This window comes from Hydra vulgaris, chromosome 08 (assembly GCF_038396675.1).
Source record: "Hydra vulgaris chromosome 08, alternate assembly HydraT2T_AEP".
Taxonomy (NCBI): domain Eukaryota; kingdom Metazoa; phylum Cnidaria; class Hydrozoa; order Anthoathecata; family Hydridae; genus Hydra; species Hydra vulgaris.
The window spans coordinates 15,749,716-15,821,804 of NC_088927.1; the positions used below are offsets into that span (position 1 = coordinate 15,749,716).

The 72,089-nt window shown below is 28.4% G+C and overlaps 2 protein-coding genes across 2 annotated transcripts; one reads left to right on the forward strand and one right to left on the reverse strand.

Annotated features, from left to right (window-relative positions):
- The first annotated feature begins 40,487 nt into the window (after positions 1-40,487).
- Positions 40,488-43,472, forward strand: LOC136083057 (uncharacterized). The gene is made up of 4 exons (XM_065802464.1): positions 40,488-41,342; positions 41,445-41,686; positions 41,834-42,038; positions 43,389-43,472. Exons 1-4 carry the CDS (start codon positions 40,488-40,490, stop codon positions 43,470-43,472), a joined length of 1,386 nt encoding a protein of 461 aa, XP_065658536.1.
- Positions 43,473-51,792: 8,320 nt separating this feature from the next.
- LOC136083651 (uncharacterized) lies at positions 51,793-55,448 on the reverse strand. The gene is made up of 3 exons (XM_065803168.1): positions 52,445-55,448; positions 52,307-52,375; positions 51,793-51,980 (listed from the first exon to the last, which is right to left on the reverse strand). Exon 1 carries the CDS (start codon positions 54,796-54,798, stop codon positions 53,773-53,775), a length of 1,026 nt encoding a protein of 341 aa, XP_065659240.1. The 5' UTR covers positions 54,799-55,448; the 3' UTR covers positions 51,793-51,980; positions 52,307-52,375; positions 52,445-53,772.
- Between the last annotated feature and the right edge of the window lie 16,641 nt (positions 55,449-72,089).

The following is a 72,089-nucleotide window of genomic DNA, read 5'->3' on the forward strand; positions in this document are numbered from 1 at the left end:
AGCGATGCAAAATATACTCCATCTATATTTAAATACAAAAAAAAAAATAAAAGTTTCAAGTTCACTCCTAACATTTTAAGTACATTTAGTGCCCCAAGTATTGAGGGCATGTTCTACGCGTCTTTAAATAGGTCAGACGTGCATAATCAGACAGGACCTTGAGATAAAGGGTCATGAAAATTGTTTATTTCTGCAGAATCAGACAAGTCTCTTCCTCGATTCTATTTTTAGACATGCAAAACCAGACAGATTGCGAACGAGTATTGAACGAGTATTGAACAATCACAGCACATTATTATTACGTCAGTTTGCTAAATATAGCAACACAGTCAACCATTACAACTTTTAAAATGGCGGCGCATATTGCAAATGCTGATATTAATATTGTTGATTGCAAATCTAACCTAAATAATTTACATTACTATAAACTTTACAGCATAAACGCGCAGAGTGCAAGCCTTTGCAGATTTTAGAGCCGAGAAATGCAATGTAGCATAGAGCTATGACTAAATTGTTGGAAAAGTTCTTCCCTCCCCACCTCCTTGGTTCCCTCTATAATAATTGGATCTGGGACTTCACAATAAACTGCTCAGGGATAACATTACTGTAACATAACCTTAATGAAACCCTAACATGACAAGAAAATCCTGATGTAACCCTGACCAAACCTTAACCTAACCCTATTCAAACAGTAGTAACTTACTCTAATCAAACCATCACCACTCTTTAGCCTCACCATAACCCTAACCTGATTATAAAAATAATTTTGTTAAATTTTATTTTATAGAACTTTATTATTATACTTTTATGTAGGCACCAAGTGAATGTGAATGAGAATTTGATTGATGTAACACCGACGTGCAAACATAAACATGAAGTCAAAAAGCGACCAAAGACAAAATATACTCTCGAGGGTCAGAATGCCAAGAAATGCTCTGCTTTATTATGTTCACTTGTTTGCAATAATAATGTTTTGTCATTCCGTCGTGAGCTTTTCACAACAAATAATAAGGTGCAGCAGGACAACCACATTCTACTAAATATCAAAGTGACCTCTGCCAAAAGAATGCGGACGAGATTTTACCAAAGGGTATTTTTACAAGACTTACTCGACTAACTATTTCATTAAAACAAATCGTGTTTGTCAAAACGCCTTTCTAAAAATCATTTATCCAATCGGTAGAAATCGCATTAATGGTGTAATAAACGTCATGTTGAAAATCGGCGATGTGCCACTGAAGGCCGTGGTGGGGATCGCATAGGTGAAAAGAAAGAATCTCGAAAAATGAGTGTTATTCAATTTATCAAAAAACTTTGAGCAACAGAAAGCCACTATCAGAAAAAGAAAAGTGTAAGATTATATTTGCCAATTAAATTGAAAAATATAACCAATTTATGGAAAATCTACAATTCAACCATTTGAGCTACAGACCTAAACGTTGGTTATAGTTTTTTCAGAAGAATTTTCAGACAAGAGTTCAAAATAGGATTTTCCTCGCCTGCATGTGATACCTGTACAACTTGTGGCAGCCTTAGAAATTAGCTACGAGAAATTTAAACAAATTCAATCCTTACCACGCTTGACGTATCAGGAACCATTTTATTCTTGTCAGTTGTCATTATACAACTTTGGGTTACATGATCAGGTATCTCTGAAGAATTATTCATATACGTGGATGGAAAATGAAGCATCTCATGGTTCAAACGAAATTTCTAGCGCTGTTTTCCATTTTTTGAAAAAAATTGTTCAAGAAAGTGAATTATTTGAAAGTACGATTAAGACTGTTAGCTTGGTGAGTGATGGCTGTGGAGGTCAGACAAAGACAACATTGTGGTTGGTATGGCTGTATCATGGCTTGCAGAAGCACCAACAAAGATTGGTTCCATTAAACTTCTCTTTCCAGTACGTGGGCACTCATTCGTTTTTTGAGATCGCTTATTTGGAAGAATCGAAAAGGAGTTGAAAACCAACAACACAATATTGGAACCTAAAGGATTTCATGAAATATTTAGCCACCATTGTGACAAGGTTTCCACATTGGAACCGACTGGTTTTGTGATGACTGGAAGACAGCAACAAGTGCTATCTACAAACCGGTGAAAAATATTCATGAAGGAAAAAGAATTATTGCAACAAGAACATACAGTGGAAATAAAATGCCTTTGATTAATGCTCGATATGAGTCCAGCTACAAATGTGACGTGGACACTCCATTCAATCTCTTAGAGAAACGGTAAAAAAACATTCAAACATCGTGTTAACCGCTTGCCATCATCCAGGCCAATCAACCCTAAGAAGTTGAAGGATATTCATTAACTTCTTCATGTAGCTTTCGGTGCAAAATGAAAAGATCTTCCAGGTGTCGAAGTATACCAAATTTAGAAACATCTACCAATGCAGTCGATGATACAAGGTCAGGAAAAGAGTGCGACTGTGCGGATATTGACATTGCATTTCGGATATAAACAGTAATAGGTTATGTTAAAATGGCCAGCTTGGTGATGGATCTGTGTAAATAATAATAGACATTTTCAACTTTGATTTTTCATAGTTACATTATTTTCTAGAATTATAAAACAAATTATTTTATTTTCACAAATTTCTGTTGTTATTGATGGACAATATTCCAGACATGGATGTTTTAAAAACTGATTTTTTGGAAAAAGTTACTCTAAAGTTACTATTTTTATCATAACTTTCCTTTTTGGAAATAAAAGAAATGACACAATATGAAAAGATTACTTTAAGTATTGATTTGGCTTTCATTTTGATTGAAAGATAAAAATGAATGTTAATTTTGGACAAAAGTAAATTTACGAAATTACCGATAAGCATGCAAAAGCAGATAAGTCCCAAAATATAAAGTATAGGGACAGGAAACAAGTCTACTAATATGTGTAAACTTTCTACTGTGTAGTGTGGTCTAATATTACATAAGAATAATGCGATCAATCATCATTCAGATCTTCGTTGAAATCATGTTTTTTATTTTTCTCATTTTACCATAATTTTTTCATTTGTAAAAATTTTTTCATGAGTGGACTTGTCTGATTTTGCAGGTTCACTCTTCAAATACACGTTTAGATATTACGCTCAATACCAATGTAAGTTGTTTTAAAGACATTTTACGTTACACGTATACAATAAGCGTTATATACATATTTGTACCAACAATGTAAACTCTGTCCTTCAATTATTTTTTTTATAACATTTTCGCTTCCAACAAGGCTGTAAGCAAGCACTAATTAGAGTTGGAAGTTACTGGAAGAGAAAAGGTAAAGATTGTAGAGCAAAATAAAGATTGACAGACTTAAAAGATTGCAAATTATATGAATCAGGAAAGCAAGATAAAAGAAGCGAATTCCAAAGAACTGATGTTCGAGGAAAAAAACTAGAAGAATAATAGTTTTTGGAGCATTTAGAAACAGTCATAGAAAAAGGATGAGACTTAGTTGAATAACGAGTAACAAGAGAATGAGTTTTAGTAGGTGGCACAAGAGACTCTTTAGAGCAGTACTCATTATAGTATTTGGTGAGAAGAGAAAGAGAAGCGATATTACAACGATGTGATAATGGTTTTGAAAGTCGGCGGCAAGAGCAGGTCCAACTATGTTTACAATGCGTTATTGCACCTTGTCTAAAAGAGAAAGGGCATCATTAGAAGATCCGCCCCAGATATGGCAACAGTATTCCATACAAGGATGGATTTGAGATTTATTGGGATAGAGAATAGAACCCGGAGGAAGAAAGCGTCGAGCTCAATATAGAGATGCAACCTTAGCGGATGCTAATTTTGAAACGGATTTGATACACGGTTTCCAAGAAAGATCGGAAGTAAAAGTTAATCCTAGAAGATGAAGGGTAGATGACTCATCAAATACATCACCATTCATAAATATAGGAAGATCTAGATTATTGCGATAATGATTGGCTAAAAAAATTGAGTTTTATCTGAACTAAAGTTTACCAGCCACTGTGAGCCCCATGCTGTAGCAGAGGTGAGATCCTTTTCAAGCTCAAATGCCCCCTCCATGCAATCAGAGAATGTTGGCTATTGATGGTTACAAAAATATATTGTAATTCTCCTAAGGGTTTGTCCTTAAAGTACATACGCTTTTATTTTGACCCATCCCCCTTACCCTTACCCTCCCCCCTCCTTTTGCTGTACGCTTTTTTGAGTACCCCCACTCCCACTTCCCTAAAAATGCCTAACTTTTTAAACTACATACCTAACATTTAATAATACTTTTTTTTTAAGTTAGTGTCACCCTACTTTTATAATTGATTGCTGCCCCCCCCCCTAATCTCATCTGCATCATTTGCAGGCACCTCTCTCCCACCCGAGCGTACGTACTTTATCGACTTTTCTTTGTGCGTTTTGTTATTGACGAAATCTAGGTGTTACATAACATCTCAAAAGGTAGCTTTTCATGAATAGCGTACAGAATATATTTTGGAATACACAACGGTGACCAAGAGAAACTATTCACCCCTCATGTGAAATGTTGAACGTGTCGCAGGATGTTTTGATGAATGAATGATCTTTCGCCGTTCAACGAGTATAGACAGAAGCGAAGAACCATTACGATCACTGTTACTTATTTATAACTGATATTAAAATATATAGAAAAGCTTAAAAGAGACAAGCTCTTCAATATCAAGACATACCATCATCTAGAGCACCTGTCCCGCATAATTATAATCTACCAGTACCACAATTACAACAAAATGTAATTATTTTTATTTTTAACTTTATTTTTTTTAAAAAACTGTATTACTTGACTTTTATTACACAGGCAAAAGATTTAAAGTAATTTTAAGCCATTATTGATCAAAAATTGATTACATTTAAATATTGGTGGGTAAGGTAAAAAAAAAAATAATTTTTTAAATTCCAGCTAATTTCAAAGAGCTTGCACAAACGGAAAATATAAACCAGTTTTGTAATTATATACAAGTTTTTTTTTACTTATTTTTTTCTTTCAAATTATTACTTCTTATAAACATGACAAAATGTTATTGCTATTATCTCTCCCTACACTAACCAACGCGCTGGAAATGTTTTGTATTGAAAATTTATTGCACCATGCTTGAAATGTTTCGTATTGAAAATTTATTGCACCATGCTTGAAATGTTTCGTATTGAAAATTTATTGCACCATGCTTGAAATGTTTCGTATTGAAAATTTATTTCACCATGATGAAACTATATAGTATTTTTTAAACTAATGCTTGTCACAATACCATTTAAACATTATGTTCTGAATGCGAAACCTTTAGTACCTGCTTAGTAGTTCAGAAAGTTTATGAACTGTAAAAGTTGACTGTTATAGTTTGAATACAGGTAACATTGATCATTGTATATACTTTATATTAGTTTATTGAATAATAAATTGATATAAAGTATATACAATGGTCTACAAAATAAAAAACCACCATTAAATTACTCTACAATAAAGATAAAATGGCCATATGTATATATAAATATACATATGGCCATTATATCTTTATATATATATATATACATATATATATATATATACATGTATATATATATATATATATATATATATATATATATATATATATATATATATATATATATATATATATATATATATATATATATACATATAAAACGATAAAAGGTATACGCCAATTCATAGAGTTTATTTAAGTCGAATAAATTTGTGAAATTCTAATCGAGTTTATGATTGATATGATGATCTGTTTCAGCACACTTGCGGAATACATGATGCAGTTCGCATAATTATGCCACTAAATGTGGTAAAATATTTGATTTGTAAAAAAACTAGTTCTGACTAGTTTTTTTACAGATCAAAATATTTTAAAGTTGAAATTTTTTACGAATCAAAATCGTTTTTAAAGTCTTTCACGGGGAGAAATTTTTTTGTTCCATATATTTTATGGTTTGGTAAAACCAGGTCAATAAAAATATTTTTATTGATAAATCAATACTTCTTTCTTAGCAAAATAAATTTTTTTCTCTTTCAATTCAAACAACTTTCATATTAAATTTTTTTTTTTAACACATAGCTTATGTTCTCAGCGTTTGACTTCTAGTAATGGGATTTGAAAATTTTTAATCGCAATGTTTAACCGTAATTTCAAGATACATATTTTATTTCCCTTTTTATCCTTTTCAAATGTAAATGGTGCATTTTCTACCATTAAGTCATGACCAAATATTTTTTAGCACTACTCTTTGTAAAAAATGTGATGCTGTATTTATATTAAAGCTCTTCAGCCACCTTTAACAAATAAAAAGTATGCACAGATCTGCTTTCATTATCACCTTGTTGGCTGTACTAATTGCTACTGTTTCAGTATTAAGATTATTCAATTTTAGCTCCTTTGTCTTTGCTTGAAATCAATATCACAGCCTTGATGAGTAACATTGCAGTGAAAATAAAACTGGTTAAAAAAAAGATTTATGAAAATTAACATCTATCTAATTTATAGTTATTATAAATTGGGTTAAAATTAAAAAAGATATAAAATATGATGATGGAGCCAATTTAGAAGAAAATGAAGATGTTGCTGGAGAAAAATGTTTTTTGTGATATTGACTTATTAATGCAAATGTTCATATTTTTAATATATAAAGCATAATCTTTCATTGCATTGAACTTTTTTTTACATTTACATTCAACATTTGACATATTTAAAAGAGAGTTTTTTTTGACACCAATAAGGTCAGCAAATTTTTATGTAATATAAGCTCTATACATTTTGGACATAATGATTCATTGAGTTCGTTTACTTTTATATTTACTACTAAGCTTTGTTTGTATTTTTTTAAATTTACTGGTTGTTTTGGAATTTTACCCCATTAATTGCACTGATAATTATTTACACATAAATTACACTGACAGAGTTGTAAATGAGGAATAAGATCATATTTTAATACATTAACAATCATTGAAAATTACCAGACTTCATCATCAATACCAGAGTGATCAATAAGTTTTTTATTTTGTAATTTAGCAATATTTAGACCTTTACTGAGTTATTTTACCTCATGACAACAACAGGATTCATCACAATGAGGCTTTTAGTTTATACTTTAATAAAGTGTTGTTGATGCCATTCTTTTAATAAAATTTTTCATGGTTTTATAACATTTATTGCACGTTTCATTCAAAAAACATTTTATCATCTTATCTGACAGCATGGCATGCTGTCATGCTGTCAGCAACATCTTTTCAATTTAATTTTTTTGATTTTTATTCTAGAATATACTTTCCGGGGGTAAAGTTTCTCCGAGTACATACTTTCCGAAGGTACATAAATGTGGTAGGGACATTTGTCACGCCACTTCGGCGTCGAACTTTGAACCTCTTGGTTTTGATCCAGAACTCTAACAACTGCGTCACGGCTACGATGAAAAAGAATAAATTGATTCATTAATATGGATTCATAAATTGATTCGTTAAATTTACATAACTATTAGTTAACTATTTTAAAAATTGATTTAACATCAATTTTTAAAATAGTTAACTATTAGTTATGTAAATTTAACGAATATGAGAAGGTATAACAATTTTACGTAATAATTTATTTTTTTAGTTATAATTTATTTATTTTTAGAAGCACACGGTGGTAAATTTACCTTAAAAATCTCCCACTCCATTTTATTCCAAAATAGCATGTCTTCCGCAAATTTTTCCCCGTTTTTTTTGAAACTTAGTAAAAATATTAAAAAACAAGATTACTTTAAATATATTAATTAGGCAGATACAAAGCGAAATTTGATGGAGTTTTTCAAAAAAAGTTTTCAGAAAAGAGAACACACGACTTTCATCGTGTGTTCTCTTTTCTGAAAACATTGTTTTTATCGTACTGTATCAATTTTAGAATCAAGAGTGGTATTCGTAGCTTAAATTCCTTCAACAAAAAAGTCTAAAAACAAACTTTTATTTTAATAACTTTAAAAGTGCGTGTTTTGAGTTTATAACTTGTATTTTTAAGTATTATAACAAGCTAAGATTCTCAAAAATGTAGCAAAAAACAATTACTTTTTAATGTTTTTATTACAAAATATGTTATTTAGTTTTGAGTATATACTAGTCATTCGCCAAGTTCTTTAGAAAATGGCTGAGAGCCTATATACTGCAAATATAGGACGACTAAATAAGCGCGAGTTTCATATGTGCGAACTGGCATAAGTGCAAATGACAGTTCGCACTTATGCCAATGCTTGCAAATTTGTTTGGTACACTTATGTCAAAATATGTACAAATATGAGTTTTGATTCTCATACTGACTTTATATTTTATATTCTCATATATGCCAGAGCAAACATTTTTTTATCTCTAAATTTGCATAAATTTTGAGTCAGCCGCTTTTCACTCATACCTACTCCTAAAAAACGGTTTCTTACTTTCCAATCTGTGCTGCTGAGTCTAAAATATTTAATGCGCAACAAGTTCCATCTCAACGTGCAAAATAAAAACTTTTTACGTACATTGTTAATTAGTTACTTTTCAAATCTGACATCTCAAAACAGTCAGCACTTTCTTTAAAGAACTTTCAACCAGTACAAAAATTTTGCTTTGAGACAAAAATTGATGGAATATACCGCTAAAATAGACAGCCAGATAAAAAATAGACAGCCAGAAAAAAAAAGGAAAATTTTAACACATATTTGGTTGTAACCAACAAGTGAAATATAGAAATCTTTTTCTTTGCGCTTTCTAGATATCGGATTAATTAATTAATTCTACCCGTAGCTTACATCTACCCCTATGTTGAAAAATGTTCTTAAAAAAAACTTTATAACATTTTTTTTTTTTTTTATAGCATTGAAAAAAAGGTTTAAGCATTACTTTAAAAATAAAAATTATTTTCAAACAATCTTTTTTAAGCATTTTATTTAGTATTTATATAGAATTTACTTTTGAATGAATTTTATGATTTTAAGACAATGTTTTTATAATGAGTTCAAAAAATATATTACATAATATTGAAAATAAAATACGTTTTCATTTTTTTTTTAATTATAAAAATATCATGATTTTAATTAAATTAGATCTTCGCTGTTTAATATAAATAATAGCTTTTTAATTTGATGGTAATATATTTGCCTGATACTAATTTACGTAATGAAAGTAGAGAATATACACATTATCAATATTAAACTAAACGTTTTCTTTCCATTTATATTAACATTTACAATAGCTTACCAGTGGTATTCTTTGCCGCCTCTAACAATTACGTTATGAACGCCTTCGCATAGTAACAAGATTAAACAAATAAATAAAAACCATAAATTTGAATTCTTTTCCTGTTTTGAAATTATCCAAATGCATATAAATCCGTGACCAAAAAATATTAATCTTGGAACAAAAGCTTTTAAAAAAGTAGATATTTTTAACTTTTTTTTTTCCATGTGCATATCTTCGATTCGAAAAATAAAGACTGTTCAGTTTTGTTAAAATTTTTGTTAAAATTGTTCAAATCTTTATTTAATTCGTTTCCAGCTCATTAAAAATTTTATTTATTTGAGTTTCAATGACATTACTTGAAAACTATTCAATTTAACTGCTTAAAAGTAATCAGTTAAAAAGTTATTTTTACATGAATAAATAATAAACGTCATGAAAATTCACTAAACAAATCTAATTAAGTAATAATATAGACTAATGACAAATGCTAAACTTCAAATATATTTTATATATCTATATTTAAAAAACAATTTGCTCCGTAAAGTTGAGTACTCTATTCAAGTCGACATCACGATGGGAAAAATAAATATGAACTATTTAAGAAAAAAAAACACAAAAGTAAAAAACGGACAAAAAACTCAAATTAGAAAATGAATATTTAAAAATTAAAAACCATGCTAAAGTATTCAAAGTAAAGCCGTGCATATAATTTTAAAGTATTAACATTCTAAAGTATTTGCATGCCGATAATTTATTACAAATTAGATAAAACTGAATCAGTTTTCTTGCTTAACGAACTCCCAAGCAAACATGTCTTTTTCGGACCACCGTTTGAAATGCCGCTACTGGCATTTTGATAGTGGTCTATAGTTTGGTTTTCCAACAAAATGCCGGCAGAGGCTTGTGAATGTTGGACCGATAATATTTTAATACAGAATGCCGACGTTGCCAACGCAGCAAGCTACGGACCACAATCAAAATGCCAGCATTTCAGCTGGCATTTCAGAAGGCGGTCGGATAAAGGCATGTTTGCTAGGCATTGAATAATTAGGCAACACTAACATTGGACCGCCATGCTAGCATGGTGATCCAACGTTTGTGTGGCCTAAAGTGAAAAATGTATATTTGCGGTAGTGACAAATTTAAACCGGCTCATTAAAAACAAAATTATTATCTAAATAAAAGTCATATATTAGATAAAACGCTTTTCTAGTGCGAGTTTTTACCTTATTTTTAATATAATATAATCCAATATTTATTTTTGTCTGCGCAATAATATTACGTACATAATTATAGTTTATTTTTTGTCAGTCGATTATTTAAATGAAAGTATATTGTTATTTTAATAATAATATTAAAAACTTACCGTTTCAATTAGTTGATTAAACGTTTAATTTAAAAAAAATTTTGTCCCACGTTTTTCGTAGTCTCCTAAAAGTTAGCGTACTTAAGGAGGGCTTTGTAGAATAACTTTTTAGTATTCGTTATCAACATAAATTATTTTTAGAAAGAAGAATAGTTGAATAATTAGTTTGATTTGGTTTTAACTATACTCACTTGATTTATTAACGAGTTGTCAGAGTTGTGGTCGTACTTGTGTGGTGAAGTCCAGGGTATAGTCTTTTTTATTTCTATCCAATTTTTTTGTTTAAGTTTTTCATTTATCTGTGCACCTGCTAAACCTTTTTTGAAAAATATTTTGTAACAGTTACCCTATTTCTTGCAACACGTTTGTTACCTAATTTACATTTTCCCTAATGTTAGCGCGGGAGACATAGGGGTCTATTGATTAATTTTATATGTTTTTTCTATATATATATATCATTCATAATAACAATATTTTACTTATGCCATAAGTTGGTATTATAAACCTTGGTATTTTATAATAAATAAAGTTAAAAATTTTTAAAATAAAGTTAAAAATTTGTAAACTCAAAAAAAATTGTTTTCTTAATACGACTTTTAGTAAATAATAAAATAACACTATTTTATATTTCATTTAGAAATAAAATGGAGATAGAAAATAAAGGTTTCACATAGTATTTCATATCATACTCATAATATGAATTTTAAATGAATAAACTAGCTATGAATCATATCTAATTTGAAGATTGTCTTTATTTGATAAGAAATGTCTTTATGAGGAAGTTATTTCAATATAAATTTGTTAAACTGTTTTTAAATTATTATTTGGCCATTGTCAACACTTTTATGCATAACTTTAATATTTTTTTTGCTGTTTTAGAAGCTAAAAATTACAGTGAAATGGCGTCAGCCTACAACATCAGTTAGTTACTTTCTCAATTCAATAGTTTTGTAGTTATTATGTAGATACTATTATAATCTATGTTCAATGCATATATCTATATGTATATATATATATATATATATATATATATATATATATATATATATATATATATATATATATATATATATATATATATATATATATATATATAAATATATATATATATATATATATATATATATATATATATATATATATATATATATAAACATATATATATATATATATATATATATATATATATATATATATATATATATATATATATATATATATATATATATATATATATACATATATATATATATATATATATATATATATATATATATATATTTATATATATATATATATATATTATATATATATATATATATATATATATATATATATATATATATATATATATATATATATATATATATATATATATATATATGTATATATATATACACTTTCAACGAGATTAACGCACACTTGCGTTAATCTATATATGTATATATATATATATATATATATATATATATATATATATATATATATACTAGCTGGAGTTACCCGGCGTTGCCCGCGCCAATATTTAAACTGGCTTACCTGATATCTGTACACAAGAGTGGGCCCAAAAATGGGCCCAAAAAATGGTCCCCACTGACCCCGGGGGTCGGGGTACGGGGTCAAAACCCAACTAAGAGCCTTCTCCCCCTCGAGGACTACCCTCATGCCAAATTTCATTGAGATCGGTCCGGCGGTTTGGATTTCTATAGAGAACAAACAAACAAACAAACACACACACAAACATACATTGCCCTTTATATATATAGCTGGAGTTACCCGGCGTTGCCCGGGCCAATATTTAAACTGGCTTATCTGTATCTGTACACATAAATCTCTGGCTGACCTGATATCTGTACACATAAATCGGCCCAAAAATGGGCCCAAAAAATGGTCCCCCTGACCCCGGGGTCAGGGGAGCCCATTTTTAGGCCCCCTTGACCCCGGGGGTCGGGGTACGGGGTCAAAACCCAGCTAAGAACCTTCTCCCCCTCGAGGACTACCCCCATGCCAAATTTCATCGAGATCGGTCCCGCGGTTTGGATTTCTATAGAGAACAAACAAACAAACACACACACAAACACACATTGCCCTTTATATATATAGCTGGAGTTACCCGGCGTTGCCCGGGCCAATATTTAAACTGGCTTACCTGATGTCTGTACACAAAAATGGGCCCAAAAAATGGTCCCCTTGACCCCGGGGTCAGGGGGCCTATTTTTAGGCCCCCCTGACCCCGGAGGTCGGGGTACGGGGTCAAAACCCAGCTAAGAACCATCTCCCCCTCGAGGACTACCCCCATGCCAAATTTCATCGAGATCGGTCCGGCGGTTTGGATTTCTATAGAGAACAAACAAACACACACACACACACACACATTGCCCTTTATATATATAGAAGATTAAGAAGAAGAAGATAAGATAGCTGGAGTTACCCGGCGTTGCCCGGGCCAATATTTCAACTGGCTTACCTGATATCTGTACACAAAAATGGGCCCAAAAATGGGCCCAAAAAATGGTCATCCCTGACTTTGGGGTCAGGGGGGCTTATTTTTGGGCCCCCTTGACCCCGGGGATCGGGGTACGGGGTCAAAACCCTGCTAAGAAACTTCTCCCCCTCGAGGACTACCCCTATGCCAAATTTCATTGAGATCGGTCCGGCGGTTTGGACTTCTATAGAGAACAAACAAACAAACACACACACACACATTGCCCTTTATATATATATAGTAGATATATATATATATATATGTATATATATGTAGATACTATTATAATATATGTTCAATGCATATATCTATATGTAAATATATACATATATACACATATATATAAATAAATATATATATATATATATATATATATATATATATATATATATATATATATATATATATATATATATATATATATATATATATATATATATGTATATATATATATATATATATACACTTTCAACGAGATTAACGCACACTTTCAACGACATAAGACGTTTTTAATGCTGCTAAAATAAGTTTTTATATTTTGAAATAGTTCGAAAATGGAAAATCTTTAACAATTGTACAAGAATTTTTGGAATATTAAGAAACCACTCTACTAAAAACTTTTGGAAATAGATTTGATAAATTAGAAGAAAAATTCTACAACGAAATTGAAAAATTAAAAAACGAAAACGCTTTACTGAAGAGAGAAATCGCTGAAGTTACTAAAGCAATAAATTTTCGGAATGAATATTATGAACAAGTCGTTTAGGAATAGGGATTGCAATCCCCGGATCCCGTATCCCGGGATCCCGGGATCCCTGACGTTTTTGAGTCCCGAAAATCCCGGGATTCTAAACACAAAATCCCGGGATTTTCGGGATTATTGCAGGATTGAACTAATTAAATTATTTTGTAAAACAAAATGTTCAAAGTTGGTAACTATACTGAATTATAACGAGTTATATAATGCTGCTTTGCAGGTTTATCCTGTTTATGCTTTATCCTTTCGATAAATGGAACAAATTTTTTAATAGACCATGGAGTTCGGGAGTTTATCATTGAAAAAAGTTTCACAAACACAAATTAAGGCAGGTTTGTTTGACTATTGTATAAAAAACAATCGTTAAGTTTGTTGGCAAGACTTCTATTCCACCGATGATCGAACCTGAGGGGGCATTTTCTGCAGCTGGGTATTTGGGAAGTAAAATAAGGAGTAGGCTAAATGACCAAACCTTAAATGTTCTACTATTCCTCCGGGCATATTTTCAGACAAAAAAAGAAAGTTTGTAAATAAAATATGCATTTAATATGAATTGTTTTTTTGTTTTACATTTATTATTTAGCTACCATTTATTTATAAATATAAAATAAAGATTTTCTTTAATTTTTGTCTCTCGATATTAACAAACAACTTATTATGTTATTTTCTACAAAGTAGCTTGTTGCTACAGCAGCTACATCGGTAGCCAAATTTAAGAAAATTTATGTATACAAATTTTTTTTGAAATTTTGATTGTTAAGTTACTTTAGTCAAATACACTTTAAATGTTCAAATGTTATTTACATATCCAATTATTTGATGAAGGTTATTCTGTATAGTCTGTAATCTTAAAACATAATATGGAAGGTACCATATTTATATTACTGCACTATTTTAAGATCTTTATATACACCTGCTACCTGTTACACAATTAAAACAATTTAAGGCGCCATAGAAAATTAATTTAAGTCATTAAGGCATAATGAAATGAAATAAAAAATTGATAAAATCAAAAAGTATATTCATATATGCAGTATTAAGTTCTGTTTTTTAGCAAATATCTCACATTATATAAAATCCCGGGATCCCGGAATCCCGGGATTTTATTCACTTCAATCCCGAAATCCCGGGATCGTAATTCATGCCCGGGATTGCAATCTCTATTTAGGAATCAAATTAATAAAAAGTAAAACTCAATAATTATAACAAAGACAACGTGAATCTAAAATGCACCAAAATTATTCAAGAAAAAATGGCAGAATTAGAAGATAGGAGTAGGCGGAACAATCTTCGTTTTGATGGCTTTAATGATTGAGAAGAAGAAACTTGGAATCATCTTTGAAAAGACATACAACTACCCAATTTCAAATAATGTACTATATAAAAATCAATTCGTCTTTGAAAAAAATACTTCAACTGAATAAGCCATTATTCAGTTTACACGTGAAATCTCAAATTCTTCTGCTAAATCACAATATACAATTGGTATTTTCGTCGATTTATCAAGTCAATCATGATATCTTACTTAAAAAACTTGAGTTCTACGGAATAACTGGTAAATTGACAAACTTTTTTTAAATGTGAATAAAGAACTTATAAAAGTTTCTACGTGGTTTAAATGCAACAAACTAACCTTAAATACTGACAAAACAAAGTGGATCCTTTTCCATTCCTCAACAAAAAAATATTTTTTGCCTAATGATTTACCTAAACTTTATATTGATGAAGTAGAAATAAAAAAAGATTCCGTTTTAAAATTCCTAGGTATTTATCTTGACGAAAATATGACATGGGAAACTCATATTGATTATATATTAACAAATGTTGCAAAAAGTATTGGAATCCTCTCAAAGGCCAAAAGTTATTTAAATAAAAATAATTTAAAACAATTATACTACTCATTTATTCATAGCTATATAAACTGTGCAAATATTGTCTGGGAAAGTACAGGTAAAAGTAAACTGCAATGTCTTTACCGCCATCAGAAACATGCAATGCGAATAATATATTTTTTAAATCGTTTTTCAAATACAAAACCTTTATTCAAAGATATGAATGTATTAAACGTTTTCGAACTTAACTTCTATAATATTTCATGTTTTACGTTTTGTTCTATGAACAACCCTTTATTATATGTTTTTAAAGATCTATTTACCTTGAAAGTAAAGAATAAATATAGTTTGCGATGATTTAGATGATTTAATTTTGTAGTATTTAGTCATTTACTATTAGTTTCACTTACTATGATGGAGACATTTAAAGAGGAAAGAGCGAGTGCAAGGCTTCACAATATAGATAGTGAAGAATTAATGAGTATGTTTAGTGATGAAAAAGTATGGGCTCCTTATGCAACAATTTGCTATATCTCTTCCAAACTAAGATTTAAAAAAATAGGACAGTCAACTATTTAGACACTCTAAATCTAAGCTTAAGAGAAAAGATTGTTAAATGGTCAATTAATGAGGCACGTAAAAACAGATTTTCAAATCGACTGCATTGATCTAATGTAAGAGATGAGATTTGTTAAAGACAAAAAGTCAAGCGCCAAAAAATGGATGAAAAAAAAAAAAAATGAAAGTTAGAGCGCGAGCTATCCAAACTAAATTTTGACGAAATTATAAATACATATCAGCACTTGTCCAATGACTAACTATTTGATTTAGAAGATGTCATGTCAGATAGAATAGTTGGGAAGAAATTAGAACATGAATAATCCAAAAAAAAGCAAAACTGTTTTATAAAGCGGCAGAGTAGAAAAAGTTAGTAAAAGAAAAAATAACTTCTTACAGGAAAGATGATGAAACTGATATTGAAGCTGTTGACTATTGCATGAAAAAGATCCAGCTTGCTGCGGATGTTGTTTCCGGTGAGTTAAAATGTTATTAATTTAATAACACTGCAAGTGTGACTTCCCAAAAATGTATTGCAAGTGTTTTGACTTGCCTAAATAATAGAGCAAGTGTTGTGTCTTGTTAAATTTTTTGATAGGCGGCTCTGGCTTACCTTCACGTGGTGTATATCGTTAAAAATGATTATCGTATATAATCGTTTTTAACGGTACTATAATGATTTTAGTATAATGAATATATTAAAAATATAGTTTCATTCCTGCAAATAATCATTTTAATCAGTCACTAAAAGCCAAGACCAAACTATATTTAAAAATAATAATTTATAATTATCTTTAAAATAGTTATAATTTTTTTTTTTTTTACATTAACATTTTATTTATTCTTTATTTTGAAACAAGAAATTTTGTTTGTAAACCAAACAAAATGGCTCGCTCTTTAACCATACTGTATGGTCCTTACTTCTGTCAATGTATTAATCACATGTTATACTTGGTTATAAGGATGACATGTTTTTTACAGTCAATTGGCTCATAATTATTGCCCCACTATAGTAGTTGTAGAGTTTTTTTAGTAATATATATCCAATTAAATAATAATTTTTGGTTAGAGGGAGGAGGAGGCATTTGAATGCCCCTTCCCTTATGACCAAGTATACAACACCACTAAATCATATAATCAAGTAAAATATCTTTTTATACTTTTTTGTTGTTATACTTTTCATTCTTTTCACAATGAACGAAATACCTAAATGATTAAAACGGTTTTTTTTAGGGTGTGTTAAAACATCAATGTCACATATATCACAAATCTAACATTCATCTCTTTTATTGGTCTGGTATAAATTTATAGCAATTTTTTTGAAGGAGAAATTAATATTTTCATAAACAAAAACTTTGTAATTAAAAAAGATAGGCTTTTTTGGATAGTATAGGTAGAGTAGCATGTCTCCCTCTGGTCCCCTGGTTGTGTCATGTGTTATTCCCCTGTTACACCCCAGAGTTGCCAGGGGCAGCATGTTAAATTAAAATTTTGTTTTTATTAATTAATATACAATACTTACAACTTTGTCATATTTTATTTTCATGTCTTTTTTTTTTAAAGTAGGCGTGAGGGTGTGTGGTGGCGGAATACGCCCTCCCATAAATCGATAAAATATCTGTTAAAACTTGTATAAAAAAATTGTTTCATTCAAACAAAAATGTTTCTTTCAAATAAAAATTTGTTTCACTTATTCAGGATAGTCGGGAGGGAGGGTTTGGACAAACGCCCCCTCGATTATGACTATGGATGCACCACTAATGTATCTTTTAAATTAGTAAAATATGTTATTTACTTCTTTGTTGTTGTACTTTAAATATTCAATCGGATATTTCAAGAATTGAAACATTTATTGATATTGTAATACTAAATCAATATCAACATATCTACAATGAGTTTTACGTTTATCTCCCATATTTGGTGGTTGCCTGGTATAAATTTATTTTTTAATTTATTTCCAATTTTATCATTTTTTTTTTAATTTACTATTCAATTTTTGAAAGCAGTAATTGCTATTATATCATCTTTTTTTTTTAGGTTGGGCGGGGGCATACGCTTCTTCCGAATTAGAAACACCACTTGTATATGTAAAATCTTATATAACAAAGTTTTAAATTGTATACTAGTTATACTCATTTTAGTAAAGATAAAAATATTTATAAATGAAGTCATTTTTGATACTAGGGTGTATCAAACCATCACCACTAACCCACCTCTATTGCTAACATACACCTCTCATATAGTTTGGTGGTTTAGTATAAATTTAAAACAACTAATTTGTATATTTATATTGTCTTAAAAAAGACTTCTTTTCTGAAAAAAGTGTTCAGTTTCATACGGGCAAGGTTGTTAGACAACAAACAGCAAACAGTAACCAGATATTTATTTTCCTTTTTTAAATCAGACAATAATATTATAATGATAATAAATATAATAATAATAATAATAAAAAATTTCATAACTTGATTGTAGTAAGTAAAAATAATTGCAAATAAGATAAATTGTATATAAAATAATATACTGTATATATAATAAAATAAATTAAAATAAATTTAAAAAATGTATAATAATTGTATATATAATAAAATAAATTGTAAATAGAAGTAAAAATAAAAAAAATAAAAAAATATATACACAATGTATATATATATATAAATAATAATAATATAATAATGAGTAAATTAATTATAAGTATTTAATAATAATAACTGAATGATTGATAAGGACGGTGTAACTCAAACAGAATTCTGATCAAAGGAGTGACGTCAGTTTTTAAATATAATATGATTAATAATAAGCACACACACGCAGAAAATACATAAACAAAGTAAACATACAAAAACCATACTTTGATGATAATATTAAAAAATAAACAAACAAAAAGTTAATGATAATAGTTGTAGTAATCATAATTAAAAAAAATAAGAGTATATTTTAAATATTTAGTGAAAATCATGTCAATAAGTTAGAATAAAATTGTTCTCAGAATTTTTCTAATTGATTTTATTTTAAATTAAGAAAAGTTGATAAAGGTGGTTGGAGTTGGAGTTTTTTGAACTCATTCACTATGCATACAAGACTTGTTCCATTCACAAATGCACTGATAGACAACATAATATTTACCATACTTCTGAGTTTTATATGATGGTACACTAAGTTTTCCGTTATATATGTTTCTATTAGAGTATGTATCTATTATTCTACTTTCTGTAAAAAAGTCTGTTATAGAAGAAGGTAAATTTTTATTAAGAGAGTCAAAATCAAAAAGAAGATTAGCAAGTTTTACAAACGCTGGAAAGAATTTTTAGTTTTTTGAAAGGTTCTGATGTTTCTGACTTGAAAGGTTGGAAGTTTATAATTTTTATAGATTGACGTTGAGAGGACATCAATTTTTTTATGTGATAATTACCATTTTGACCCCAAATTTGACAACAGTAACTAAGATCTGATAAAAATAATGCACAGTAATATTCGTTAGTGTGAATTTATCGACATAATGACGAATTATTGAAAGTGCGCCGTTAGCTCGAGTTAGTTTCTTGCCTAGCTCATCAATATGAATATTCCAAAAGAGATTGCAGTCAATCAAAACACCGAGATATTTAATAACTTTTGTAAGATATAACCGTTTATAATTAATTTGAATTTGAATTTTAGAATTGTTGTTTTGATTGTGTTTTTTTCTAGAAGATGAAAAAAAGATTAGTTCAATTTTTTTTGTGTTTAAACATATCAGGTTAGCATTTAACCAGTGAACAACACCTTTTAGATCCGAGTTTATGTTTTTACATAGAGAACTATACGATTTGTTAATATGCAATAGGTTTGTGTCATCAGCAAAAAGATGAATTTACGAGAAGCGAATAGAATTGTTTATGTCAATTAACATAAATTAAGAACAAAAGAGGACCAAGAACAGAAACTTAAGGAACACCGCTCTCAACAGATTTATTAGTAGAATTATAACCATTAATACTTACAAATTATTTCCGATCTGTAAGATAAGAGCGAAACCAGTCACTTACAACACCACGAATACTATCGTGTTCTAATTTAGAAATCAAAATGTATCAACGGTATCAAAAGGTTTTTGTAAATCTTTAAAAATACCACAAACAAAATGACCAGTGTCAAGAGCTTTCCTGATTTTTCAGTTATACTTATCAATGCATGGTAGGTAGAATGTTTTGAACGAAAACCAAATTGAAATTCATTTAAACAGTTAAAAGAGTTAAGAAAAGAGTGCACTCTAGAATACATAAGTTTTTTAAGAAGTTTACTAATGTCAGATGAAAAAGAAAATTTCTGTAGTGAGTACATAAAAGTTTAGAGCCGTTTTTAAATATTGGAACAACCCAAGATAATTTTAGAACATTCAGTAAATTTCCATTTACAAATGATATTTTAAATAGTTTAAAAAGACTGTTTGAAAATTCATAGTTAAAATCAATAAGAATGTTTTGGGAATGTTATTTAGGCCTATTGATTTTCTCGGCTTCAAATTATATATAAGAGATGAAACTTCAGGAATATTTGTTGGAGACTATGTAAATTTGGATGTTTAAGATATTTTATATAGTTTATGTAAGACTAATGAATATTGGATTTATGTTTTTGTGCGACATTTGTAAAAAAAGTGTTAAACTTTTCAGAGATAAGATTTTGTTCAGTTATATATGTTTCATTATTTTGTAAACAGTTGGGAGATGAGTGATTAGAGTTTTTGACATTTATTTAATTATTAATTCCTTTCCAAATTTGCAAAGATTTTTTACATTTTCTGTACTTTTTAAATACTTTTTTAAAGTACATTTTAAAATGCATTTTTTTACTGAGCTTAATTAAGGTAATTATCATGTATTTATATTGTTTAAAAGCAGTTTTAATTTGTTTATGTTCCTAATATCTTTTGATCTTAACTTTCTAAAAAAAAAAAGATTGCGTATTTGAATCAATTTTAAGATTCCCTTTGTAATCCAAGGGAACTTTTTTAAGTAGGGTGTATTGGAATTCATTATCTGTTGGCATATACTGAGTTTGTAATTTAATAGAAATTACAAGTTATAGCTCTATTCGTAACATTGATAAGAAGTATGTACTTTTGCCTCACAAACTACATATGCTGCACTTCTACATTTGCATTTTTTAAAGTTTTTTTGTTTATGTAATAAAATTAATTGTGAATTTAATATATTTTCAAATTATTTCTATAATAAATTTTTATTTTAGTTCAAATTATTATTTTTTTCTTAAAGTTTTAAAATACTTAGCTTTTCAGAAAGTTGTAGTTTAAGGTAAATTATTACAAGAAATAAATAAGCAATACATACCCCAGAAACCATTATTTCACGGTTCTTATATTTAGTTTAATTAAAAATTTTATTCAAAAACGTAGGTTCATTTTTTGCTACTATAAAATGTATTTTTAAACATTTATTACTTTTTTTTTCTTTCCATTTATATATAGTTTGAATCATAAATAGATATTTGTTTAGCAATATATTCATTCGACATTCTATTTAAATCTTTATTAATTTGTAGGGGTTGTAGTGTTTTTGATTTTTAGACAAAAACAATAGAATAATAAAAAATAACAATAAAATGAAATACATTGTTGTGTCATTTCTCAATGAAAAAGAATCACTGTATGTTATACCAAACATTTGCTTAGTAAATGATAATTCCTGCTATTGGCCACATCATGTTAGTGATGCAACAATTTAAAAATCTAGCAAAGATGCCAGATGATGCCAGATGACATGGTCAAAACATTAGTAGTTCTATTATGTATAACACTGGTAAATCTATTACTTTATATTTAATGGGTTTTTTTTCAAAAACTAATATATTTATATAATAAATCAATTAACAATCAATTCTTATTATTAAAAACAAAATCACCTCTTATTTATTCATCTATAAAATTAAATGAACTTATTATTCAGACACGTGAAAAAGCTTGTATAAAATTGGTTGTTGCACAAGAAACTTCTGATTTACTAACAGAAGATGAAGAACATTAAATACAAAGCCTCAAAAAAAAAAGGTTTATGTTTTTCTTGTTTTTGTTTTTTTATTTATGGGAATAATTTTAATGGTTTTTTCCCTATACTAGCTTTCTTACTCTATGATTGTTTATATGATTATATTTTAAACAAATTTTGTCTTGTTTTATCTAGTTTCACAAGAATTTATGCCCATTTTCTAAAATTAGAACTTAGTAAAAGAGAATTTCGTTAAACTTTTATTTCTAGAACAGTAATTTATTTGTCTGCATTAGTTGACCTTTTTTTTTAGAAAGAGGGATTAATGGTATTATGAAAACAAAAGTGATGATTCTAATAAATGTATTAACAGTTACAACCAAAGCAAAGGTATGATGACATGTTTATTAAAAAGACCAAGTCTACAAAGCTCTTAAAATACCATTGGCGATGCCAAATTAACATGTTGGAAATTATATACTTACTAATAGGGTTTCTTCTCCGGGTTTGTATACATTTTTACCAAATAACACAGATCAATTTTTTTTCAACTTCAAAAATACTGCATTTAATGTTGAGAATGTAACGCAACCTGTATTTTTTAAAAATACATTGAATTCTTCAGTTTTACCAACTGATATAACTTCATTATTAAATGTTGTTATGGATATCAAAGTTTGCTTGAAAGATCTTAAATGTCAAACTGAAGTTAATACAAAATTGCTGCAAAGTTTAACTGTGGGGAAAATCAATAAAAGAACTTTTGATAAGTTAAGATTACCCCGAAAGGACTTAAACGAGCTAAATATCCTTAAAGAACTTCTAAAGAATGATAAAACAGTATTTTCATATTTATTATTATTATTATTGTGAATTCATTTTAATGCAACCATCATATAAAATGTTGATTACAGTAATTACATTGGTGTGGTGCGTGTAAAACCTGCATTAAAGGCCAAATTCTTACCATTGTCATTACTGCATTAAGATTAATAAGTTTTAGGTAGTAACTTACCCATTAGAATTAAAGTTCAGATTAAACATTATTATAAACCTTATAATGCGAATAAGGGTATAGAATCTCTTAAATTTGTTTTAAGCTTTTTATAATTTATTTTTAGTTTTAATCTTTAAAAATGACACAATTGAAAACTATCTGAGCCCCACAACTGGCTCAATGTTTATTAAACACAACAACAAAAATATGTCAAAAAATATTACCAAATCAATTAATTGAGCACATTTAAATGTGTTACATGTTTTTATTTCAATTTTTGAATTGTTACTTGATTAATTGTGTTATAATAATATTTTTCATAACAAAATATTCTACTACAATATATTTGAATTTTTGTATATACAGGTTATTGCTAGAGCTAGCAAAGGGGGACGCAACCTTAAAGATGCTATAAAAAGAATGACTGGTTCACTTTTAACAAATAAACTTTGTTGTCAGCTCAATTTAACAGGTGATCAACGTAAAGAATGCGAAGCTGACCTTAATTTGAATCTCAAAAATAAAGTTGAATTAAAAGAACTGCAGTGTAGGCGCGTACTTGAGAGTGAGTTTTTTATTTATTTATGCTGGTATGTCATTTTAACATGTCTTTTGAAAAAAATAATGTCATTTGCTTTATAGATGATTTGTAGATAAACCAAATTTCTTAAACAAAGTATACTGAGTGAACAAACCTTTGCAAATCACCAAAAACATCAAAATATGTTGATTGCAACGAATTACAGAAAATCAAAACTGCCAAAAGAATACTAAAAGATGTATTTTAAGGTTCATAAAAAACAATGTATAAATAACGGTAATATGAAAAAAAAAAATTTTTTAAGAAATTGTATTATAACGTATATCATGGTTTTCTATTTATGTCTAATTTTTCAACTTGTGTCAAAATGTCAGTTCTCCCTAAAAAAGCAAGAACAGTGCAAGAGGAAAATCGGTCTTTTAATGAAAAATGACCTCACAATTGCTACTTTGAAGAAGGCTACTGCAAAGTGACATTATGAAAACATTTATAAGGATTATAAGAATGCAAAATTAGACGGAGAAGCTTGAAAAAATGCATTAGCAAAACTGAAGTCTCAAAAGAGCAAACAACAGCAGACATTTTCAATTGTTCAAGAACATGGAAATAGAGCAACTGAAGCAACATATAAAAGTGCTCTCATTCTTGGCAAAGGAGGAAAACCGTATAGTGGTATTGAAACCACTATACGGTTTTCCTCCTTTAGTTAGTAATGCAAAAATTGCTTGAGCTTCGGAAACAAATTGAGGAGTTTTTTACAAGTCAAAAGGAGATCTGTGAGTTTTCTAATCCAGATATTTGTAGAGATGCTGCATTCCTCTGCGATCTGATGGCAAGGTATAACATGCTGAATAGTTCATTGCAAGGTAAAACTAAGTCATGTGGCAACAGATTAAGGCTTTCAAGAAAAAACTTGTTTTTCTAATGTTGATTTATTGTATTTTTGTATGATTAATGTAGATGTCATTTATAAGTCAAATTTATCAACAAAACATTTCCCAGAGCTTACAAAAATTATTCTTGAACAAAAAAATCAGAAAAGGTTGGAAAATAATGATATATCAAGATATGAAACAGCCCTGGATTCTTTGATTGCAGAATTTAATGACAGGTTTAAAGAACATAATAAACAGTATAACTAGCTTTTCAGCCTCAACTTGTTGAAATTTCAACAGCTCTAGAATATTTACAGATGGAATTGATTGAGCTTTCTGAGGACAGTATCATAAAATCTCTTTTTGACAACAAGAAGGATCCATTGGAAATTTGGAAAACTGCAGTTGAGTATTGAAAACTCCGTCAAATTTCCAGGCGTCTTCTGAGCTGCTTTGGTACAACCTACTGCTGTGAATCTACGTTTTCGCACATGACATTTATCAAGTCTTTTTTAAGGTCAAAGTTGACCGATGAGCATCTGGAAGACCAACTGAAGCTTAAAACTATGAAGATAGAGCCAAATATTCAAGTTCTGGTTCAAAAGAAACAGAATCAGAAAAGTCATTGGTAACTTTTGTGATACATGATGCATTAAGAAATATTGTGATACATGCGTTAAGAAATATTTTGATACAAGATGCTTTAAGGAATATAACGTTAGTATGAGTACTATACACCAAATTTGCATATTAATGCGGCGCCCAAACATTTTTTTAAGGGTCATGCGGCCCCCAAGCTTAGAAGTTTTCCCCACCCCTGGTTTAGGTAAACATTTTGGTAATTAATAAGAAAAACAAAAAAAAGTGCATAAAAACATAGACTGGTCTAATTAGTTATTAAAGTCAAGTTTTGAAAAGAAAAACTATTTTTTTGATTAAAATCTAAAAAAATTACCACAATATATTGAAATTGTTTTTCATTAAAAAAATATGCTAATTTATATTGGGCTGCTACGGCAGACAAAAAAAAAAGAAATACCTTACTTCGGTTAGTAATCCATACTTTAAGTCAGTTAGAGCCTTAAGCAAATTAACTTTTTCTGCGTGTTGAGATTTTAAATTTTGAGAATTTTCCCGCTTCAAACAGTTGATTATTCGGTCTGATGAGCATAAAAGTTGGTATCGTCAAGATCATTTTACCATCGCCTTGAGAAAACTAAACAGAACTGAAAATATTTTGCTGTTTTTTAGGTTACATCACAATGAAACAAATAAAAAAACTATTTCCTAATTTTAATTATTAAAAATTGACATGCAAAAATAACTTATTGTGAAATGATTGTGACGACGTTATCTTTTGTTCTTGTACAACTCCATTGCGTATGTAGTTTTCACGGAAGCGTGAAAACTACATACGCAACAATATTTTCAAATAACTAATTTTATCTCATGGCAATGCTTTTGAAATGCATCTGCATAAATTGGCAGAGCTAATAAAATCCCAAAAGGTCTGGACCATAAGTTATCAACGGTAATTGGAGTAACTTGGATGTCAAACAGTAGATTTGTATTTTTTTGATCATTAGGTTTGAGAGACAATAAAGGGAAAAAATGCTTTGAAAATGAATCTCCCCATGCAAATAATCTTGTCTTCAATAATGATATTGCTTAAGATTTTTTTTAAGTCTTTAAACTTCTGGGATGAAATATGGGTTTTAGGAAACTAAGAATAATGTAGTTAGGTACAGAACCTTTTCGCATTGATTTCTTTCAGTAATAAAAATAAGTTTATTCTAAAAAAGCTGTCTTGTGAATCCAGAAGATTACAGATTACTGCATAAGCATAAAAACAAACTATGACATGCATAAGGAGAAAATATTTTCAATGGATTGATTTGCAAAATGTGAGTTTGTGCACCTTTATATACTCCATTCATGTTGGATCCGTTATCATATCCTTCTGCGCGACAGTTACTTATAGGAATACTATACTTTTCCAGCGTTTCAAGAATAAAATTAGCAATATCTTCTCCAGTCTTCTTATAGCAGTCAACAAATGTAAAAAATCTTTCTATAATTGCAAATTTTGAAGTTAATAGTAAGGTAACGTGAAATGAATGTAGTTAGTTTTATATGCGCAGAATTGGGTGTTGAGAATAAGGGAATAATATTTCACAGTTTCTCTTTCCTTTAAAATACAAGCTTTCAAGTAATCAACACAGCATAATATGAATTCATTTTATATATCTGTCAATAAGTGATGTACTGGCAACCTATGCTTTACGTTTTTTAAATGTTCTTCGAATCGCGAATAGCGAATTGAAATGAATTAAAAGTTCTAAAAATCCTAGAGAACTCCCATTGTTCGAATCTCCAACTAAATGAGTAATACACCTAAAAGCCAATCGACGCTCAGCAAGAAACAAAATCACATCTATTAATCTTTTTAATAAATTATTCAATTTCTGTGTCTCATTTTGTATTTGTATTACTATAAGGCAATCAATTGTGGTATGTTTATTAACTTTATTTTCTAAATTTCGCCATTAAATTTAACAAAAAAAATGATTGCTAGATTTTTCATGGTCAGATGTTTTATCACATATTCTTTTTTTTCCTAAATTAGCTTGCCAACCATCCCGAGCCGAAAAGTCCTATAGGACCTAAAGGACATTACAATAAAAAAAAGACAAAACTTTGATAACCATAAACACTTTTTAACTTAAGTGTTTGAATATAATGAGGTTTAAATCTGAAATATTTTGTTCCAAATTTTTATAGATTCCTATGGGACTTTTTGACTAGGGATATTCTGTAAAAAAAGTTAATCTTTGCTTACAAAATTTAAAAAATAAGTGACAAGAAAAACAAAACAGAGCATTTTTAGATTTGCTTCAAATTAACTAGTCACCAGAGACTATTTCTTTATTTTTAAAGGAAATCTTAATAAATACGAATTAAAAAAGAGTATGAAACTGACTACCGTGTTTATCTAAGGAAAATGGGATGTGGTTCTTGACCTCTTACAAAGGAATCTATCACGTCTTTTGGTGTTAAATTTAATTTTAACACTCCAATATTGATGTTGGCACAGTCGTTAAGGAAGAAAAGTGTCGAAATATTAGATGGCACAAAAACTAATTCCGTTTCATTTCTCGCACTTAAAAGTGTCCACGTCAATGTTTTGATTGTCGTTATCGTCATTGTTCTGTACTTTTGAAGAAATTGTAAACTTTAAATTTTGTAGTGCTTTCATACCTCTAGAATTTTCTTTATCTATTTTTTGTCTCCCTTTTCGTTTATAGTATCCAGTTTATGAACAGAACTCATAATCTGTATATTACAGAAATTACAACGTAACTCTTTTATTATTAATTATTAAAGTTTACGAATAATAACATTTATTAATAATATTATTATTTGAATGATATTATTTTGTATTTAACATAAATTTATTAAAAGTTTTAATTTAACACATATTTGTAATTTATGAACTTTAAAATAAAAAATAAAGTTAAAAATTTACGCTAACAAAAAACAACACCAATTGCGTTTTTGTGAAATAAAAATTCGTACTTTTAATATTACAAAAGAATAATAGAAAGAATAAAAAAACAAGCGTGTTAAAAACTCACAAATTTTTTAAGAAGATTATACGATTATTAAAAGTAATAAATTAATAAAAAATAGGTGAAGAATAAATAAGACTTTGGGAATTAGGGTTAGGGTGAAGGTTAGGAAATTATTTGTACATACAAAAGGCCCCGGAAATCTTACCCGTCCAACTACTTCCCTCTCGGTGGCCATATATATATATATATATATATATATATATATATATATATATATATATATATATATATATATATATATATATATATATAATATATATATATATATATATATATATATATATATATATATATATATATAAATATATATATATATATATATATATATTTATATATATATATAAATATATATATATATATAATAAAACATAAAACAGTGGCGTAGAAAGGTCGCATAAGGGAGGGGGGAAGGTAGTGCTGAAAACATATGTTAAAAAGGAAAAAGTTCCTCGATTTCGTATGATACAGCAAAATAGATAAAAATGATCTATTTATACAATTATTGATCTCACGCAACGTAATTAATTATCTTATTAACGTTATTAGTCATCTTTTGCCACCACACATTCATTTATAAAAAAGTTAGTATAGTATCTTAAACAGTTTTATGGATATACTTTTCCATGACGATGTTTAATTGTGATTGAGTCATTGAAGACTGGAAAATGATGATTCCGCTATTGCTATAATATAAGTATTTCTAAAACTGTATAGGAAATGGAAGGTGGGGGAGGGGTAATTGCAGTGTCCGCCTCCCCCTCTTGTTTTAATGTATATATATAAATTCATGTATATATATGTATAAATATATATATATATATATATACACTGACATCTGAAAAGCGAGCTTAGGTCGTTTGTCGAAATTTCGAAAATATGACATAGCAAGTTTTCCCCTTCCTCCCTTCATGTATATATTTATATATATATATATATATATATATATATAAATATATATATATATATATATATAAATATATATATATATATTTATATATATATATATATATATATATATATATATATATATATATTTATATATATATATATATATATATGTATATATATATATATATATATATATGTATATATATAAATTCATGTATATATATGTATAAATATATATATATATATACATACATATATATATATATATATATATAAACATATATATATATATATATATATATATATATATATATATATATATATATATATATATATATATATATATATACATATATATAATTAATTATTGCTCTGTTCTTTAAGAACATTGAGCGCTCTATTTGTAAAATACACTAACATAATTTACATATACATATATATATATATATATATATATATATATATATATATATATATATATATATATATATATATATATATATATATATATATATATATATATATATATATACGCATATATGTAAATATATATATATTTTTTTGTTAATTCATCTCCTCAAGGCTGTGAAGACCACTACAGACCAAGAGGCTACTTTATGGTGGTTACAACCCTCTCTCAACTCTATATCTCCGAAAAACGAGCCTTGACAAACAAGACCGCTGGGCGGAAAAACAAGTTGAACGCGGTTCTGTATATATATATATATATATATATATATTTATATATATATATATATATATATATATATATATATATATATATATATATATATATATATATATATATATATATATATATATATATATATATATATATATATATATATATATATATATATATATATATATATATATATATATATATATATATACAGTTTTGGACAAAAGTTTACGACCACTGCGATTTTCGCATATTTTTTAATGTATTCTACTCTGAATTGCTTTTGGGCTACTTTAGTGCTATAATTTTGTACCAATTTGTGCTAATTGTCAATTAGAGTCTAAAATTGATGTTTACATGTTTATTTTCAGATATAACTGAAATATTTTGGAACATTTTATATTACGGAGATCTTGTTTGAAGCAGTACTAGTTAAAATGGTACGCGGTAAAAAACTGACATCTGAAAAGCGAGCTCAGGTCGTTTGTCGAAATGTCGAAAATATGACATAGCAAGTTTTCTCCTTCCTCCCTTCATATATATATATATATATATATATGTATATATATATATATATATATATATATATATATATATATATATATATATATATATATATATATATATACATATATATATATATATATATATATATATATATGTATATATATAAATTCATGTATATATATATGTATAAATATATATATATATATATACATACATATATATATATATATATATATATATATATATATATATATATATATATATATATATATATATATATATATATATATATATATATATATATATATATTAGTAGAAAATCACTTAACAAAAATTTTTTTCATTTAACACTGTGTTTCATTAACAAAGATTCATCAGAAATGAATGATCAAATTAATAAAACTTCAGTTTATACCAAAAATTAAATTACAGGAAGTTGCAAATGTCTTAACTTCTGTAAATTTTCACACATTTGTGCATTTTGCTGACACTATTATAAAAAGAATTCTTTAGAAATGATTACTTATGCTATTTTTTTAAAATGTTTTTTTAAAAAGGGTAGTTAATGTAAATATTATTTGAACTCATTTATTTTTATAGTTTTTTAGGAGAAAATTATTTTCGTTCCTACATTTAGAAATTATTCCGATCTTTTGTTTAATAAACATTCTTGATTTGCATGTGTAATTATTTCAAATTTTTCTTGTAGGCATAGTATGCATTTTTTGGAAATATTGGTATATGCAGGCGCAAAACGTTTTTTCCATTCACCCTCTATTATGCCAATATATTGTTTATCAGGTACATTCTTAGAGGAAACAATACATTTATATACCACATTTTTTGATAAACAACTTCCACTTATTACAGTTGCACAATAAGGCTTTCACCATTGCTAGATCATCAGGAAGAGTTCTCTTCCTTCCTACTTATATTTCACACAAATTTACTAGAATCTTTTATAATTACTTTTAAAATGTTAAGCTTCCGCTTGTTGTTTTTTTCCAAAAAGAAGGTAATCTTAAAATCTGCATAATTTTTTTAAATTTAAAAAGCTTTATACTATTTATTTCGAGTAAAAATAATAACAGTTTATAAATAAATGTTTTTTAGTTTATTTAGTGTATTTATACTTTGGCTTAGGATTGTTTGTTAAGTTTATTTAGTGTATTTATACTATGGCTCAGGGTTGTTGTATTTTTAAGACGTTTTTCAAAATGTCAACTGTTTCCTTGTTTTAAATCCTACCAGAGAATTGTTTCGTTTTATAACTTTGCATTCACTAAAAGATAGCAAATGTTTGAAAAAACAAACAGCTGCGACAACCTATCTTTTGTAACATATTTTTGGGTTATATATATAAACTTGGCAACTTTCTAGGCATTTAATAAAGACTGATTTAAATATGTTTCATGAAAGAGGTTATTAAAATCTTTTTTTTTAATTTTATTTTTTTAATATGAATTTTTTATTATAATAAAGTTCTAGTAGGAACGTGCGTATCTGCGATTTACGGCACCGCTTTTAAAGATAAAATCTGTGACCATTTTTTCACCGCGTGCTCAAAGTCGGTTTTGTAAGGATGGATTTTTGTCGGTTTTTTTTTAGAATTTTATATTGACTTAGTAAATATTTTAAAAGTATAGTGTTGTAAGTTTATCGCAACTTGTTTTCTTTTTGCAGTTACAAACATTTTTCGTGATTTGATTGCTATTGAAAACTTTTTCCTGTTCTGGAAGTGAATTGACATTGAAGGCATGATGGGTTTTTTTTTTTACTTTTCAGTCAATTTTATATATCTCTTTTCTATGTACCTGCCAAACTTTTATTAAAAAATAATGACACGCTCATACTCTATTTTTGCATGCAGCAAAGGTACCAAATATTCTACTGTTGTAAAGGTTGTAGAGGAGAAGGGAGGCGATTCACGATTATGAGCATTTTTTACATTTTATAACTTTTTTGTTCATTAAAAAAAATGTTTTTTTAGAAAAATAAAACTTTAATAAAAATATTAGTGATTTTTTTAAAGTATTAAAACATGACTTTTACACACAAAAAAAGCTATGCTATATATTTATTTATATATATTGTATTTAAGATTCTGTTGCATGTAATATTGCTTTTTTTTAAAAAAAAGTTTAATAATGATTAAAGCTGATTCAATAAAATAGTTATTATTAACATTTTTTTTAGAGCATTATGGGACCTAAAAAGAATCATCTATTATATGGTAAAGCCAAAAAATTACTTAGCTTGCAACTTTACAATGCAAACTCATTTAAATATTGAATGTAGAAATGGACATATATTAAATATATTCATATCCAACAATGAATCATTTAAAAAAACTGTTGAAATAGTCAATAAAGTTTTTCAAAATTTCAAAATATGTAAAAATCAGATAGTGCTAGTTGCACAATCTGATTTTTACATATTTTGTAAATAGATCCAAATTCTATGCACTTAATACTAAAAGGGATTCTAAACAATTTATTAATATCTGCAACACGCTCATTGCATACCAAAAATCAATATCTGCTATGCCACAACTTTTGCATTCAACCACAATCTCAAGTAGCATTGTTTCTTGATCTTCTATTTTATCTTCTCATTACATTAGTGTTTCTTCCGTATCAAATAGTAATCCCTTATCTCCTTTTTTATATGGTTCCACTTTAATAACTTTTTCTCATGAACTACTACTACCCAGGTTGAGAGCTGATCAGTTGAGTCCAAGAAAAAAAGTTTTTCATTTTGGAAATTGAAATGGCAAACAAAAAACGAAAGCATAAATGGGATCTAAAAGAGTTAAGAGAAAAGGCAAAGGCTTGACCATACCAATTATACCAAAATATCTAAATCAGGTTATTGCTCGAAAAGAAAAGACAATCATTAAACTTTGAAAATAATTAGAGGAAAAGTATTTGAATTTACAGTAACAATTCTCAGATGTGTGAAGTACTATTATTGGAAACAAATAACACGATGAGTGACAGAGTAGCAACAAACCATGCGACAGTTGCTAAGTTAAACCTTGTTTGGCAGAAATGATTAAATGAACAAAAGTGTCACCTTCACCTCTTGGACACAATGACCAGTTCGTGCAAGTCTTCACTCAAAGCATTAGTGACCTCTAAAGGAAAACTTTTTGGAAGAGACTGCATTGCAGCAAATATTGTTTTTCAGCTGAACAAACTTCACTACAAATATGCAAAAGGTACAAGTATAATCTTAATCCCACTTTTTTACTTTAATACAACGTAATTTTGTGAATTATGATATATAAAATCTAAAATATTTTTTTAATTAGCATATAAATGTTTTTTTTTTCCACATGCTCGTTATGCTCTTTAAAACAATTACTTTATGTTTTGTAGCCTTTTTGGACCAATACAAGGTGCCTAGAGGACTGCTACCACGCTACAGAGAAAACAAACTACACATTCTTTTTTCACACATATGGAATTTTGATTCATCACAATGAAATATTAAAAACATTTCTGTGTTCTGGTTTAGCGATTTTATGTATCAGATCTTATTTTAGGTAGTCGGGTAGTTACCGACATTCAACAACCAGGGTTAACTTGTTTGCAACATGCTATGGGAAACCAAAGCTCGTTTACTATTGGTTTTGAGCCAATCACCTGGCTTTTGATATGCTGTTTCAACTTAGAAAAATGACCTATTGCAAGCATCGATACCAAGATGTTAATGTTAAGTAGTTTAAATCAATCAGTATAGAAATCAGTTTTTTTGATTATTGTTTTTATACATCATATCTTTTCTTTTTCAGGCAACAAATCAAAGAATTCATTTGGTTTTATTAACATTTCTGTTTTAATGGCATAATGTGTTATGCATCAGAAGTTAAATTATTATAATTTATTTTTAACCTGAAACAAAAACCTTTTTTTCCCCTAATTTTTGATAGGTTTTTTTAGTAATTATTTTAAATAACTAATGTATTTTATCTATCATGGCTAGGTTTTAACTCACAGCATGGAAACTAAAAAGTAAACTATTGCTTCTATGGGTCTTTAATAAGTCCGGAAACAGGTTAATTTATACTTATAGATTAAATTATGCAATAATAACATATTTATAAAATATTAGATATTAATTTGTTTTTCAGGACATATGTCTTCTCCATTAATAATGGTTGTGCTATGGGGATCTATATATTTATTTAAAAATGTATAATTTTTTTTTAATATTCTCGAAGGATCGACTTTTTCTATTTTTGGAGGTCAAATGATTTTCTAGATGAGATGCTAGATTTTCTTCAAAACTAGGCTATTTTCTTAGCCACAATTCTGCTAAAAACATTAATAATCAAATCTTTTATTTATTGGAGTGGGCGTATTATTCGATGTTGATCGAGGCGATATACAAAGGATATTCTGAAGCGCTTTTTCCAAATACATGTCTTTATGTCTCTAAATACTAACTAACATGAAATGTCATCGCTAATTGCAAAAGTAATAAAACAATTTTAAATAGTAATAAAAGTATTTTTTAGTATCTATCATGGCTTATGTGAAAAAAGCATGTGGTTTGAGTAATAAGAATGGTGCAGTGGGGTCAACAGGCCTTGTTTTTCCCCAAAACTATTGCTATTACACAAATCACATCCTTTTCCAACTTTTTCCTCAAGTCATTTTTTTCGCTTGCAAAAAATAGATAAAATTAAAGAGGTTATCATTTTCTTTCAGTTCACTATTTACTTTCTAGAAAGCTATGTAGATAAATAATAACGCAACAAATGGACTACGCTAAATTTTCACCATTGTGATACTAATTTAAAGCTCTTTACATTGATGTATAATAATTAAAGAATTAAATAGTTTAAAAATTTTGCACACATACATAGTTCTAGTAAATGGAAAAAAAATCAAATCTTTTCACCCTAAATACTTTAAGATTAAACATTTAATTTATTGATTTCATTCAAATGTCGCTCTCTCAAAATTGCCAATGGTATTTTGGAAATACAAGGTTTGTTTGATACTATTAAATAAAATTAACTGCGGCTCTCAACTATTTAAGGTTTTACTCAATTTTGAAATTTCAAATTTGGCCGTGTTTTAATTAAGAATTTTCTAAAGTTTGGAAATTTTTCAAATTTAGAGCAATTAATTTTTTATTTTGCAATGCATTGCAGAATAAATTCAAAGTTCCCATTAGCTTGAAAATTAAAATTAGACTTTTAAATTAAATTTTTATTTTTATTTTAAATTTTAATTTTAATTAAATTTTTATTTTAAAATTAGAATATAATTAAAAATTAAATATTTGTCAAATCTAATGCAATTTGAAACAAATATCTTTAAATTTATATATACTAGTAAATATATGTACTTTGGAATGAGGCTCCGTGAAGGTTTTGTTAAAGCCATTGCAACATACAGGGCCAGTGACAATGAGGGAAGAGGGGGGCAGTAAAATGTCAGATTGCCCACTCCCTCTTTTTTTTTTTTTGCTTTTCTAGATATAGAGGACCTTTTTTAGAAATTGACGGTTGTGTCCCTCAATTTCAAAACCCGTGTCGTCGGCCTTGATATCATAATATGAGTTTAAAAAATCAGTTTAAAAATATATAATGGAATCTTATATCTTAAAAAAGTCTTTCATTTTTTTTGGTTGGCTTTAAAATATAAATTTAGGAAATCTATGAAGTCTACATTAAATCACAATTTTTTATATGGGATAGAAAGTTCATGTAGTTGAGCATTATTTTGTCTTGTTCTAAAATAGAATTAGGCTGCCCTTGGGACAACATTTTGCTTATGTTCTGCTTCTAGCCATTATAATATACTGAAAAATCTGTGCAGCTTCTTAACTTCATAGTTCTGGCTAAACCATGGAGAGTTTCTAAGAAATGCGGTAGTGGAAATGAGCGGATTCTCAACCTTAGAAATCAGACAAAATTATGGTGGGCTTCAAAGAAAAGTGGAATACTTAGTCTTAGAATATCGACCTTTTTCAATTTATACTAAAGAACTTTTAGTTATTAATTAATAAAATATTATTTTACATATTTTGTACAGATTATACTATAATATATCTTGAGTATTACACTTTATTTTAATGTTGTAATGTTGTATACTTACTTTAAACGGTCACATTTTCGGAATGCCGAAATATTTTCAATTAAAATTTTAATTCGATCAATGAACATTGATCTTGTTTAAGATATATAATTAAAAAAATACAAAATAGTATATATGGCGAGCTGAAACTCTCCCTAAGCCAGTCAACTGGCGCCCCCTAATATATAAATTTCTCATAACAAAATTCTGCGTTTAATTTGAATAGATATAGAAAACTAGGTAACAACAAACCAGTGTTTACATACATGCTTTATAAATTTGCCCGCATATATGGCAAAAAAAAACAAAAACGGAGTAGTTTTGTTAAAAGAAAATATCTTCTATAACCATAATGTACTCAGCCAATGGGTTTTTAACATAGTTCGGTGTATTACAACTACTGTGACTGTACAGTGAAAGGTGTTCATAAAGATACAATGAATATGAAAATGGTAAACAACTGTTTTTTAAAGGAGAAAATTAAAAAATAAAAAGTAACTGATTTCAATATTGTGGAGCAATTTAGATTTGTTTTAATGTGATAAAAATGTTTTCATGTAAATCCGTATGCAGCAAACATGTGTACGCATCAATATCTCCACAAATGACAACTAAACTACAAATAAAAGACGTATATCCATTCTTATAAAGAGATAGATGAAACCATGTCTATACTTTATAAAAGCAACTTGACTCTTTTTTTTACATCTGCTTATGATGAGAGTAGATTCAGTAGACTAAAGATCGAAAATAATATGTGATAAACAATGACAAAAAAATATCTTTTTAGATTGACATTAATTTTATTTGAATGTGAGCTTGCTGAGAGCATTAATTTTGAGTTATTAACAAATCATTTTGCTTCAACCCGACGGGCACAGACACTCGTAAGACGTCTATACTACGCCTTATAGACATTACGTATATTGCTTTTAAGAAGTCCTACGTTGTCCTAGCTAAATGCTCTTTGACGGTGCTCTGTGATAAGACCGTAAAATCTTTTAGGAACACCTTAATAATCACAACAACAACCAAAAAATAAAAGGTTACATCGTTCTAGCACACATCTGATTAACTCATCGGATCAACTTATTTTTTCACCCTATGTATTAGATTTAAAAACAAAACATATTATCTCATATCTCATTAGAAAAAAAATGGTATAATAGGAAAGTGAATTTCTTTTGTAACTATAGCGTTCAATAATAGTTATAGTGTAAATACATTTTTTAATTATAATAATTGTAAATAACCATTGTAATAAAATTAAATGTTTCTTTTTTTTTCAATTTGATAAATACAGCCGTGGCGCAGGGATTTGAGTTGTAGCTTTGAAGCAATAGGTTTGACGTCGGCTCTCAATTTAACGGCATTGTTATGGAGGCGTGAACTTCCTAGCTAAATGCTTTTTGGTGGCGCTCTATATAGCTGTAAGGTCTTCGGGAGCACTTTAATAATCACAACAACAATCAAAAAACAAAAGGTATTGGTTACATCGTTCTCGCACACATTGGATCTACTTATTTTTTCACCTTAGATTTAAGATCTAAAAAGTATTCCATAAGAGGTTACTGATATTTTACTACTAGAAGAAGCAGACATAAATAAAGAAGAGACAAAATGGTGATAAGACGTTGAGGACAAAAATATTTATCAATTTAATGAAAGTTTTAATAAAGATCTTAATAATGACAAGAATAAAAAGATAATTATAAAGCGAACATTTTATCCAAAAAATATAAAAAACTTTAGGAGCTATAAAATATACAACCAAGTCTCTGTGATTTTTTTTTAATTATACATTTGACTATTTAAAAAAACTTAAGGAAGGGCAGAGAGGAAGGGCAAATGACCTCCTCCCTATGTTTAATAAGCTGTTTTTTTTATTTTTAGTTTTAAGACTTTTTGGTGCTTGCCTCTTTAGCTCCCAGCCGGGGAAATAATTCTATGCACGTCAATGCTACTAAGTCAAGTTTAGCTGAAACTACAAATCAAAATTGGATGCAGTTTTAGACATATTTACTTTAACATATCTATTTTTTGAAAATAAAAATAGCTTCAGAAAATTGGCCGCCATTTTTTTTTTTTTTAGTTTTTTTTTATTTAATGAAATTTAAAAAAAAAAAAAAATTTTTTATAGAGGCTTTAGCTTGTATGTTGAAATGTATAAATATAAAAAAAAAACTATTTGTTTGTCAAAAGGATATTTAAACACATTAAATGTATAAATATAAAAAAAATTTTATTTGTCAATTCAAAAAAATTTGTTTGTCAAAAGGATATTTAAACACACTAAATATTTGGCTGAGATAAGCAGGCTTTGTAGAAATAAGAACTGCTTAGAAATTTTTTTTGAATTTTAAAGTTTATTCTTTTTATAATTAGGTCTTCATAATATATACTTTAACTAATACTTTTACTTTTTTTCCAATTATTAACTCGTTGCCTATGACTGTTTGTCTGTGAGCATCAAATCTTGCAATCAATTTTTGAGTCACTTCCTGATTTTTTTCAAATTTTGCATACATACTCTTGCTTGTTGACAATAAAATATTCAATTATTAGTTTTGCAATAAGCCAATTAATTTAGTTAATTTTAATTAAGTTTATTTTTTATATGGTGAGAAGAAGAAGAATTTATAAAATAAGTAAATTAATTGTTGGCCTACTTGAATGCGTGTTTGTCTTATTCGGATAAGGCGTTGACTTTGCAAACGAAATGTCTAAGGTTCAAGACCCGCCTCTTCCTGTATTTTTTTTGTTTTTTTACACAAGCTTAAAGTCAAATGTTAATAAAATAAAATAGTAATACAAGGACGTAGACAACTTTTTTTGATGTTTGAGCTAAGCAACTTTCAAACATGAAGAAAACTCCATATTTAAGTATTGTCATACATATTAGGAATGAGGATGCCTCGCAAAAAATTGCGGTGATTGGAGACTGGGAACAACATAACCCCAAAACGTTAGCCCCTCCCCCCCAGCCCCAAATAGGAGGGCAATGAGTCAAATTTATTTTTTATTTTTTTATTTTTAATCTTTATATATATTCATCGACAAATTTCAAATTTGATTCAATAATCTTTTGTTGTTCGGCTTTTATGACCTGATAAAGTTTACACCCCCGTCAATTTGAGGGGTGTGTAAACTTTATATTTTCTTCAAGGGGCTATCGCCCCCCCCCCCTTAAAATTTCAATATTTTCAAAAAAAAAAAAATTGTTTTTAACTACTTTTACCTGTGTATGATTATAAAAATTGTTTTAAAAGTAGCAAATTAACCTATAACTATCTTAATTTGTCTATTTAAATAAACTGTCTTAACGTGATATCCCTAGCAACGCCATAGCAACGCACTTGTTTAACTGTATACATCCTACATTTTATCTTTATTCAACCCTAATGTGTGTTATAATAGTCATGTACAAGCTTGAACAGCTTCTTTATGAATTTTTCGAGAATTTTTGTAAAGGTTGCTACATCAAGTACGACAATTTAAATCAGTTATAGTGTTATTTTATCAGCTTAGTTTTATTAGTGAAAATGGGAAAAGATTGTCGAGTGAAGTACACAAACTCGCCGTAAAAGAAAAGGATTTATTGGAAATCTTAATAAATCTGTGAACATTGGTAGTGTTTCTGATAATGTTAGAATTGAGTTGCCAACAATTAATATAAATGCTGCTAACAGCACTTGTGTTTTGAAACAAAATAATGAAAACTCACTTAATTTGTCAGCTTCGTCTCGAAAAGTTGAAGACTTAGAAGATACACTTGTTTTGAAACCTTGTATATCTGGTTATCGTATCATTGATGTTGCTGTTTTGGTTTCTGTTTTAAGTTCTTTTCTGTGTCCAGAATGTGGTAGTCCCACACTCTCATTAGGTGAGAGATATAATAAACGACATGGTTTATCTTCCTTGTTATATCTTAAGTGTCAAAAAAAAGATTGCAACTATCTTCATCAGTTCTAAACCTCTATCAATTATAATAATAAAAAAGGATTTGATATTAATAAGCGAATAATTTATTGCATGTGACTATTGGGCCATGGATATGCAGGCATAAAAAAGTTTTTGCACTTTTATGAATTTACCTAAGCCAATGACCAAAAACAACTTTGAAAAACTACTGAAAATAATTGCTGTTAAAACTGTAATAATAGCTGTTAAAACTGTAGCAGAACAAACAATGATAAATGCTGCAAATAAATTGCAAAAAACATCTTTGGCAACAACTGATATTTGTGTATCTTGCGATGGTACATGGCACAAACGAGGATATTCATCGCTGAATGGAGTCTTTTCTGTTATCTCTACTGTTAGTGGCAAAGTGTTAGATGTTGAAGTCATGTCTAGATATTGTAAAGGTTGTAGTATTAATCAAGACCTTCAAAAGTCTAATCCAAATGCTTATGCACAATGGAAAAATTCCCATGTTTGTAAGTATAATTACCAAGGTTCTGCTGACGGTATGGAGCCAGAAGGAGCAAAACGTGTTTTTCAGCGTTCTATTGATAATCGCCAGTTAAGATATATTCAATATTTAGGTGATGGAGACAGTAAAAGTTACGTGAATGTTAAAAATACATACCCTGATAAAGAAGTTGAAAAACTGGAATGCGTTAGACATTATCAAAAGAGAGTTGGAACACGGCTGCGGAACTTAAAGAAAAGAGAAAAAGGCCTTGGTGGTAAAGGGCGTCTTACAGATGCGACAATTGATCGCTTACAAAATTTTGTTGGAGTTGCAATTAGACAAAATGTAGGTAACTTAAAGGAAATGAAGGCAGGAGTGTTAGCATCGCTATTTCATGTGGCTTCATTGAAAAATAATAGTTTACATTTTCCACACTGCCCTACTGGTTTAGACAGCTGGTGCAAATACAAGGCTGATAAAATAAATAAAACAACAACATATAAGCCAGGACCGGGTTTACCAATGGACGTTATTATGAAAGTGAGATATATATTTGAAGAGTTAAGTAAAGACAGTGAGTTACAAAATTGTTTACACGGCAAAACACAAAATGCTAATGAATTATTTAATAGAATGATTTAGGACCGTATACCAAAACAAACATTTGTCTCGCTTACCCAATTAGAAATTGGTGTATATGATGCTGTTGCTTACTTTAATATTGGAGCAAAAGCATCATTTGATATTTTTAAAGAACTGAACATGGAACCAGGCTTTCATATGATTGCAGGATGCAAAGTATTAAATAATGAAAGAAAAAGAAATGCTGAATATCGAATAAACCCTGATAATAAGTCAAGACGCCAATTTTTACGTGTTAAAAAGTAAAAAAAAAAAGACAAAATAATTGAAAAAGATGGTGACTTGTATGTACCTGGTGGATTTTGAAAGTTTGGATTATTATTTTTACTTACTTTATGAATAAAATATTACTGTATTTAAAGTTTTTACTTTAATTGAGTTTTACTCAGACCCAGTGAAAAAGCGCACATGGGATACGCGTGGATTTTTTCCATATGTAACCCATGTGGGGATTATTATTTTGTCCCATGTGGGTTTCATATGGTAAATCCCACATGGATTCCATATGGTAAATCCCATATGGGATACGCGTGGGTTTTTACCATATGTAACCCATATGGGGATTATTATTTTGTCCCATGTGGGTTTCATATGGTAAATCCCACATGGGTTTTATGTGGTAAATCCTACATGGGATATAGGTGAAAAATACTACATGTTATAGATCTTAAATGCCACATATTTTAATCCAAATGGTATAAAAGTAGTCAATACTAGACAAATGAAAGTCCGAATGCTTCTATGATAATTTTTAAAATTCTTTTAATTTAAAAATTACTTAAATTAAGAATTTAAAATTAATCATCGAAACTTTCAGACAGACCTAACTTAATCTGGTATTTGCTACTTTATCCCATTTGGTATTCAAAATGAGATAGCATTTTTGATCTTTTACATGTGATGTTTTTCCACCTATAACCTATGTGGGGATTTACCTTAAACTATTATGACGAAATTTTATAAAATTAAAAAACGTGTTTGCAAAAATGAATTTATTTTAAAATAAATGCTATTAATCAATACATCCAAAATGAATATTAAAAATATTATTTTTTCTTTTGCGATTTACGCGCCGTTTTTTTGTCGATTGAATTAATTAAATCGCTTCGGCTTGCATAATACCAAGGTTTTTAGTATCCTTCTAACTTTCTTCAAACATTTTCTAAAAAAAATATAAATAAATACAAATATATATATAATAATATATATACACTGAGAGTGAGAGAGTGAGTGAGTGAGTGAGTGAGTGAGTGAGTGAGTGAGTGAGTAAGTGAGTGAGTGAGTGAGTGAGTGTGTGAGAGAGAGAGATGTGAGTGATGAGTGGAGAGAGAGAGAGAGAGAGAGAGAGAGAGGAGAGAGAGAGAGAGGAGAGTGGAGAGAGGAGAGCGAGAGAGTGTGAGAGAGAGAGAGAGTGTGAGAGAGTGAGAGAGAGAGAGAGAGAGAGAGAGAGAGAGAGAGAGAGAGAGAGAGAGAGAGAGAGAGAGAGAGAGAGAGAGAGAGAGAGAGAGAGAGAGAGAGAGCAATTTTAATAAGGAACCTTAGTATTCGAGCAATATTAAATATTATCCAGGTTGAAGTCATTAATGACTACAATATACCACAAATAAATATTTCCTAATTTATTTCTTACAATGACTAACGTATTATGTGTAATTGAACTCATATGCGTAATGAGCTTGAACCCATGAGGAGAATCCTGAAAAAAAGTGATCAATTAGGATTAGTAGTTAAACAAAAAAACAAAAACAAAACTGTAAAAACCTACTTTTTCAATGATTGTAGACGTTGGGTGCAATAGCCACTGGATGCAAAAAGTATCTTTACTTTTTCGTCACACACACGGCCTTCTATAATAACAGGCCTTGACATCGCGCAAATTGCGGGTAAAAACTGAAGGCCGATTAAACTTTCACTTGTACTTATATTGATATATTTTTATATTAGGTAGGGTGTAATGGCAGTCTATGTTTTCTAATAATAATCTCTAGTAAAGACGGAAATATAAAAAGAAAACCACAAAGTTGTTAAAAGATAATCATATTTTTCGTATTTCAAATTTCATTAAGAATATTTATGTAATATTAAATAGTATCAATAACAAGCAGAACCTTAACAAAGTATATACCTATATATTAAAAAGATGACTGTATTTTTAATTTTTTTATGCTAAAAATGGTAACAATAAAAATCACCAACAATAAAAAAACACCAACAAAAGTTGATTCAAGCAAAAAAAGTTTTTTTGCTTGAAGCAACTTTTCTCAATATATCTCAACAGGGTAAATATTTACAAATCCAAACATATTGAAAGACATATAGGCTAATGAGAAAATAAAAAACATAACAAGTAAATAGCATAATTAATTACAAAACTAATTTTCACATAAATTATGATAGCTTTAGTATTTTTGGGAGTGGGTAATTAGTGAGTAATTCTTTAGCAGAACATTAGAATATACTCTGCATTGTTTTTTTGTGATTTTAAATTATTATTTAGCAGCAATGAACTAAAACTGAGTAACAAAATTTTCTGTATAAAGGGTCAGTAGCACCTTGAAAAAAAAAAAGCACAATATTGACCATTAGAAAAGAGCATCAAAAGGAATTTCAAGTCCGCCTCTGTTTAGGGCTATACAGATAACTTCCATATTTATAATAATAATTGGTAGAATCATCATAAATTTTTATTTCGCTTTTTTTGCACATAGCCAGCTATGTAAACTATAGCCACTAATGTAGATTTATTAACTGAGCTTTCAAGATCATGTATATTATCCAGAAGTTCTTTTTCATCAGTAGAAATATCTCTAAAACATATGTCACAAGTATGACCATCGATACCATCAACAGGAATGTCAAGTTGTAATATCAGTTTAGTAAGTTGAATATTAATTTTTTCAATTACAGATTTAGCGTAAGTAAAGTAAGTACCTCCAGTTTAAAGTAAGTACCTCCAGTTCGCCTGTCAAAGCTTAGAAAAAGCTTTTTCAAGTGGATCTGTTGAAAACCAACCTAATAAGACATACTTTGCTCCATTACTCAACAAAGTTTCTACAAGATCAATAAAGCCATAACATGAATGCGCTATTGCATTGCTAGTATCTAGCGTAAGCTGTTTTACACGCTTACCTGTAGGTTTCATAAAATTTGACAGTTCAGCAATACCTCGTAAGCAGTTGTATCTGTTGATCACCAACTGAGTGGATTTCTTCGCATAATTCATTTCTAAACCGAATGCCAGCACCAGGTGCTTTGACATTAACAACATTCGAAAAAAAATTATTTTTTCAATAAATACAGCAGTACCTTCAAATGGCTTTATTTTCAATCTCTGGATGCGTTCTTAATGCAGCTACTGTTTCTTTGCAAAAAACAGACAAACAAAAACTTTACAGATTGTCTCTCTATTGGTTTTGGATAAACTGATTTAGCTGTAGGTTTAGAGAGTTTAAAAAGACTATTGCACTCAGTTTTATATATAGTTTCTAAATCACTCCACTTTGCCAAAGCCAGTTCTTTATTGTTCAAAAATTGAAGTTCCCCAGTGCTTTTTTGTCAACCAATTTTTTCGTATAGATTTTAAGTAGATGCACATAATCATACAATAAATATATACCTGATGTTGTTAACCATGGTTTTACTATCAACTGTTTTAAACATTCCAAAAAATCTTTGATTTACACGGTTACCATCAGTAATTATTACCAGTGTCTTACTATTTTCAATATTATTTATTGTATAGACAATTTGTTGACATTGAGCAAACTGAAATTCAGAGGAAAGATTTGCAACAGGTTGAGCTCTACATATAAACTCTGGACCTCCAAAAAGACATTTAATCATAAATGATAAAATTGTTTTAGCTAACTTTTCAGGGTAGTTTACTGCTTGACCAAACAACTCTTTGGTAAAGTAATGAAGCTTTGACATAGACCTCATCAATTAGTAGTATGGAAATTCTTTTTAATGGATTTAAATTCATAAAAATACTATTTATGAAACTTAGGTCCTCTATTGAGCTTATTTTTGAAGTCAATCGTGTTAAAGTCCATATGCTTGGCAACTTGTAGTTAATACACAAACAATCATATAAACTTCGTTGTAGTTGTAATTGATATTGTAGTTGTAGTTGTATAAATTGATATTTTTGTTGTAGTTGAGATAGTTCGACTTGCAAAGAGATACACAGCATTTCAAAGGCATTTTTAAGGCATTTAAAAAAACTAATCGTTAGTTTGACAATATTATTACCTTACAATGTTAACGCCTTGAAACTTACAAAGTTATCGTCTTGAAGTTGCGCTATCTAATTTATAAACCAATCAAATTTTAAAGATTATTAATATTAAAAAAGCCCGAACAAAAACTTTCGTCTAATGTTAAAAGATGAAAATGTAAACACAGTATTAGGAATTGGCCTTCAGTTTAACAAATTTGTTGCGCGATGTCAAGGCCTGTTATTATAGAAGGCCGCGGTCACACATAATATAATATTCTGAAACTAATAAACAAACATCTAAATTTCTATAAGTAAATTTATTCTTTGATCATTGCCTTCATATCCTATCTTATTTTCATATCATAATCTATTATGGTATTATTTATATAACATATCACAACAATATTATTAAATTTATGATGTTCAAATATCATATGAACATTCTCTAACATGTTCATATGATATTTGAATATAGTTCTTGAGTATATTATCTGCAAACAATTGACTGATGCAAGTTCAAATGTTGTCAAAAACCAAGCATGCATGCATGGGACACTGCAGTGTCCTACAAAGAAATGCTGGTTTGAAAGTCAAATTTTCTTTATTAAAAAAAAAAAATTAAAATAGGGGGGAGATAGGGAGGTTTCCGTAATTTTTTATAGGCTCCAAAACTTTTAACTTTATATATAATAAGGTTCATAAAACTTAAGGGACTTACGAAGTACATTGAGGAACAAAAACAGGATATTTACAGAAACTTTTCAATTTTTAATCTGGAGTACCACAGTGTAATTGGGAACAAAGTCGCTGGGTCCAGTATTCAAAGTAATATGATCTAAAGTAATATATAAATTAAATAAAATGCTTTAAAATGCACATAGTTATACATATAACTCCTGATAGTTAACTATATGTATAACTAGTTATACATAAAATTTATTATATAAACTTATTTTTTAAGGTTATGCTTGAACAAATTAGTACCAATTAATTCAAATTCAAGATTTAGTTAAAGTTCAAGTTCTTATTTGTTCATTGTTTTTTCACTATTTTATATTTATTTGTTCAAATTTGTTAACTAGTACTAATTCTTACTACAGTAAGAATATTTATCATTGTTGAATGTGATTTTATTAGTAACTTAATTTTACTTTCAACATATTTTGACAACACCCTTTACATTTTAAATGATGACAGCTTTACTTTTCTATTGATGTTAAATTTATTAAGTTTCAATAACTCACATTGAATTTTACTGAATTATTGTAAGCTTTGTAAGAATTTGTTGTATATCAAATAGTGTTGTAAATAAAGTAAAAATTATATATATATATATTATATATATATATATATATATATATATATATATATATATATATATATATATATATATATATACATATATATATATATATATATAGTATTTAGGCTATGGGATCATCCATAAATGATGCCAGTAGATAGAGGGGCAGTGTGAGTTTAACAATAATTAACAATGGGGAGGGAATGTTGAGACCAAAATAATGTCAATTAAAAAATGGAATTAAAAAAAAAAGTTATTTTATTTAAAAAAAAGTAAAACAATTTATGCTAGCTATGAGCAGGTTTTAGAGGTATTTACACCAACAATGTGGTCTAAAAACTTCTTGCTTTTGTTGCTTAAAACTGTAGAGGATCATAGGAAAAACAATTTAAATTCAGAAATTAGCTTGCTTATCTGAAAGAACAATTGGTTGTTTTTTTTTTACTTTTAGTACTGTTGAGAATAAATGTATAATTGAACCAGAAAAAAATTGATGGAATATGCATTTTTTTATATTATATTAACAATTCAGATATACCATCATAATATGATAACAAAAACTGACATCATTTTCAATGGGAGATGGCAAAAAATTGACTGAGTTTGATATAGGGTGAGGGTGTTCAATAAACCGGGTCATCATCTGACATCATTATGCATAGATGATCCTATGATTTAGGTAAAATAAGTAATCAATTTGCCATATTTCTCTTTAGAAAGTGTTAGAAAAAAGCATTGTTATTCTGAAAATCTACCTATTGAGCAAGCTTTGACCACCTATTTTATAAATTTGAGAGACAGAAGTGGAAGTGCGAATCGCAAAAGAACTAATAACAATGCTCTAAATTGATTTTCACTTTGTAGACTAACATTAATATAGTATTTAGAAATAATAAATGAAGTTTACATAATTTTTATAATTTGTATTTATTTCCATTAATTATCAGTTGTCAGTCTCTATTTTATAAAACGAATTAAAAAACTATTTATTTATAGCATAATATTAATACATAAATACTAGTTTCCTAATGCTATTATCATCACAATGTTAATGGTATTCGTTTTAAAGTGAAACTTTGTATCAATTTTATTTTTTTAATGTTGTATATATATATATATATATATATATATATATATATATTATTTTTACTTTATTCAAGACACCATTTGATATACAACAAACCCCCACAAAGTTTACAATAATTCAGTTATGATAGTTTACAATAATTCAGTTACGATCTGAGTTATTGAAACGTAATAAATTTAACATCAATAGAAAAGTAAAGCTGTCATCATTTAAAATGTAAAGGGTGTTGTCAAAATATGTTGAAAATAAAATTAACAAATAAAATCACATTCAACAATGATAAACATTCTTACTGTAGTAAGAAATAGTACTAATTAACAAATTTGAACAAATAAATATAAAATTAACAAAAACAATGAATAAATAAGAACTTTAACTTGAACTTTAACTAAATCTTAAATTTGAATTAATTGGTACTAATTTGTTCAAGCATAACCTTAAAAAATAAGTTTCTATAACAAATTATATGTATAACTATTTATACATATAGTTAACTATCAGGAGTTATATGTATAACTATATCAGGAATTATATGTATAACTATATCAGGAGTTATATGTATAACTATATCAGGAGTTATATGTATAACTATATCAGGAGTTATATGTATAACTATGTGCATTTTAAAGTATACTATTTTATTTAAACATTACTTTAGATTATATTACTTTGAAAACTGGACCCAGAGGCTTTATTCCCAATAACACTGTGGTACTCCAGATTAAAAATTGAAAAGTTTCTGTTAATATCCTGTTTTTGTTCCTCAATGTAGTTTGTAAGTCCCTTAAGTCATAAGGACCTTATTATATCTAAAGTTAAAAGTTTTGGAGCATAAAAAAAGTTACAGAAACTTATCTCCCCCACCACCACCACCACCCTATTTTTTTCTTTTTTAACGAAGAAAATTGGGAATTCTTTGACTTTCAAACCTGCATTTCTTTGTAGGACACTGTAGTGTCCCATGCATGCATGCTTGGTTTTTGACAACATTTGAACTTTCATCAGTTAATTGTTTGCAGATAATATACTCAAGATCTATATTCAAATAACTATTATATTATCCTAATAATACGTCTATTTGCACAAATCTTAATCTTATTTCTATAAAGAAAGATAAACATTATTCGTGGTACTTACATACTTGCTGGCCATTCTCTATATTAATATAAAATATTTTCACACAATATAAACGTAACGCAATGCAATGTCGATTTAAAAATTTTTATTTAGTTTTTTTTTAAAAGTTTTTTTTTTAGTTTCCAGCTTTCAAATTAATTCCCATGCAAATCCCACATGAAACCCACGTGGGATTTCCCATGTGTGTAAATACCATATGGTTCCCACATGTAACCCATGTGGGATTACGCACATGGGTTTAAGGTGACAAATTTCCATACGGATACCACATGGGAAAATCCGTCCCACGTAAATCCCATCAATCCCACACGGAACCCACGCGGAGCCCATGTGGGACGCGGTTTTATTTTTCACTGGGGAATTGCAATTTGTGGACGCCGGCCAATATATAATTGGAGAACGGTATAATATTTTTTTATGAAATTTTCATGAAGTGTTGTCCATATTATACACTATGATATGAATAATATGGATTTTATTTAAATTTAAAAAAAAAAGTTTTGGGTCAATAAAATGATAAAAAAATATGACCTTAAACTTCGGTCGTCCTGTTAAGGTGGTGAGAAAAAGTTATGAAAAATCTGTTCCACTCATATCATAGACCTGCCTTATAACAACACTATGGTTCAGTATGGAAAGGTAGAAATGACTCAATTTCTTTGTATTTTGGCCGGCGTAAAGTCATTTTTTGGTCATTTTAGGGGTATTTTGTGGTTACCATGGCAACAATATGGACCTTAAAAAAAAGTTAGTCCATTATTCTTAATTTAATATAAGCATGTTACCAATAATCATTTTTTGTAAAAATGCTTAGATTTAAAATTAGAGGGGGGTACCCCCTTAAATTAGTTTTGGAGATTATTTAATGTTGGTGTTTTACAAAATTTTAAGTTTAAAAAATTATTTTACAAATAGATTTTTAGTTTTAATTTTTATTCAGGAGTATAATTATGATTGGATTGTCCAATTTTTGTAATATTTTTTCTGCAAAAATCAATTTGATATTCTAAGTGAGAGTATAATCTCAACATATAATCAAAAAATAATAGGATGAGGTACATAGACCAATGATCCATACGCTTTGTTTTCTTATAAATCAAATTCAAGTTTAGCGCTAAATGTCTGTACCAATTTAATCCACTCGCAAAACCCTTTGATATTGATTGGTCTATTAAAATTTTATTTATATTTTTACATCGTTTCCACTTACTAAGACTGTAAGGGTGGAATGCAAGAAGCAAACTTGAGTCAAGTTCGACTTGAACTTTACATGGTAACCAATAGCGACAGAGTATTTTTGGAGGGTAAACCACATCCTCTGCCGCTATTGGTTGCATTGTAAAGTTCATTCATTCCACCCTAAATGTGAAAAAACGTGCAAACTGGTCATCGGGAGATTTTTGAGCCAAAATTAACACCGTGATAATTCCGGGTTTTTAATTTTTTTAAGTCTAGTACTTGTATAATAATATTTTTGATAAGTAAAACTGCATCCTAAAAATGATAATATTAAAAAAAAAGTGAGAGTAAATCATTTATTATCTAAATCATATTTTGTGGTACATACTTTGTAAAGAAAAAAAATGGATTTTATGAATATCTGTATAAATGTAATTTTAAGAAATAATTTAAAATATGTAAACTATATTTAGATTATACTTCGTAGACTATAGGGGAAGTGGGGGCATAACCGCATATGGAGAAAACTTTTTTTTTAATATTACCTAATGAAAAACGTTATTTAATATTGCAAAAAACATACCTTGCGTTAGTAAAACAGTTACCCTCATTTTGTTTATGTCAAAAAGAGTGGCTGTTGCTTTTCTGAGAAGTTGTGCATAATAATGTTTATTTTGATAAAAATATTATACTTACATTTCTAGACCTTTTTTATAAGGGTTAAGCAATATTTGATTTTTGTGTTAAACATATGTGTTATCAGCGTTGTTTCATCAATTGAAAACGATTTTTGATATCAATCTAACCTAATAAGCAAGCTATGAAACTGTATTCTTTCTAAAAACTGCCCAGTGAAAAAGCGCACATGGGATACGCGTGGATTTTTTCCATATGTAACCCATGTGGGGATTATTATTTTGTCCCATGTGGGTTTCATATGGTAAATCCCATATGGATTCCATATGGCAAATCCCATATGGGATACGCGTGGGTTTTTACCATATGTAACCCATATGGGGATTATTATTTTGACCCATGTGGGTTTCATATGGTAAATCCCACATGGGTTTTATGTGGTAAATCCTACATGGGATATAGGTGGAAAATACTACATGTTATAGATCTTAAATGCCACATATTTTAATCCAAATGGTATAAAAGTAGTCAATACTAGACAAATGAAAGTCCGAATGCTTCTATGATAATTTTTAAAATTCTTTTAATTTAAAAATTACTTAAATAGTAATTTAAAATTAATCATCGAAGCTTTCAGAGAGGCTTAACTTAATCTGGTATTTGCTACTTTATCCCATTTGGTATTCAAAATGTGTAGCATTTTTGATCTTTTACATGTGATGTTTTTCACCTATAACCTATGTGGGATTTACCATAAATTATTAAGACGAAATTTTATAAAATTAAAAAACGTGTTGCAAAATGAATTTATTTTAAAATAAATGCTATTAATCAATACATCCAAAATGAATATTAAAAATATTATTTTTTCTTTTGCGATTTACACGCCGTTTTTTGGCGATTGAATTAATTAAATCGCTTCGGCTTGCATAATACCAAGGTTTTTAGTATCTTCTAACTTTCTTCAAACATTTTCTAAAAAAATAAATAAATACAAATATATATATATATATATATATATATATATATATATATATATATATATATATATATATATATATATATATATATATAAAAAGAGAGAGAGAGAGAGAGAGAGAGAGGAAGAGAGAGAGAGAGAGAGAGAGAGAGAGAGAGAGAGAGAGAGAGAGAGAGAGAGAGAGAGAGAGAGAGAGAGAGAGAGAAAGAGAGCAATTTTAATAAGGAACCTTATTAGTCGAGCAATTTTAATTATTAGCCAGGTTGAAGTCATTAATGACTACAATATTTCACAAATAATTATTTCCTAATTTATTACTTACAATGACTAACGTATTATGGGTAATTGAACACATATTATGCGTAATGTGCTTGAACCCATGAGGAGAATCCTGAAAAAAAGTGATCAATTAGGATAAGTAGTTAAACAAAAAAACAAAAACAAAAATGTAAAAACCTACTTTTTCAATGATGTAGACGTTGGGTGCAATAGCCACTGGATGCAAAAGTATCTTTACTTTTTCGTCACACACACGGCCTTCTATAATAACAGGCCTTGACATCGCGCAAAATGCCGTAAAAACTGAAGGCCGATTAAACTTTCACTTTTACTTATATTGATATATTTTTATATTAGGTAGGGTGTAATGGCAGTCTATGTTTTCTAATAATAATCTCTAGTAAAGACGGAAATATAAAAAGAAAACCAAAAAGTTGTTAAAAGATAATCATATTTTTCGTATTTCAAATTTCATTAAGAATATTTATGTAATATTAAATAGTATCAATAACAAGCAGAACCATAACAAAGTATATATCTATATATTAAAAAGATAACTGTATTTTTAATTTTTTTTGCTAAAAATGGTAACAATAAAAATCACCAACAATAAAAAACACCAACAAAAGTTGATTCAAGCAAAACAAAAGTTTTATCAATATATCTCAACAGGGTAAATATATACAAATCCAAACATATTGAAAGACATATAGGCTAATGAGAAAATAAAAAACATAACTAGTAAATAGCATAATTAATTACAAAACTAATTTTCACATAATTTATGATAGCTTTAGTATTTTGGGAGTGGTAATTAGTGAGTAATTCTTTAGCAGAATATTAGAATATACTCTGCATTGTTTTTTTGTGATTTTAAATTAATATTTAGCAGTAATGAACTAAAACTGAGTAACACAAAATGTTCTGTATAAAGGGTCAGTAGCACCTTGAAAAAAAAAAAGCAAAATATTGACCATTAGAAAAGAGCATCAGAAGGAATTTCAAGTCCGCCTCTGTTTAGGCAATACAGATAACTTCCATATTTATAATAACAATTGGTAGAATCATTATAAATTTTTATTTCACTTTTTTGCACATAGCCAGCTATGTAAACTATAGCCACTAATGTAGATTTATTAACTGAGCTTTCAAGATCATGTATATTATCCAGAAGTTCTTTTTCATCAGTAGAAATATCTCTAAAACATATGTCACAAGTATGACCATCGATACCATCAACAGGAATGTCAAGTTGTAATATCAATTTAGTAAGTTGAATATTAATTTTTTCAAATACAGATTTAGCGTTTATAAAGTAAGTACCTCCAGATCCCTGTCAAAGCTTAGAAAAAGCTTTTTCAAGGGGATCTGTTGAAAACCAACCTAATAAGACAAACTTTGCTCCATTACTCAACAAAGTTTCTACAAGATCAACAAAGCCATAACATGAATGCGCTATTGCATTGCTAGTATCTAGCGTAAGCTGTTTTACACGCTTACCTGTAGGTTTCATAAAATTTGACAGTTCAGCAATATCTCGTAGCAGTTGTAACTGTTGATCACCAACTGAGTGGATTTCTTTGCATAATTCATTTCTAAACCGAATGCCAGCACCAGGTGCTTTGACATTAACAACATTCGAAAAAAAATTATTTTTTCAATAAATACAGCAGTACCTTCAAATGCTTTATTTTCAATCTCTGGATGCGTTCTTAATACAGCTACTGTTTTTTTGCAAAAAACAGACAAACAAAACTTTACAGATTGTCTCTCTATTGGTTTTGGATAAACTGATTTAGCTGTAAGTTTAGAGAGTTTAAAAAGACTATTACACTCAGTTTTATATATAGTTTCTAAATCACTCCACTTAGCCAAAGCCAGTTCTTTATTGTTCAAAAATTGAAGTTCCCCAGTCTTTTTTGTCAACCAATTGTTTCGTATAGATTCTAGTAGATGCACATAATCATACAATAAATATATACCTGATGTTGTTAACCATGGTTTACTATCAACTGTTTTAAACATTCCAAAAAATCTTTGATTTACTTGGTTACCATCAGTAATTATTACCAGTGTCTTACTATTTTCGATATTATTTATTGTATAGACAATTTGTTGACATTGAGCAAACTGAAATTCAGAGGAAAGATTTGCAACAGGTTGAGCTCTACATATAAATTCTGGACCTCCAAAAAGACATTTAATCATAAATGATAAAATTGTTTTAGCTAACTTTTCAGGGTAGTTTACTGCTTGACCAAACAAAGCACCTCTTTGGTAAAGCAATGAAGCTTTGACATAGACCTCATCAATTAGTAGTATGGAAATTCCTTTTAATGGATTTAAATTCATAAATATACTATTTATGAAACTTAGATCCTCCATTGAGCTTATTTTTGAAGTCAATCGTGTTAAAGTCCTTATACTTGGCAACTTGTAGTCAATACACAAACAATCATATAAACTTCGTTGTAGTTGTAATTGATATTGTAGTTGAAGTTGAGATAGTCCGATATGCACAGAGATACACAGCATTTCAAAGGCATTTTTTAAGGTATTTAAAAAAACTAATCGTTAGTTTGACAATATTATTACCTTACAATGTTAACGCCTTGAAACTTACAACGTTATCGTCTTGAAGTTGCGCTATCTAATTTATAAACCAATCAAATTTTAAAGATTTATTAAAAAAGCGCGAACACAAACTTTCGTCTAATGTTAAAAGATGAAAATGTAAACACAGTATTAGGAATTGGCCTTCAGTTTAACAAATTTGTTGCGCGATGTCAAGGCCTGTTATTATAGAAGGCCGCGGTCACACATAATATAATATTCTGAAACTAATAAACAAACATCTAAATTTCTATAAGTAAATTTATTCTTTGATCATTGCCTTTATATCCTATCTTATTTTCATATCATAATCTATTATGGTATTATTTATATAACATATTACAACAATATTATTAAATTTGTGATGTTCAAATATCATATGAACATTCTCTAACATGTTCATATGATATTTGAATATAGTTCTTGAGTATATTATCTGCAAACAATTGACTGATGCAAGTTCAAATGTTGTCAAAAACCAAGCATGCATGCATGGGACACTGCAGTGTCCCACAAAGAAATGCTGGTTTGAAAGTCAAATTTTCTTTATTAAAAAAAAATATTAAAATAGGGGGGAGATAAGAAGGTTTCCGTAATTTTTTTTAGGCTCCAAAACTTTTAACTTTATATATAATAAGGTTCATAAAACTAAGGGACTTACGAAGTAAATTGAGGAACAAAAACAGGATATTTACAGAAACTTTTCAATTTTTAATCTGGAGTACCAGTGTAATTGGGAATTAAGTCGCTGGGTCCAGTATTCAAAGTAATATGATCTAAAGTAATATATAAATTAAATAAAATGCTTTAAAATGCATGCAGTTATACATATAACTCCTGACAGTTAACTATATGTATTACTAGTTATACATAAAATTTATTATATAAACTTATTTTCTAAGGTTATGCTTGAACAAATTAGTACCAATTAATTCAAATTCAAGATTTAGTTCAAGTTCAAGTTCTTATTTGTTCATTGTTTTTTCACTATTTTATATTTAATTGTTCAAATTTGTTAACTGGTACTAATTCTTACTACAGGAAGAATATTTATCATTGTTGAACGTGATTTTATTAGTAACTTAATTTTACTTTCAACATATTTTGACAACACCCTTTACATTTTAAATGATGATAGCTTTACTTTTCTATTGATGTTAAATTTATTACGTTTCAATAACTCAGATTGAATTTTACTGAATTATTGTAAGCTTTGTAAGAATTTGCTGTATATCAAATGGTGTTGTAAATAAAGTAAAAATTATATATATATATATATATATATATATATATATATATATATATATATATATATATATATATATATATATATATATATATATATATATATATATATATATATATATAGAGAACCCTTAGATGTTGTCCGAAAGTTTTTTCCATATTTTGTTGACAAAAAGTAAAAATTAAAATGCAAGACCGGAACTTTTTTTTTTTAATAATGATAGACTGCCTGCCCCAACCAAACCCTCAGTCGATGTAGCAGCACTCCCTTGCGGGTCAGGCTATTTGTCAGTCGATGTAGCAGCACTCCCTTGCGAGTCAGGCTATTTGTCAGTCGATGTAGCAGCACTCCCTTGCGAGTCAGGCTATAAGATAGTCGATGTAGCAACACTCCCTTGCGAGTCAGGCTATAAGATAGTCGATGTAGCAACACTCCGCGCATGATTTACAGTAAAAAAAATAAAAATAAAAACATTTTATTATAAAAAATAAAAATAAAAACATTTTATTAAAAAAATTAAAAATAAAAACATTGTTTATATTTTTAAAAACATTCAGAATGTTTTAAAAACATTCAGAATGTTTTTAAAAACATTCTGGTCAATTAAATTTGCGTTTTTGTGGTTTTTTTAAAAAACGATTAATTTGTAATTAAATTAATGGTTTTTACTTTCGTCCAACACGGAAATGTTGGACGAAAGTTAAAAGTAATTAAAAGTGACGTATATGTTGGCGTAAGAATCACTTTTTTCCTTCCGCTCTTCCCAAAGCCAACAAACTATAGATTTATATATATATATATATATATATATATATATATATATATATATATATATATATATATATATATATATATATATATATATATAGTATTTAGGCTATGCCAGTAGATAGACGGGCAGTGTGAGTTTAACAATAATTAACAATGGGGAGGGAATGTTGAGACCAAAATAATGTCAATTAAAAAATTGAATTAAAAAAAAAAGTAAATTATTTTATTTAAAAAAAAGTAAAACAATTTATGCTAGCTTTAGGCAGGTTTTAGAGGTGTTTACACCAACAATGTGGTCTAAAAACTTCTTGCTTTTGTTGCTTAAAACTGTAGAGGATCATAGGAAAAACAATTTAAATTCAGAAATTAGCTTGCTTATCTGAAAGAACAATTTGTGTTTTTTTTTTAATTTTAGTACTGTTGAGAATAAACGTATAATTGAACCGGAAAAAAATTGATGGTATATGCATTTTTTATATTATATTAACAATTCAGATATACCATCATAATATGATAACAAAAACTGACATCATTTTCAATCAGAGATGGCAAAATATTGACTGAGTTTGATAAAGGGTGAAGGTGTTCAATAAACCTGGTCATCATCTGACATCATTATGCATAGATGATCCTATGATTTAGGTAAAATAAGTAATCAATTTGCCATACTTCTCTTTAGAAAGTGTAAGAAAAAAGCATTGTTATGCTGAGAACCTACCTATTGAGCAAGCTTTGACCACCTATTTTATAAATTTGAGAGACAGAAGTGGAAGTGCGAATCGCAAAAGAACTAATAACAATGCTCTAAATTGATTTTAACTTTGTAGACTAACATTAATATAGTATTTAGAAATAATAAATGAAGTTTACATGATTTTTATAGTTTGTATTTATTTCCATTAATTATCAGTTGTCAGTCTCTATTTTATAAAATGAATTACAAAACTATTTATTTATAGTATAATATTATTACATAAATACTAGTTTCCTAATGCTATTATCATCACAATGTTAATGGTATTCATTTTAAAGTGAAATTTTGTATCAATTTTATTGTTTTAATGTTGTATATATATATATATATATATATATATATATATATATATATATATATATATATATATATATATATATATATATATATATACATATTATTTTTACTTTATTTAAAACGACATTTGATATACAACAAACCCCTACAAAGCTTACAATAATTCAGTTAAGATTTAATCTGAGTTATTGAAACGTAATAAATTTAACATCAATAGAAAAGTAAAGCTGTCGTCATTTAAAATATAAAGGGTGTTGTCAAAATATGTTGAAAATAAAATTAAGTTACTAATAAAATCACGGTTCAACAATGATAAACATTCTTACTGTAGTAAAAAATAGTACTAACTGATAAATTTGAACAAATAAATATAAAATTAACAAAAACAATGAATAAATAAGAACTTGAACTTGAACTAAATCTTGAATTTGAATTAATTGGTACTAATTTGTTCAAGCATAACCTTAAAAAATAAGTTTCTATAACAAATTATATGTATAACTAGTTATACATATAGTTAACTATCAGGAGTTATATGTATAACTATATCAGGAATTATATGTATAACTATATCAGGAGTTATATGTATAACTATATCAGGAGTTATATGTATAACTATATGCATTTTAAAGTATACTATTTTATTTAAACATTACTTTAGATTATATTACTTTAAAAACTGGACCCAGAGGCTTTATTCCCAATAACACTGTGGTACTCCAGATTAAAAATTGAAAAGTTTCTGTTAATATCCTGTTTTTGTTCCTCAATGTAGTTTTTAAGTCCCTTAAGTCATAAGGACCTTATTATATCTAAAGTTAAAAGTTTTGGAGCATAATAAAAGTTACAGAAACTTATCTCCCCCACCACCACCACCCTTTTTTTTTCTTTTTTAACAAAGAAAATTGGGAATTCTTTGACTTTCAAACCTGAATTTTTTTTGTGGGACACTGTAGTGTCCCATGCATGCATGCTTGGTTTTTGACAACATTTGAACTTTCATCAGTTAATTGTTAGCAGATAATATACTCAAGATCTATATTCAAATAACTATTACATTATCCTAATAATACGTCTATTTGCACAAATCTTAATCTTATTTCTATAAAGAAAGATAAACATTATTTGTGGTACTTATATACTTGCTTGCCATTCTCTATATTAATATAAAATATTTTCACACAATATAAATGTAACGCAATGCAATGTCGATTTAAAATTTTCTTTTTTTTAGTTTTTTTTTAAAAGTTTTTTTTTTTAGTTTCCAGCTTTCAAATTAATTCCCATGCAAATCCCACATGAAACCCACGTGGGATTTCCCATGTGTGTAAATACCATATGGTTCCCACATGTAACCCATGTGGGATTACCCACATGGGTTTAAGGTGACAAATTTCCATACGGATACCACATGGGAAAATCCGTCCCACGTAAATCCCATCAATCCCACACGGAACCCACGCGGAACCCATGTGGGACGCGGTTTTATTTTTCACTGGGTGTCCTTTGGGGCAGAGCCGCATAGACGCTCAGGAGGCACAACCGCATGCTAGTAATATTTATCATTGCTAGATAATTCTGAATGACAACGATCGTCACACTTGAATGTGTTTATGTAAAAAGTTAAATAGAAATAGTTTTGTTTAGACAAGTTGGAAACTAAATTTCGTATTTTTTTGTTAAAGGTTTTTAGTGAAAAATGAAGTTAAAAAAAATATATATATTTTTATTGCGTGTAAATTTACGAATCTCTTAAAAATGTCCAAAAACCAATAAAAACAAATTAAATTACATATCCGACATAAAAATCAAGACATTTGATTTTTATTTCGTATACAAAAAGATTACTTAAATTTGAATGAAAATGAACTTGAATAAAAAGGGTTTTTCTTCTTTCACTTTTCAAAGTTTCTCATGATAAGGTTTGAAATACATTTTCAACTCTATCACGATATATGTATTTATATTGCCTCTAATCTTTTCAATTGAAACTTAATTAAGTTGCTCTAAAATTAGATTTTGTTTTATGCTTTAATAAATATTAATTTATAATAAATTTAATTATTAAACTTATCTTTGATTAGATTTATAAAAAGTGGAAGTTGCTATCTAAATTTAAAATGAGTTTATCTTTATTACTAGATATGTTGCTTGGTTACGAAAATTATTTTTAGTTTTAATAAAATTATGATTAAAAAATTGTTTTAATGTGATTTTTAGGTGATAAGTTATGTGATATTGTTAACTGCATTCATGTAATATTTGAAAAACAAAGTACTTCATTATGGTCGTTACTTAGGTGGAAGAAGATTACATAACAATCTTTTGTTAACATTAAATAATGATAGATTGATATAGATAAGGATTTTAAATAAATACTTTTAAGGCTAAAAACATTAAATAAATTTTTTTTTTAAATAGTAATAAATTTAAACAAATACTCAAGAAATTTATAAATATACATACAGATATATATATATATATATATATATATATATATATATATATATATATATATATATATATATATATATATCATATATATATATATATATATATATATATATATATATATATATATATATATATATATATATATATATATATATATATATATATATATATACTTATTCATTTATAGTTGAAATGGGACTTTTATTTGATATAAAGAACATTTTGGTAATTTTGCTCATTACTCAAAGCTATGCAACATTGATACCAAATGATTCAACAACTAGTATTAGAGATGGCAGTGCACCAGTATGTACGACAGTTTCTCAAACAACATACACTTTGTTTTTAAATCAAGTAATTTCTCAGACTACGTATCAGGAGGTTTGCACAAGCGTATAAATGTACAAATATGCAAATTTTATTTAATAACTATGTTTATGAATGAAATTCTGGTTTAGTGTTTTCTACTAATTTTTTTTATATTTAACTAATAAGAGTTTTTAAAAAGCTATTTTTTTTTTAATTTAATATTAACAGTTTGAATTTAAAATACTTTTTTTGGAAAAACAAATCTTAAAACAAATTTTTTAATATCTTAAATACTTAGTTTTTTGGGAAACTTTTTGTAGAGGAAGTAATCCTTGAACTTTTTGATAACAATTGTAGTTCAAGCAATAGATTTATAGCAAATTTTAAACTTAAATGAATATGTAATAATATTTTAAACAAACATTTATAATATTCAAATAAATTTATTTGATTTAATAAAGAAAAGGTGTACAATAATAAAAAAGTTGTAAATTAATTGTATTTACTAAGAGAAGGTGTTTTACGTATTTTTTTCATTTTGTTTTCCGTAAAAATTTACGTATAAAGTCGAATTGGGTATTACATATCCGCTCTGATATTGAACCAATATCCTTAAGTGTTTAATATATAAACAATTTTATTTAAAATTTTTGGTATCTTCCGTTCGCGTTTGAATTACATTTATATGTTACAGATAGATATGTTTGTTGCAAATATTTTATAGAAGATATTTTATAGTTAAGAGATGCAAAAAGATTTTACATTATTTTTATAGAAATCTGAAAGACTTTTATTTAATTCAAATGGAGACTTTCTAATTAAAATAAAAGTGTAAATTAACTTTTAAAATAATCGTTTGACACTGCATATTTCAAATATATTGAAAAGGAAAATTATAATATGATTTTATTTGGTTTAAATACAATTAAAAAAATGTTTTACTGAGTCACAAAAAGGATATAAGTTTTTCTAGTTAATAAACGTTTCAATTTTTCTTTAAAAACTTCCAATACTGCTATTGGAAGTTATTAAAAAGATACAATTGTTACCACAAAAACCATACTTTTATGCCATTTTTGTTTACAGTAATTTACATCGGAACAAATCAAAATAGCGGGAAACCTGAGTTTTAGTATAATTTGTATTAATACGTCAAAATAATTTTTTAAAACGTACTTTTGTCATATATAATAATTAGTCATCTTTTTAAATGTTTATTGTCAACTTTGGCAATATAATTATTTCCTGTAATATAAAATTAACATTATTTACTTTAAATATAAATATAAAATTATTACAGGAAATCTAGCATGATCATTGTCAATGAAATAATAGCGTAAAATATTAAACAGTGTAAAAAAATAAATAAAGTAGTATAAAATATTTCTGATATAATATACTAAATCTTTAATATTATTCAAGATTTCTGATATAATATACTAAATCTTTAATATTATTCAAGATTTCTGATATAATATACTAAATCTTTAATATTATTCAAGATTTCTGATATAATATACTAAATCTTTAATATTATTCAAGATTTCTGATATAATATACTAAATCTTTAATATTATTCAAGATTTCTGATATAATATACTAAATCTTTAATATTATTCAAGATTTCTGATATAATATACTAAATCTTTAATATTATTCAAGATTTCTGATATAATATACTAAATCTTTAATATTATTCAAGATTTCTGATATAATATACTAAATCTTTAATATTATTCAAGATTTTATTGTTTGAAGACGATTCTTAAAAATAATAATAACAAAAAAAATAATAACAAGATTAGATCTAACCATAAATATACGTGAATTAGGGGTGGAAAAGTTGCAATTATGGAAAGATTTACTTAACGGAATATGAAAAAACGAAGAAACTAGCAACAAAAAAAACTTAGACAAAATAACGGTAGCTTCAGTTATATTTATTTCCGAGGTAAAGAAAAATTTAAAACAATTTGGCCATAATTATGATACATTTATGTATCATAATTATGGCCATATTGTTTTAAAAGATTACAATTGGCTTATAGGAAATTTTATGAACAATGTAAATAGCCATTTTGGTTCTGCGAGGCTTTATAAACAATTAGAGAGCAAAGTAAAAGAGAAAAGACAAAGGAACCATCCACTGAACATCATAAAACTCTACCTTTAGTTTCTGCAGTGGACTTGTACTTTTGCAAGTGATAAGTCTGTTAATTTAGAGTGAAATAATATGTCAAAGAGATCAAAAATGTTAAAGACACTCTGGATAAAGCATTTTCAGTATGAGTATAGAATAAACTTTTGCAATAAAAATGGACACTAATCTCAGCAATAAACAATATTAAATGATCAGAAGCCCGACTTTTGTACCCAATGTACTTATTTATTGCACCTTGCACGATATTTTAGTGGAAAAATTGAAATCTTAAGCTGAAAATATACATTTTTCGTAAGTTTTCTGCAAGTTGTCTATTTTAAAGCATGTTAATAAAAAATGATTGATATGACAAAATGTGGTCAATATAAAAAAATATTTGGAGTTTTTTATAGAATAATTGATTTTGATGCAGCATTAACCAAAGGTAATTATAAGCAAAAATATGAAAAAAGCAACGCAAATATAGAAGTACGAGATGGAGAAATTAAGAGTAGGAAATGCGGAAATTTGAAATATGAAAATCTTTCAAGTTTTTGTTTTTGTAGACATCTTCATCTATAATATAAAGAAGATAGTCTAGTATTATCAAGAGAAGAAAAAACAAATTTAATAAAATCATATGACTACCTTAGAGACGTTTTACAAAGTTTTTAATTGCTGCAGAATTAATGTAAACCTTTTGTATTCAGCTATAAGATTGCACGGTTATCATGGACTTGCTAATGCGAACCTGGCTGAGCCAAGAACGCCTTGTATAGAAAGATACCGTAGAGAAGAGTGCGGTTGATTGTCACAGTTTTTACGTTTTAGACTGCTTATATTTTACTTTTTTATTAAATCAAAGCCAAACTTTAAATCAAGGTAGTTTAATTATATCAGTTAATTATTACAATGATTTCATGATATTGAATTATACTGTAATGTTATATCCTGATTTTAATGTAATATACTGAAAACTTTAGTTTTCTTTCAAAACTACAACATGACTTAAACCATAATAAGTGTGTTTTTAAAAATGCTGTTTAATTAAATACTGTAAGATAATTAAACTTCACCAATAAATTGCATTAAGCCTGTGAATTCTTGTGAACCCAATCCATGTGAATTCTTTATGAACCCATTTTTAGCAAAGGTGGTATTGAATCCACTGTTCCCTTTATCTGCTGTAAGCAAATGATTCAAAACAGTAGATGTATAAATATTCTTTATCTTCAGATGAATTCAAGACTGTGAAAGTGCTTTTTTTTAGCAAAATTTAACTTTAACAATTTTTTTTATTTCCATTCACACATAATTTAGGATTTTTAGTCTTACGAGTTTGCTTGTTTAGTTCATTAGTAAGCTGATGCTTTGAACAGTAAATAAGAATAATTGTTCAACATTTTTTCCTAGTTCTTTTTGATGCTAACTTTTAAACTGCTCTAGGCAGAGCTCTAATACCCTTGGGAGGTATGATTGAATTTTTGAAAAACTAATGAAGTAATTTGGTCATGATCAGAGATTTTATGTGATACAAGTGGATCTTTTGTATTTCAGTCTAGCTGATCAGCTGGGATGTGAATAGATTCTTTAAACCTTTTATTTGATGTTTCTAGTTAAACTGAAGACGGTTGGCAGGTTATAATTTGAATGAGCATGTGAAGAAGATGGGTTTAGGCGATCAGTTGCATAGTATGGACAACAATCAGCATCAGTAAAAATATCAGGATTAAACAGGTAAATACACGTTGCAGCAAAATATTCTCGGAAAATATAGCCTGTGGAAATGCAATGTTTACAGCTTTTGATAATGTATTGTAACGGTTTTTTTCAGGATTGATTACAAACCATGAAGTCATAGCAGTACTTATTTAGTTTTTGAGTGGACCATAAATTGCCTTATCCAAGGGGTGCAATCTGTGAGTGCTATGCGGTGGAAAAGTAAACATTACAAGCCCATTATTATTTGAAAAATCTAATTCTTCAATATTAGATTTTATGATTGTCAAGCAAAAATAATAAACAAGGCTTTTCTTTAGTGCATTATGTATTGCGTACAAAATATTGCAGATATTATACAAAGTTTTTTTTTTTCCATCCGATCACTTGATGCTCCTTTTGGAAAATGATCTTTAAAGTTTTACAAGGAATAATAAAAAAAATGGTGGAAGGCTATTTTCAATAGGATTTGTTGTAGATTCTAAAGTTACAAGTAGTCCTCGTTCAGCTGATGTGATAGCTCCTACTTAATTTAATCCTTTCCTTGCAATAATTTTTTAGGTCTCCGTACAATAGTTTAGTTTCCAGCTTGTTTTTCTTCAATCCAAGAGTTAGGAACTTTTATATTATTTTTAATTGCAAGCTTTTTTACTTCTCATATCACATGATAAGTAAAAACAATGTTTTTACTATAACGTGTTAATGTTCGGTTGTCAATCCCATGGTCCTTTGCTGCTGATCTATTAGATATGTTATTATTCTTTACATCTTTAACGGCACGCATTTTGACGTCTGCGAAAGTTTAACTTCTATTAGTTTTCTTTAAAAATGTCCGAGCATGTTTATTATCAAGCAAAAAATAAATTTTCACATATCTATTTATACACTAAATATATATATATATACAAAACAAGTATGCATATGTATATATGATATATATAAAAACAAGTAATGTATTTCTTATTTTACAATTATATTAAACAATGATTTGAAACATTAAATTACTGCGCAGTGGTTATACACATAATACTGAAAAGATAAATATTTTATACTATTTATGTTTAGTTAAATAAGTATTACCTTATATATTTGAATAAAATCATTAAAGTCTCTCTCAATGAATGCTGACATCTTAATACAAAGAATTTGAATAAGTTGTTTGAAAAAAAAAGGCGCACAATTGAGGTAAATGCGACATCCAACCATTTATTTTGTGACAAGTAACCTCGTCTATGTTTGTAGACACCTGTAAATTTACTCACAAGCGTGTGAGTTTCATGAGAATTTAATATAAATTACGCTTCTTAAATAAATAAAAAACTTTTTAAACGTACATTTTAAATACAATAAAAACATTTCCGTTTAGAAAATGAAAAATTTTAAGTATGTGAAGTTCTTACACATATATTTATGATATTATCATATTATATCATCATTACATATCACGAAATTCTTTTACATATCAAAAACACTTATAAATAAATAACTTTTTTTTTACACGGTAAAAAAAAGATGGAATTAACTGTGAAAATGTTGTGTGTTTTTTGTTAGGTTTTTGTTGCACGATTTAATAGTTCTAAATCTTTTCTATATTTAATAAACCTTGTGACAACCAACCTGTGTGACAACCAACTCCGCTCTCACCTTCACATCAAGGTATCCTATGGTGCAAATTTTAAAACCTTTTAAGTTTGTCCGCGGAAAAAATTATTTAATTTGAATTTCAAATTAAGTGAAATTTTGACTTAATAGTGTGCAAATTAAAACAACTGTAGAATGAGAACCACTCTATAAAATTTTTATAAACTGTTGCAGACTTGATATATGGTCACACCAAACTTTGCATAAAATCTCAGTCTAATTGGTTAACTTTTCTTTTTTTTTTTTTTTAACATCTTCGCTTCCAACAAGGCTGCAAGCAGCCACTAATTAAAGTTGGAAGTTGCTGAAAGAGAAAAGATGAAGATTGTAGAGCAAGATAACGATTGACGGACGACTTAAAAGATTGCAAATTATATGAATCAGGAAAGCGAGATGAAGGAAGCGAATTCCAAAGAGCTGATGTTCGAGGAAAAAAACTAGACGAACAAGCGTTTTTGGAGCACTTAGGAACAGTCACAGAAAAAGGATGACACTTAATTGAATGACGAGTAACACGAGAATGAATTATAGTAGATGGCACAAGAGACGTTAGCTCTTTAGAGCAGTGTCCGTTATAGTATTTGTAGAAAAGAGAAAGAGAAGCAACATTACGACGATGTGATAATGGTTGGAGGTTGGCTGCAAGAGCAGGTCCAACAATGTTTACAATGCGTTTTTGCACCTTGTTTAAAAGAGAAAGGGCATCATTAGAAGATCCGCCCCAGATATGACAACAGTATTCCATACAAGGCCGGATTTGAGATTTATAGAGATAGAGAATAGAATCCAAAGTAAGAAAGTGACGAGCTCGATAAAGAGATGCAACCTTAGCAGATGCTAATTTTGCAACTGATTTGATATATGGTTTCCAAGAAAGATTGGAAGTAAGAGTTAATCCTAGAAGATAAAGAGTAGGTGACTCATCGAGTACATCACCGTTCATAAATATAGGAAGATCTAAATTATTGCGATAACGATTGGCTGAAAAAAATTGAGTTTTATCTGAATTAAATTTCACCAGCCACTGTGAGTCCAATTCTGTAGCAGAAGTGAGATCTTTTTCAAGCTCATAAGACACCATAAGAAGAAAACTTATGGAGAAGACCAGCATGCCAAACTTTATCAAAAGCTTTTGAAATATCAAAAGCGATGGCCTTAACATCTCCACTTTTATCTAATGCACGATAAAACCTGTCAGTTATTACTGTTAGCAAATCAGCTGTAGAACGAGAAGATCGAAATCCATATCGATGGTCAGAAAGTAAGTTATTAGATTCAAGATGAGAAATTAAGTGTTTGTTAATTAAAGATTCAAAAACCTTGCTTATGATAGGAAGAAGACTTATGGGACGGTAGTTAGACGAATCGGATCGCTCTCCAGAATTTTTGAAGATAGGGATAACAGATGCCGCTTTCCAGCAGTCTGGAAAGCAAGACTTTGATAAGCACTTGTTGAATAGTTTTGAGAGTATAGATGACAGCTCCGGAGAACACTTCTGCAAGACAATAACAGGTATGTTGTCCGGGCCACAAGCTGTAGAGGAGTCTAGGGAGGAAATCACTTTAGATACAGATGCTGGAGTGATATGAATGTCAAGCAATGGATCTACCTGTTTGTTGGCAACATCAGGTAGAACGCAACTAGTGGAATCAAGAGAAGATATTGATGAAAAGTTTTTAGCAAACAATTCGGCTTTGTCTTTAGGTGAGGTGACAAAGTCTAAACCATACAAGAGAGGTGGAATTATAGATTTGCCCTTATTATTGATATTATTAAAGATTCTCCAGAAGTCACGAGAGCCTAATTTTTGAGATGAGATACGAGATTTCATGAACTGAGAATAGCGGGTTTTGGCGTTAGACAAAACCTTTTTACAATTGTTTCTAGCGGTTATAAACAGACGTCTGTTTTCTGGAGAATTGTTTTGCTGATAAATATGGAAGTAACGGTTTCGATTGGCAATCGCAGCAGCACAGTGTGAAGAAAACCATGGAGGAGAGTGAGGCTTGACCTGGAATTGTCGAGAGGGAATAAAAGATTCCATGCCAGCCTGAATCCACGAAGTTATGTAAGAAGCACATTTGTCGACAGGAAGACGAAAGATTTCTACCCAAGGGCCATCACAAAGAAAATCACGGAAAGAATCCCAGTCAGCTTTACTGTAGTTGTAAGAGGTACGATAATAGGGGGATTCAGGTGATGAAGAAGAACGAGATATTAGTTTTAGAGAGATCAAACTGTGATCAGAAGAACCTAAGGGTGAATGTGGAGAAACTGAGCACTGACTAGTACCAGAAACAAGACATAAGTCGAGTAGAGCAGGTAAATGATTCGGGTTGTCAGGAAAGCGAGTTGGAAAGTTGACTATTTGAGTTAGGCATTGAGAAAGGCAAAAGTTGTGGGCTTTAATGCCTGCCGAATTACTGACACTAGAGCCAAGCCATTCAGAGTGGTGAGCATTAAAGTCACCAACAACAACTATATTAGCTGATGGATAAAGAGAGAGGGCTTGGTCAATATGATCAGAAATAACGTCAAAAAGTGTGCAGTCTTGAGATGAAGGAGAGCGATATAGAACAAAGAGAAAAGCGATAGACTGAAGTGGTGCTAAACGAAAGCATATAAAAGAATAGTTTGTGGATTTAAACCTAGTTTCACGACAAATGGGTGAATTCTTACGAATGTAAATGCCGAGGCCAAGCATGTGACTATTGGAGTCTTTACGAATTAGAGGAAGAGAACCATCAACACTAAGATCACAAGATGAGACAGCCGAAATCAAATTAGTCTCACAAAGAGCAAGTAGGTCTGGTGAACTTTGCAAGAGATAAGACTCAACAGAAGAATTGTTACTTCGAAGACCACGAATATTAGTGAATGATAGGTTTAGAGAACTTGGTGATGATGATGGTTTTTTGTGTTTTATAGTTTTCGGTACTTTATTCATTTTAAACTAGATTGAAGAACTTGACTCAAAGCTTAGATAGTACTTAGAACACTGTTTAATAGCCCAAGCAATTGCCTCATTACTACTAATAAACCTTAAGCCATAACAAAGGGCTCCAAATGATGCCTCCGCAATGAACACCAAAAGTACAAACAGGGACACCATCAATCCGCAACATGGCACTGTTAAATACTTTGCTATTTTTCAGCTGTTGATGGAATCAGCCTCTCTGAGAGCTACCACAGAGTTCGGGAAACCTGACTACCAGCCGGCCTCAGAACCATAAAACTGAGTTTTAGAGCTGTACCCTCATTAGGAGATAATAGAATGAGTTGCCTATTCATAAAAACAAAGACACAACTAAAACCCATGCATTGGGTCAAGAAGATCCAGCATTCAACATCCTAAACTGGAAACAATGTATTAAAATACATCTGCGCCAGCCTAATAGATGAAGAAGGGGTGCGAGGCTGGTCAACAGATAGAATCTTTTTACCCCTTAAGTCTTTGCCTAGGAGGCCTTCTACAAGACAGCAGCTGGGTGCATTTAACATCTGCCCTAGATGAGTATTTTTATCGAGACACCATCTCTAGCCTTTACTCAACCAAGAGCCCCAAGGCAGAGGGTGTTTTAAATCGGAGTTGGCATCTCCTAGCCTTTGCCTTAAAAGGCGTATCCTACAAGGCAGCAGGACATGAAGCAGATTGTACTGGGTTACATGTTACCAGTAGCAGGATAACCTGATCTGACTGAGTAGATCTAATTAAAGATTTACGACAGTTATAGTTTAAATTTCGTTAGTGATTTGCTACTTAGACCTTAAAACGGTACCAATAACTGTGATTTTTGGTCACTCTTTTCATAATAATGGTTGCATGAGTGTTCTAATATGTAATACCAAAAATTTTCGTCATAAATATTTTATTAGTAAATGTAGCATTTACACTTCATAAACTAAAGTATTGATTTGCTATTTATAGCGTGGTTAGGTTTGCTTATGCATAACGTGAATATATTTATACATATAATACATTTTCTAAGATATTAACTACTGGCCAAAAGCTAAAAAATTAATCCAAAACATTGCCAAAAGACTACCAGTTGGTTAAACAAACATAAAAAGTATTTGTTAGCAAATCTTTTTTTGAATTTATTTTTAAAGTTAAGTAAAAAAATAACTATTTAAACCTATTTTTTACATTATATTACCATCATATAACATCCGATTTCATTGTGAGACATTTTATTTTTGAGATTTTCTTCACAAAAAATGTATTCATAAATTAGGTCAACATACTCTTTTAGTAAAAAATCTCTACAATAGAGTAAAAGCGGATAGAATGAAATAGAGGATAGAATGAAGTAGTTTAGAAAACGTTAATTCTTTTGGTCGTACTTAATTATTAAACAAACATTATTCAAAAGTTTTTGATTATGCTGAGGAGAATCGTTTTCTGAATAAGATGATATAAAATTTTAATACAAAATATACAGTTTTTTTTAGTGTGTAAATGGTCAAATTTTCGGTTGCGTAAAATTTTTTTTTCCTTAAAAATGCGCATAAAACTCTCGGAAGTGAAACTTGCTGGCATTAAACTTTAAATGTATCATTATCAAGAATCTTTATTCAAAATTAAACATGCTATTTCCCATAAAACGTTGTGATTTAAAAAAAACGGAAACAGTGAACTATAGGATTGAATGAAATACGCCATTTGTTTATTTTGGATATTCAGACAAAAGTCTGTTTATTCCATATACAAAATAGACCTGTCAGTAAAATTAAAAATTTTAGATTTACGCAAAGTCAGTCAGATGTCTAGAGAAAAGTTCAATATTAACTTCAAGTATAATATTAGAGTTGAAAAATTATGTTAAAATATGTAATAGACGGGGTTTGCTTTGAAAACAGTTTTTACTGATGAATTCGGTTGATTTTGCTGTCTCATAGTTTTTACGAGTATTAACAACAGCAGCAAACCATATGATTTTTAACCGAAGCTTCGGCAAGTCAAAATTGTGAATGGTATCATTGCGAAAATTCAAAATGCTAGGTTTTGCTCTGTCAAATATGCATTCCAAAATAATAAATAAAAGGAACCGATTTTTATAGCACCAAAAAGTGCACCACAATTGACAACTCAACACATGGGTTTTTTTCCTATTAAATACACTTTCTTGAAAATCTTTTTAAAAAAATTATTAAACTTTATATATTTTTATATAAAAATATATAAAATTTAAATTATTAAATTTTATATATTTTTATAATAATTTAAATTTTATATATTTTTATATAAAAATATATAAAATTTAAATTGTTAAACTTTATATATTTTTATAGAGAACTCAAAGTTCTCTACAACTATTAAACAAAAAAAGTATATATATTTTTACCTTTAAGGAAAAAAAAGTTCAAACTTTCAATTATTTAATTTGACCTCCTTTTACTCGATTATTTGTTAATGTAACATCAAAGTTTAAAATTTTAAAAGTAATAGCATTGAAGAATAAAGATGGTGAAAATGTTCATTATAAATCATAAGCTATGAATTTGCATACTTAAATGGGTTTGAAAACCACAAATTATATTTTAAAATTTTATTTCACAAGCCAAAACAATTTTAACTTCATTTTCATTAATCAGTGTCCAGATTTTTTCAATACTGGAGCGAGCGTCTGACAAACTTTATGATACCGCAACAAAAACTAGTCTTCTTACTCAAGTGTCTTTTCCAATCCTTTGAGTACAAGATTGTTGTTGTGGCGGTGAGTTAGTTTCCTTCCTTAACGCAGTATTGAAAATGTTTAGCCGAAATTGAAAAAAAACCTTTGCCGCCATTAGTTCCTAGTTTAATATAAATTTTTAAATTGCAAACTTTTTAATTGACAGCAGAATTTTAAGAGATTGACACAATTAACACAATTCACTT

What these genes read in the sequence shown, in the direction of transcription:
- LOC136083057 (XM_065802464.1), top strand. Translation starts at nt 40,488, where the DNA reads ATGACCAAAAACAACTTTGAAAAACTACTGAAAATAATTGCTGTTAAA. An exon ending in CAATGGACGTTATTATGAAA is followed by an intron (nt 41,343 to 41,444) that starts GTGAGATATATA and finishes AGAATGATTTAG; the next exon opens with GACCGTATACCAAAACAAAC. An exon ending in TCCCATGTGGGTTTCATATG is followed by an intron (nt 42,039 to 43,388) that starts GTAAATCCCACA and finishes TTTTTATATTAG; the next exon opens with GTAGGGTGTAATGGCAGTCT.
- LOC136083651 (XM_065803168.1), bottom strand. Translation starts at nt 54,798, where the DNA reads ATGCTGTGTATCTCTGTGCATATCGGACTATCTCAACTTCAACTACAA.